The following is a 72,089-nucleotide window of genomic DNA, read 5'->3' as shown; positions in this document are numbered from 1 at the left end:
TAGTGTGTTAGTTTTCTAGAGCTGCTGTAGCAAAGTATCACAAACGGGGTGGCTTAAACAACAGAAATGTATTGCCTTGAAGTTTGGGAAGCTAGAAGTCCAAGATCAAGGCCGTCAGCAGAGTTGGTTCCTTCTGACATCTGTGAGGGAGGATCTCTTCCACGCTTTTCCCCTGGCTTCTGGTACGTTGCTGACTATCCCTGACATTCCTTGGCTTGTAGAATCACCCTTATCTCTGCCTTCATGTTCACATGGCCTTTCCCTCAGTGTGGATGTCTGTCTTTACATTTCCCCTTTTTAGAAGAACACTTATAAAAAGGGGAAATAGTCATATTAGATTAGGGCTCCCCCTACTACAGTATGACCTCATCTTAACTTGACTAATTACATCTGCAACAGTCCTGTTTCCAAATAAACTCACATTCTGAGGTACTGGGGGTTAGGACTCCAACATATGAATTTTAGGCAGACACAATTCAACCCATAACACAGAGTAACCTCTTGGCATGGGATATGTAGCAGAACAAGTATCCCACTGAACTCAGTTTTGGTAAGATCTGCTAGAATAGATTCTATATCCTGAGGTTCTTCCAAAAGAGGGATAAAGATAGGGGGCCTCATTCACCAAGACCCAAGAATGCAACAGGCACTCCAGGAAAGGTGATACTGTGATGACAATTTTACAAATGAGAAAACAAATTGTCAACATTTAAGGCACTTGCCCAAAGTGACTGAGCTGTGATTCAAACACAGGTCTGTCTCACCACTAAACCACTTCCCTCTCTACTCCAACTCACTATTTCCCAAAAGAATACGAACATCATTAAAGCAACATTCTTGCTATGGAAATAATGGGATTATTTTTCCACCCTTTACTAATGTTTCATCCACTGAAAGGTGGGTGAGATTTGAAAGAAAGCAAAGACAGTGAGGCTGCCTTCTCATCACTGGAATAAATCTGTTTAATACGAATGAAACACTCCTGGTTAAATGTTGACCTTTTGAACCCTACACTGAAGGAAATGGTTTCCTGAAGCTTTGGCTAATCTTTTAGCAAACTGTCAAACTAAAAACTTGGGTGTTTCTTGATGAGGATTTTAACTGCACTATTGATTATAGTACAGATAGAAACCATTTTCAGTCTTATCTTCATATGATTTAATCGGCATTGAGAAGTATTTTCATTGAAACGTTAGACTCCCTCAGTAGAACTACCCTTTGTTTCTAGCAAGGCAATCTAGCTTTTATGCTTTTAATCGCCATCTGTTGTTCAATAAATGTCAAATCGTTCCTAATGGTCTCTCTCAGCATAGGGTTGGGTTTTTTAAATTTGCTTTTGTACTCAGTGTTCGTTATGGGCAAATGAGTCCTTGCCGTAAAAGAGTGCCATTTCTCATGGTGCTTCAGTCCCATTAGAAGGAAAAAGTGATTAGAAATAAAGAGACAAGAGAAATGTTTCTACTGTTTTTTTTTTAAATTCTTCTCAGCAGTGGAGAGATTTAGAAAGTCTATAAAAACGTTTCCTCTCAGCAATGCTGGTGAGTTTAGTCCCATTCAAAGTGTAAAAGGAACAGAGACCTCCAAAAATCTTTGAGTCACTTGAACTGCCTGAAATGATAGAGGCTAATATATAACACGAGGTAGAAGAGAGAAAAAATCCACTGGACACAGCCAGGTTCAAGATGTACCAAGGAGCTCTTGACTTCATAAGCCAACAAAGACTTTTTTTTTATATATATATACCTTGTGGGCATTTTGCAGGAATAAAGCAAAAGTGAGGCGAGAACTCCATTACCCGGGACCCCCCAATGGACTCTGAACTGAACCAGCATACTCTCCATAGGTCAAAGAAGAAGATGGCCAGTGACTTCAAATGATGTCAGTAATGAGAGGGAAGGAAAGAACCACCCTGGGGAGATGCAATAAATGATTGGAAAAGACAAGAATTTTTTTGCTCGTCCCCATTAGCTTCCTGACACCCAGCCTCCTCCATGAAAGGTCATCTTCCAAGGTTAAGAAACCAAAAGACCAGCTCTTTGGAGCCCTTGAGATAAGGATTATGTGGCTGTTGGGAAAGGGGAGGGGGTTTCTCACTGAGACTTTTGTGCATTGGGACACAATCAGCTTGCTAACCAAGAAGTATGCTTGATTGCTTGGATCAAGATTTGAAATATTCTCCAAGGGCTGGGAGAAGTATATTCTAAGAGGTAATTAGAATTGGTTGAAATACAGGGCTATAAATGGGGGACTGGTGCGATTTTGCAAGAAACAGATCATAACTCAACATTCTAATGACTTTTTCTTCGGAGAAGGTCAGCAAAGCTATTAACAAGGGAAGTGGGCATGCAGAGTTCTCCATCTCAGACTGTGACTGAACTTTGAACAAAGTACCTCCATCAGGATTCTGAGTCTAATTACCGAAGTCGGCTGCCTCTGCTCAGGACCAAATGCTGAGAGGGACTAAATGGGTAGCCAGTCTGCTCACTGACCTCCTGCACTTTTCTTCCCCCAGAGCAGCAATCCCCAACCTTTTTGGCACCAGGGACTGGTCTCGTGGAAGAGAATTTTTCCACAGATGGGGGCAGGGGGGAATGGTTTCGGGATGATTCAAGTGCATTACATTTACTGCTCACTTTATTTCTATTATTATTACATTGTAATATATAATGCAATAAATATACAACTCACCATAATGCTGACAGGAGGCGGAGCTCACGTGGTAATGTGAGCGATGGGAAGCGGCTGTAAATATAGATAAAGTTTCACTCGCTCCCTGCCACTCACCTCCTGCTGTGCAGCCCAGTTCCTAACAGGCCACGGACCGGTACCGGTCCGTGGCCTGGGGGTTGGGGACCCCTGCCCCAGAGGGATCAGAAGAAAGATGCTGACAAGTTCAGTTTTTCAGGCACAATGGCTAAAAACACAGCAAATTTTGACAAAGATTAAAGTGCCCCAGAGCCAGGTGGGATTTCCCACATGGACAAAAAAAGATGAGGCTTTAACAGGACCCCCTCTTTCAACCTGTTCTCTGCTCTGAGACCTGGGCAAACATGCCAACATGCACCATGTAGCCATAGTGGGATTTAGACAGGGGACCCAGCCCAGTGCTCCAATCTGGAAACATAAGACAGGAATTTTAGAATAAGCCCTGTTCCCCCATTGCTGCTTTATGTTATTTGTGTACACATCTCTAAATTGCTCATTACATTTAAACTGAGATCAGGGAATATGACTATTTACTTTTGTTTCTCCACTCTGCATCCTTCAATACACAAAACAGAGCCCAGAATCTCAACAAATATTTGGTAAATTAAAAAATAAAAATTATCACTATTTTACACCATACACAAAAATCAACTCAAAATGGATTAAAGACTTGAACATAAGACCTAAAGCCATAAAATTTCTAGGAGAAAACATAAGCAGTAACCTCACTGGCAATGGTCTTAGTGATGTTTTTGTGGATCTGACTCCAAATGCAAGGGAAACAAGAGCAGAAGTAAACAAAGGGAACTACATCCTAAAAAGCTTCTGCACAATGAAGGAAATCATCATCACAATGAAAAGGCCACCTACTGAATGAAAGAAGATACTTGCAAATCATATATCTGATAAGAGGTTAAGATCCAAAATATATATAAGAACTCATACAATTCGACAACAACAACAAAAAAACCCACCCAATTTAAAAATGGGCAGAGGGTCTGAACATACATTTTTCCAAAGAAGACACACATGTGGCCAACAGGCACATGAAAAAAGCTTCAACATCACTAATTATTAGGGAAATGTAAATCAAAACCACAGTGAGATATCACCTCATACCTATTAGAATGGCTACTATGGAAAAGACAAGAAATAACAAACGTTGGAGATGATTTGGAGAAAAGGGAACCCTAGTACACTATTGGTGGGACTATAAATTGGTGCAGTCACTATGGCAAACAGAATGGAGATCCCTCAAAATATTAAAAATAGAGGTACTATATGACCCAGCTATTCCTCTTTGGAAGAACAAGAAAACACTAATTCAAAAAGATATATGCACCCCTATATTCATTGCAGCATTATTTACAATAAATAGCCAACTTATGGAAACAATCTAAGCATCACTGATGAATGAATGGATAAATATATTTGGTATATATACACAAAGGAATATTACTCAGCCATAAAAAAGAATGAAACCCTGTCATTTGTGACAACAGGGATGGAACTTGAAGGTATCAGGCTAACTGAAATAAGGCAGACAGAGAAAGATAAATACTGTGATTTCACTTATATTTGGAATCTAAATAAACAAAACAAACAAAATAAGACAGAAACAAGCTCATAGATACAGAGATCAGGTGAGTGGTTACCAGACGGGAAGGGGTTGGGGGATGGGAAAAAAGGATGACAGGGGTCAACTGTACGGCAGTGGATGGTAACTAGACTTGTAGTGGTGACCACTTTGTAGTGTACACAGATATCTAATTATAATGTTGTACACCTGAAACTTATATAATAAAAAAAGACATTATTCTTGGGAAATAGTGTTTTATATAAATTTTAAATGAACCTTCTTGATTTTCCAAAATTTCTGTAATATGAATTACTTGTCTAACCAGAAAAAAAAGTATATATACCTAAAGATTACAGTAAATAGCTTCCAGTGTTAAAAAATAAATTAAATAAATAAAAATCACAAACTAGGAGTTTTCAGTGGGGGCCTCAGAGCAACTGTGAGTTCCTTCCAAATTATCCTGCTCTTCCCCAGTGACCCCAGAATTTTGGGATGGGGCGTATTCTCTTCTTATATCCTTTCTGTTTTCTCTAGAGATTCAGCATCTGTCCTATTCTTTTGTTTGCCTCCAGGTTCATCACGGACTCTGGATGAACTTTATTCTAGGCCTCTCCTGCAAACCCAGGGCCAAGATGACCACCAGAGTCGTTGGCAACAAAGCCATGTCTAGTTGCCGCTGCTCCTTCTCACGCCCCCATGGTCTCACCAAACTAAAATATTTGACCACCAGACTCTGGAATCAAAGTCCTGTCAAAGTCAAAATTGTGAGGAACAGGAGAGGAAATACATCTTTAGACCATCATACTTTCCTTGCAGATTATTTATCATAATCATAATTATTCCTATCATGGCCTTTATTTATGTCTTATAATTGCCCAATGTATTATTTATGTCCCATGATTATATATGTCTAATGTTTCTTTAGGTTCTAACAGCACATCCTGTTACATTTATGTTGGACTTAACTCTTACTGCTCTCAGGTTTTAAAAATTGGAGATGGGCTTCCCTGGTGGCGCAGTGGTTGAGAGTCCGCCTGCCAATGCAGGGGACACAGGTTCGTGCCCCGGTCCTGGAAGATCCCACATGCCGCGGAGCGGCTAGGCCCGTGAGCCATGGCCGCTGGGCCTGCGCGTCCGGAGCCTGTGCTCCGTAACGGGAGAGGCCACAACAGTGAGGGTCCCGCGTACCACTAAATAAATAAATAAATAAATAAATAAATAAATAAATAAATAAATAAATAAAAATTGGAGAATTAATGAGTGGCATCCTCTGATCAGAGGATGTATCTGTGGTGCTGCCCGGCTTGGATTCCACATTCCCGGGGTACCTGTGTCCTTGCTTCAGCTCAGCTGAAGTCTGTTTATTTCCTGACTCCCTGGCTTTGGACACCAAGCAGTTACACTCTAGGCTTGGTTCTGTGAAATAGAGGTAACCGTACCATGCCTTAATTATTCTTCAGAGATGTTCATTGTAAGGAGATACCAGAACAGTTTTTCCAGCCCTCCTGCTGTTAAGAATTCTAAAGGTTAAGGCCTCCAGTAAACTGTGATTAGAAAAAAGTCAACAGAATAACGGTGTAATCACCCGCTATATTTAGCAGGCTAGTGATTTCCAGAGTAACCTGGCATTCCTGCCCTGAAGCCTCCTTCCACCCCTCAGGAAGTCTTCTGGCCAGAATGAGTGATGCTCTTCTGGCCCAGCACTTGGAGCAGGGTTACAGGGCTTGAAATATCTTGAAATATTTCAGCATCTCCCATAATAAAGGGGAGTCCAACTCCAAAAGCAAAAGAAAGAAAATGACTTACTATAAAATGGTTGGGTGGAATAGTGCTGGTTCATAAAACGAAACTGTTATATAAAATTCCAGTGAGTCTTTTTGTTCCCTTCGGTGTGTATAAGGTACAGCTCCATTTCTTCAGTTGCTCAAGACCATGTGGTATGGGGTGCTGGGAAGGGGTCATGTCTTTCACAGTCTGGGATTCCATTTCTGTGGTTTCTCTGCCCTCCGTGACACCCATTCTCTTCCTTCCTTTACTGTTCTGCTCTTCCTCCCCTCAAAAAAAAAAAACCCTACTTGTTAGAAGGTCTGTCATTTACACCTCAGGATACACTGGAATTCACTCGTGGGAAGAGAGAAAAGATTATTGAAATTAAAATGGCTAAGACTTATTGAGCACTTCCCATGTGCCAGGAAATGTTAATAGATGCATCATCTCTATCAATTCAGATAAGTCTCACAACCACCCTAGGAGGTAGTTTGCTATTATTTAATCCTCATTTTACAAATGAGAAAATTAAGGCACAGAGAGGTTAAGAAACTTGCCCAGAGTCACACAGCTAGTAAGTAGAAAAGCAGGGCTTTGAACCCAGGCAACTGACTCCACAATCCATGTTCCCAACCTCTAAACTATTCAACCTTTTGATAATTTTTTACCATCACCTCTCTCATTTTTTAGGGAAGATTGGAGCAGAATGAGTGTTGTCTGGCCCTTTAAAACTGCCTTTTGATCCCTGCGTTCTAGCTGTGCCTGTTTGTAACCAATGGATCACAGGCACCCAGAGGATGAGAAGGATGGAGGACTGCAGAGGGACAAGCTGGTCTTCAGATTATAAAGGGAAGCTGAGAGCTGCGCACTGGGGCTTTCAAATCAGGGGAGAAGAGGCAGGGCTCCAGGCTTCCACCAGAGCAGCTCTGCTTCTGGCTGCCTCACACATTGGGTGTCTGGGTAGGATTTTGTTTGAACCCAGAAATTCATGGCTCAAGGTGTCTGGGTAGGATTATGTTTGAACACAGAAATTCATGGCTCAAAAAGGTTTGGAAATCCCTGGGGACAGAGCAATCCCCTAGGTGTCAGGTTCCTTAATTGCTAAACTCTCCTCACAGCTGATTCGCACAGCCCTGTACTCCCAGGAGGAAAGGCAGGAGGGTGTAGACCAGGGCACAAGCTGGAGTCTGTCTGCCAGCACCGCCTCTGGGACTGAAGGCTGTCCTCACCTAAAGTGGGGAGAGCGTTCCTAGGGGAGGTGGACACATTGGAAAGGACTGTGACTTTATCTTCTGCCCAGATAGGCAAGCCTGAAAAGATGTTTAAGAGTAAATGGAGGGCTTCCCCGGTGGTGCAGTGGTTGGGAGTCCACCTGCTGATGCAGGGGACACGGGTTCGTGCCCTGGTCCGGGAAGATCCCACATGCCGCGGAGCGGCTGGGCCCGTGAGCCATGGCCGCTGAGCCTGCACGTCTGGAGCCTGTGCTCCACAATGGGAGAGGCCACAACAGTGAGAGGCCTGTGAATCCCCCCCAAAAAAATCAGTAAATGGAAATCAGATGAATCTGTGGGAAGCTTCCAGCAAACACAACGTATTTAGACATCCATTTCTTCCCTTGTCTTCCAAATTCCTTAATTCAGGGACTCTGCTGTGTCCTCCTGTCCTCACACTATTTCTCACTTGCCTGTCTAAGCCCCATGAAATGCTTAAGACCCACAAACAGGTGTGTGTGTGTGTGTGTGTCTGTGTGTGTACATGCGCCACCATGCACATAGAAGATTTAAACAAGGCCAGCTCCAGACACCCAGTTGGAGTTCCTACTCTGGGTCCATTTCTTAGCAGGGCTTCTGTGGATCAGAGGACCAATATCCTCTTCCCAATTTGCATCCCAATTCATCCCATACGTCATATTCAAGGCACCCTCAGTTTTGCAGGGTTCAGAGAGGCCACAGAGCACAGTGGTCAGTGCTAAAGCTGGGCTCAGATCCTAGTTCTATCCCTTACAAGCCGGGGACTTCAAGAGACTTCCTAACTGAATCTGCCTGTCCCAGGTTTTTCCATCTGTAAAATGGGAATAATAGTGTCTGTTGGTAGGATTGTTGTTCTAAGCATAAAGCACTTAGTACAGGGCCTGGTTCAGTCAGCATTAACTATCTATAGCTATAGAAGCTCTCACCAGCCCCCTGGGACCCTACTCTGTCAGTCCAGTCCTAATTCCACCCCTGCTCGAGTCAGATCTCCTGGCTACTGTTGCTGCAAAGTACAGACAGCCACAGTTACAGAGGAAGCACAGCAGCCAGCCTTGCTGGAGTCAATCAGAAGTTACAAGATTCCTAGAGGAGGCTGGCACTTCATTAGGTTTTCTTCCTAGCCTAACTTAAAATTGAAAACGCTGCCTGAAGCATCTTGTGATCAGAATAAATATTCTTCATTCATTCACCACATATTTATTGAGCACATCTTAAAAATGATAGCCAATTCCATATCAACACACCCTGTATGCATGCTGTACCAGGTGCTTTCCATCCATTTCCAACAACGCTGTAAGGGAGGTACTGATAGTCTGTCCATGTTGCATATGAGGCTCAGAGAGGCAAGGTAACTTGCCACAGGTCACACAGCACATGGCAGAGCTAAAATTTCAGCAGCTTGTGCTTTCTCTCTCCTCTGCCCCTCTCATCTGTGAAATGGGAGGCCACAAACCTCAATTCCTTTTCCACTAGCTCATAGAAGAATCCCCGGGATTCCATCTACACAGCACACTGAAACCAGAAGGGAACAAACAATGTTGGAGTACGCATGGCTCTTTAGCCACACAAAATCCAGGCTTCAGTTTAAACTTTGCACACAAACACCCCCATCTCTGCCACCACATTCAGACAAAACATGTGAAGAAAGCCTTCCTTGTTTGCAAGCAATACAGATAGAATTGTGATAAATTGTCTTGGGTGTGCCTGTCTTAGCCATTTATTTTTTTAAAATCTGGATAGGTATTTTCGGCTGCTAAAGCAAACAGAAGCTTCAGAATCCTTTTTTTAGAGAAATGAAATCCTTTGTTTATTGTCATTAGCAAGGAGTATTTTGTAAACTGAACAACAACACTAGGCCCAGAGTACAGGTAGTGTAATTACAGAGGATTCAAAAGGTCTCTAAATATATTCATAGTGACATCAAGTCAAATCATGCTGTCCCACCCCCATCTCCCCAACACATTCACAAGGACGCCTGGCTTGGGAAGTTAGCTACACAATTTCCATTCAAACTCAGTGAAAGTTATATAGCTAACACTCCATGCAATGCTTTGAAATTTTTATTAATAAAAATCCATACAGCCAGTCTTGTGGTTAAAAGCATTTTTAGTACAGAAGCCGGGACAGGAGGAGCCCCGAGGGGTCCCTGCAACTCAATGCTGTTCAGACTCTTCCTTATGGGCACCTGGTCCACAGCGCCCCCTCTCGGCAAGTAAGGCCGCTCATAGAGCGTCGGGCATCCCAGCCTTCTCCTGTTGGCCCAGTTGCCGGGCTGCCGGGATTCTGCCCTCGCGGGACCCACCCTTCTCAGAAGGCTCCATTAGGACCACAAACCCCACAAACTTCCGTGGGGGCCACGCGGTGGGCCCAAGGAGCATGCACCCTGGGTACTGGCACTCCTGGTACTGGGGGCATGGCTTTGCCTTTGGCTGGACTTGAGACCTAGGGCCCTGTCCTGGACCTCCCTGAACCTCAGTTTCATCATGGTTTAGATGGTGACAATAGTACTTACCTCATAGGGTAATTGTGGGATAAAAATGTTCTTATGACAAATGATGATGATGATGATGATGATGATGATGATGATGATGATGATGATGGAAACAGAAGTGAAAGGAAACTTTGGGAGGTGATGGATATGTTTATGGCCTCAGTGGTTGTGATAGTTTCACAGATGTATATTTATCCCCAAATTCATCAGGTCTGTATACATTAAATATATCCAGCTCTTATACGTCAGTCATACCTCAGTAAAGTGGGTTTTTTTTAAAATAAATAAAATACATAAAAATACTTGGTAAACGTTCACTCAGTTTAAGTCTTCTTGGTTGCCTTCCCTGTCTATGTAATTTTCCCTACTTTTCCTAATGGAATTAAGAATTGAAATGGTTGATTAACTAGCTTGGCAATAGTCTTCAGCAAAATTCTGAAAAAGGTGAAGCTAAAAGAAGAATGGTGCACTAGCTGCAGAGAATTAAGAATTCATCTCACCTATAGCTTCCAAAGGAGGAAAAATCCACACAGGAGGAGGGAGGGCTGGGCCCTGAGATTGGCCTTCTCCTTGGGATTTGAGGGCTCTGTCCACTGCCTGCCCCACTGTTCTCAGGGGCTGGTATTTCCCCTTTGTACTCCAGCCCAAACATGGACCCTCCCCCAGCCCCTTGAGATAAAGCAGAGACCTGGCCACAACATTTTTAGGAGATTACACTAATGGCTTTGGGATCAAAAAAGATAAATCAACAAAGAGTAACAAGAAGCCAGATCATCTGATCTACACCATGTAGTTTATCCATCTTTAGTAAGTGGTCCCTACGGGGATGCCTCCCTTCCCGGCAGTCCTGCTGTCTCCATGTTGTGGAGGCTACCTTTAGCCCCTGCTATCCTATAGGGATCTCATGAATTTCTACACCAGAGATGGTTGACTTCTAGCCCACATGTGTCATGTTCTCCCTATACTGCTCATGGCAGACATCACCAATCAACCGCAGCACTCTTCCTCACTGAGAGCAGAGTAGACTTAGTACTCTAGGTATCAACTACCAATCCATTAAAGTTAAACCAGCTTGCTTTACTCATCCCTGCTTTACACTCCTCAAAGTCCTTATCTAAAAGGCCAGAGCTGGGAGAAAGCTAGAACACTCCTCTTCCTGCCTGCCTAAAGCCCACCTTCCAAGTTCTGGTTTCCTCTGAGGACTACCTTGTGTCCAAGTGAATGATCTGCAGGAAGAACTTATGCCAGAGATGCTCACACCAGCCACAGAGATGCCCTTCTAAACTCACCAACTCAAAACACAACGTCCCTCTGAAAGTCAGTAAGATAAGGCTCTTCATAGGAGTCTCCTCTTGTACTTTCCACCTAACTCCCAGGTCCAGAATCAAAAACACCAGATGCCACAGTACTGGCTCAAGATGGACATCTTTATCATGCTGTCATTATTCCTCTATGGTTATCCTCACTGGGAACAGAGGAAACTGCAAGCCACTAGCTGGTGAAAAGAATTACTTTGTGCCCCATAGTATATCTCCTCAAGTTTCCAACAGAAGGAAAAATTTTCTTCCCTAAGACTTAGGTGAGCACCTATTTAGGGATATGGAGATGCTGATTCTGTGGGCACAGTTCCACCAGGGCCCCAGCTGGTGCCAGAGAATGTGAAAACTCTTCCTTCCTTTACCTCAACTTTATCCACATACTGGTTTTGGGGAGAAGAACCAAAAGTCACTGAGGGCCAACTAAGCATTTTACTTATGTCATTAAATTTTCACACTGACTCTCTGAGATACATATTCTTAATACTCATTTGACAGATCAGACAGTTGAGGCTCAGGTTATAAATCTTTCCCAAGGTTACACAGTTTGAAACAGGCACAGTATGTCTTCGAAACCCATGCTCTTCCTACATGTCAAACCCCAAAAGGTATGGTCAGAGGCCACAGGCAAAGCCAGACTGGTCCATGGCCAGGGTCCTATTGCCATCACCCTTGGCCTTAAGAGGTACAAGAAAAACTCTGACTCCTGAAAGAGGACTTTGATAATATTGTTCACCTAATAAAGTATACTGGGGTAGTTCACAGAAACAGCTGGCAATGACCAAATGCTGAAATCTCTCGATGACTCAAGGATCCTAACTTACTGCCTCTGTAGTCATCAACTTGATGCTGGCACATGAGAACAATTCTTTCAGACCAAAGATTCTAACTACAACCTGCCTTCACTCCCACCACCCTGATCCAAGCCCTATCCTATCTCTTCAGGAACAGTGCAATAACTCAACTCATCTCCCTGCATCCACTCTATTCCACACCCTCGTCCCCACGGTCATCAAACTCCCTGCTTGAAGAAGCCAATGGCTGCTCTTAGAATAAAATCTAGACTCCCTGTGATGGCCTCCAAGCCTCTACCTGCTCTGGCCCCTGCCTGCTCACCTTATATCTTATTTATTTACTTATTTAACCATTTTTGTATCTGTTTCCAGTAGAAAGTTTCTGGTGGAAGAGGATATCTTTCTGTCTTGTGCTCTTCTGTAATCTCAATATCCAGCACAGTGCCTGCCTTATGCTAAACACTCAAAAATACTCATTGAATATCTGAATAAGTGTCATCTGTAACATGTAGAGGAATACAAAATCTCCCCTGAAACATCTTGCTATATTTGTTGGCTTTAAAGGCTGGAAAGCTCTCATGACCTAGAAACCAGAAGACTTGTGTGTTAGTCATTGCATTGCTACTTAAATTAACAACATGTGTCTAAGGAAACTTCTTAACTGTCCTGGGCCTCAGATTCCCCGTCTGTTAGTTTTACCCTTTCCCATGAACTGATGTTATGATCCTATTCATTCAGCAAACTTTATTGAATGACTATTTGCAAGGCCGGCACCAATTACTGGCAAGGCCAAGATGAGCAAGACACAGCACTAGCCGAGAAAGAACGCACAGACCATTTGGGGGCAGAGGTGGAAGTACGTCAATAATAAGCATGATATCTTACTATGTGCTCTAACAGAAAACCAGTGGAGATACAACGTGACACAAAGGAGCAAGTGGTCTGTTCCATTTGGTGCTCAGAACGAGGACCACTGTTTTTTTTTTTTTTTTTAACATCTTTATTGGAGTATAATTGCTTTACAATGGTGTGTTAGTTTCTGCTTTATAACAAAGTGAATCAGTTATACATATACATATGTTCCCATATCCCTTCCCTCTTGCATCTGCCTCCCTCCCACCCTCCCTATCCCACCCCTCTAGTTGGTCACAAAGCACCGAGCTGATCTTCCTGTGCTATGCAGCTGCTTCCCACTAGCTATCTATTTTACGTTTGGTAGTGTATATATGTCCATGCCACTCTCTCACTTCGTCCCAGCTTACCCTTCCCCCTCCCCGTATCCTCAAGTCCATTCTCTAGTAAGTCTGTGTCTTTATTCCCGTCTTGCCCCTAGGTTCTCCATGACTTTTTTTTTCCCTTAGATTCCATATATATGTGTTAGCATGGAGAACAGTATGGAGGTTCCTTAAAAAAATAAATATAGAATTACCATACGACCCAGCAATCCCACTACTGAGCATATACGCTAAGAAAACCATAATTCAAAAAGAGTCATGTACCAAAATGTTCATTGCAGCTCTATTTACAATAGCCAGGACATGGAAGCAACCTAAGTGTCCATCAACAGATGAATGGATAAAGAAGATGTGGCACATATATACAATGGAATATTACTCAGCCATAAAAATGAAGGAAATTGAGCTATTTGTAGTGAAGTGGATGGACCTAGAGTCTGTCATACACAGTGAAGTAAGTCAGAAAGAGAAAAACAAATACCATATGCTAACACATATACATGGAATCTAAGAAAAAAAAAAAAGGTCATGAGGACCACTCTTGAACGGGGCTTTGATGGTGTAGAATTCCCCCATAGGAGGGTCAGAGCTATGCACGGAGCATGCGCAAACGTTTGGTGAGCATGCCTAAGGAACAGGAAGTGGTTCTAAATGGCCGGTTAGGGGGCGTTTGGAGTGGCACATGTGCGAGATGAGGTTGGACTGGTAAACTCCAGCATGGAGCTTCTGTGCCAGATTAAGGAGTTTACATCTTACCCTGTTGGAGAGGGGGTTTAAGCAGAGGCATGACCTAACTGTGTATTTTAGCAAGATTACTCCGAGAGCAGCCTGGAGGGTGGATTAGGAGGAAAGCACAGTAGGAGCAGGGACTGTGGAGAGCAAGCTGTAATCCAGGCAAGCAGGGCGCCCTAACGTGTTGGAGAGAGCGAGAGAAGAGGTAGAATACGCATGAGCACTGGAGATCCGCGAAGTCCCTAAAGCCTAGGACAGCTGAAGTTTCCAGGCTTGGGGGATTGGTTGATGCCACTTTCCCAAACAGGACACAGAAGGGGAGGAGCCTCTTATTAGGAAGAAATATACCAAATTTCTTTCTGAACCTGTGAGTCCACTCCTGCCAAAGCACACTTGGGCAGACGTTGTGGCCGCGCTCTTGTTGTTTTAGGGTGGCTGCGGGAGCACCTTCGCCAAGTCTCTGTAGTTTCCATGCCTCGTCTCCTCTCAGGCAGGAGGAAAGCGAGTTACGATCGCCTCTTTCCTCAGGGGGGTGCAGTGAGGCTTTGTTTAGCTATTTCGAGAGCAGTGCCACATCCAGATGAAAGGAGGTCTGTTAGGAGCAGAAGAGGGAGGGCAAAGAAATGTTTAAAAAGCTGCCTGAAGGGTAAGAGACGGGCTTGCAGGGGGTTCCTTCTGGCTTTGTAATGACATTTAAAGATCCAGAGATGAAAAACAAAAGGTACAGATAGCAGAAGATATGGATTCGTTCTCTCTCCAGATGGATTCACATTTGCATTGTTTTTCCCAGATGTAACTGGTCAGGATTAAAAACCTACCCTGCTTCTCCCGCAAGGGGACAGGCACATGGAGGCAGTGGAGACCCAGGGGGCTCCTAAACAGACAGCTGTCAGCTCATCAGCCCAACCTGGGAGGTGCCGTCTGCAGAGGTGTGGGGCCTGGGACCAGTCAGGCTTCAGGCAGGAGATACAGCCCTTCACCAGCCCGGGGGCCCTCTCAGGTCCCTCCACCCTTACAGAGCCCCAGGAGACGGCTCACCAGGCACCACACTCCAGACGCCTGGAGAAAACAAAAAGAAGTTTGCTTGGTACTAAGCACCAGATGGTTCCCCTTCAGATAAGACTTTCCAAGTGTCCACAGCATCCTTTTTCTCCACTCATCCCCGAGGCAGCCCCTTCCGCCTACACCTGCCTCCTACAAGCTGCTCCTCCCCAGGGGCTCTGGGAAAATGGGTCACACCTTGCGAGTTCTGGAAAAACAACTTCTGCAGGTTACCCCTCTCTAGAAGCAACGGCACCCTCCTCTGCCTGCCTGACCTGGCTTCTTCAAACTCACTCTTTTCCTCTTCGCCCTTCCCTGCCCCGTCGCTAGCACTTGAACCTTACACATCCTTCAAGACCCTGACAAATCACAGTTGCCCCCAAAGCCTTCCTAGACCCCCCAGTAGGACTGTGTGTGTGTCTCTCTCCTTGTCCTCCTGTTCGGCTTTATTTGAAATAACCCTGAGTTAAATCTACTTGCATCATAGTTGCTGTGGTTCGAAGTTTCTCTCGCACTCTTGATTTCGAGCCCTTGGAGAGCAGGGCCACAAGGGACTCATCCTGTTCACCTCTGAGTCCTGCCACTTTGAAGATGTTCAGTCAATGTTTGTTGTATCCATTTGAACAGGCGAGTAGAAGCTGCATGTTGTACTGCTGCTGCCATGAGGAGAGGACAGTATTCTCCAAATGAGTCTGTTTCTGCTAGAGCTGCCTGGATTTCATAACCCAGCATTATTGCAGGGGGACTTAGGGACGTCTGGCAGGAGCCATGGTTATAGGTCCGGGCACGTCCACTGACCAGGCCCGCTGGTGGTTAGAAGGGGCAGCTTTGTGCCCCTGGGAGGAGTTCTGGCTCAGGCACGATGGGTTGAATCTGGGTTCCCTCTACCAACGTGAAGCCCTGGAATAAAAGACAAGTCTTCCCTTCTCATCCTCAATTTCTTCATCTATAAAGTGATGATAGTCATTCCTTACCTTGCAGATAATTGTAGGTGCACAGTGTCTGGCACCTAATAGGTATGCAATAAGTTCTCTGAATGATTCATTCATCATTGAGGGAGAATAGTAACTAAGAGAAGGCACAGTCTGAAGACGGGGGATCTACAGCCCATGAACAAGGCTGGTTCTTGTGATACAGGTTAGTGAAAATGTCTAGGTGTCGATGCATCTATTATCTGGGCTGCTAAGACCTGAATTCTGTCTCGGCAACCCTGGTGCCCCCAGAATTACTTTTCTGAGCCTTGACTACGCCAGGTCAAAGCTGTGGTTCCCACAAAGTGTTATCACAAGTAATAAACCACCACAAAGCTATTGAGTCTTTTATGAAATGCTAACATATTGCACAGCCCTGTGCCCAGCCCCTAGTAAGCAAACCATGAATAAGGGTTAGCTTTTACTATGATCTTTTTTCCCTCTAGACTCTAAGCTCCATGGAGTGAGGAACTGTGTCTGTTTTTTTCCTCACTCTGTGCTCAGATCCTTAACACAGAACCTAACAGGAGGGTCTCAATGACTGTTTACTGAAGAAATGAATTAAGACCTGTCTGGCATATTTTAACTCTAAAGCATGGAGGCCATGATGATCTATAATGTTCATTTCATTCTATGACATTTCATGATTTCTAGTCAGATTGAGGCGGGGGGCACCAATTCAAGTCAGAAGTATTTCAGCTGCTGAATCTGTGATTGCATTGTATCATGAATAAAAAATCAACATTTTTCTTCTCTTTCTCAATCTAGTTATTATCTCTGTGCAATAATTGGGGATTGGGAGAAATCCTATGTTCCTTCTTTTTTAATGTTGACCAACAAATTTGTGGACTTGAATGCATGTTAATGATCAGTACTGATTAACTTGATTTACAAGGCTGTGCAGATAACTTTATGCTGGGAATTCTGCAAATTTTCTTGACCTTGGCCACAGATAGCCAGAGGACAATGTGAATGCTTGACCACTATGAGTTTCCCATGAACCAAAGATCCACATTTCTGACCCTGCCCAATCTCATGGCTCCAAGAGTGGAAAAAAAGATGGACGCTACAATTTTTAATGTTCCAGGCCTTGTGCAAGGACTTAGCATTTGTATCACAGTATTTCTTGTGGCCCACCAAATAAATATTTCGTGCTCTTCTTCTGAGCACACTTCCCTTCCCCCTCAAGGTTGGGTTTAGCCACGTGATTTTCTATGGACAATGAACGACATTTGAGCAGAGGCAATGCACGTCACTTTCGATGAAGTATTAAGAGCCAGCCTGTTATTTTGCACACTCACTTTCCCTTTGCCAGGGCAATGTGCCTCCTTCATGGAGCCTCCTTCAGCCTGGGAGCCAGAGTGAAGATGACCTGGAACAGAGATCCCAGCTGATTCTCCCTGAGTGGCTGACAGTAGCAAGATATAACTCATTGAATGAAATAATGCCAATTGCAGCAACATGGATGGACCTAGAGATTATCATACTAACTGAAGTAAGTCAGAAAGAGAAAGGCAAATACCATATATCACTTATATGCAGAATCTAAAATATGACAAAAATGAACTTATTTATGAAACAGAAACAGACTCACAGACTTGAAAAAAAACGTCTGATTATCAAAGGGGAAAGGGGGTGGGGGAGGGATAAAATAGGAGTTTGGGATTAACAGATACAAACTAATATATATAAAATTACCAACAAGGTCCTACTGTATTGCACAGAAAACTATATTCAGTATCCTCTAATAAGCCATAATGGAAAAGAATATGAAAAAGAATATATATATATATATATATATATATATATATATATATATATATTTAACTGAATCACTTTGCTGTACACCAGAAACTATCACAACATTGTAAATCAACTATACTTCAATTAAAAAAAGAAAAGAAATACATCTTTGGGGGCTTAAGACACTGAAACTTGGGAAGTCATTCGTTAGCTCAGCATAACCTGGACTATCCTGACTGATGCAATATGATAGTTCATTTGATCCTCATTAAAAAAAAAATCTCAGAAGTTGTGTTAGGAGATGATTCTTCTTGAGTTTCATGCATTTCTTCATGTCTTACAAGCAAAGCAATAGATCCCTTTGTTCCAGAATATCTTCTCAAGGATATTTGTATAGCAAGCAGCTCCAGAAGAAAGGGCAGGCATGCTTCCTGTCCATTATAAATTTAGGATCCCTAAGCCTGGGGTTTCTTTCTTATAACACAGCTCTCTGTGTGTGCAGGCATCCATCTGAGCCATTTGCAAGGGAAACTTTTACAAATATGGTGATGTTCATGTTTTGCTGTGCCATGAGTAATAAAGTCAGTGTATCTGACCCAGAAGTCCATGTCTTCTGCCAGCATCTTTGAAACTGTGGCAGACTCACATGTTAGCTGAAAGTAGGGTAAAATTTTAGACTTTTCACAGTTCTTGACAGCCAGGATTAGCATCATCATTTTACACACGACTAGACTGAGCCTCAGAGAGAAAGTTACCCAAAGTTTATTCCCCATTGCTTACCATGAAAAAACAAGATTGTAAATATCATTCATTCATTCCTATACAGTGTATTCCTGAATTCATTCACTCACTTATCCAATTAATGTTTCTTTAAAAACTACTTTATTTCAAGCACTATGCTAGGATGCTGTTTTCTAGAGTTCTTTAAAAATTAACATTGAATAATCCCAACATACCCAGTTTTAATGCCTAAAGTAAGAAGTTTGATATTGTCTTAATCTTGGTATATACTGTACCCATTCAGGTGTCTTCCCCCCAGCAAGCAGACGACCTGGAGAGTGTAGCAGGGTCAGGTTTCCCATAGTTTAGTGTCAAGAGTACATTTTGCTCACTGTTGCAATGATAGGTCTGGAAGCTCTGGAGATTTCTGGAGGAAGCATAGAGTATGTGTAGAATCAAAGATCTTTGGATCCTTATAAATTACGTGCTGCTCACCAAAGGCACTCAGATACAAGGAGGGGCTCCACTCCACTTCCCTGTCCTCTCCTAGCCCTGCAACTTGATGAAGAGAAACTGGGGCTTAGCATAACTCGGCCACAGTAGAAGTAAGCACTTCCCCACTGAAAAATCTCAGGGTATTAGATCTCAGGAACATTGAGCCAGAGCCGCACATCCACTCCCTACCTTTAAGTCATCCTTTTCTGGTGGAACTTACTAGAAAGGACTTAGGCCAATAGATCTGGCTTCAACTTTTTTTTTTTTTTTTTTTTTTTTTTTTGTGGTACGCGGGCCTCTCACTGTTGTGGCCTCTCCCGTTGCGGAGCACAGGCTCTGGACGCGCAGGCCCAGCAGCCATGCCTCACGGGCCCAGCCGCTCCGTGGCATGTGGGATCTTCCCGGACCGGGGCACGAACCCGTCTCCCCTGCATCGGCAGGCGGACTCTCAACCACTGCGCCACCAGGGAAGCCCTGGCTTCAACTTTTGACTCCAACTCTGATCTACATCTTTAGGGTTTATAGTGCAGGTTTTTTAACCTCTCTGAGCTTCCATTTTCTCATCCATAAAGTAGAATAATAATAGCTAATGTATAAGATTTTTATGAAGATTTGTAAGTAAGATCTTATATGTAAAGGAGAGTGTCTGGCACATAGTAGCAACTCTCATTACCATCATCATTTAACTGAGTAGACAGAATATCCTTTTAAACAAAAAGAAAATTAGAGACTAGGTGCAGAGCCACTGGCTTAAAGCCAAAGAGGGAAGATAAAGCGTTATAATTGCCTCTCCAGGGAAAAGCAATAAATCCAGGCAGCTGTGCAACTCCCACTCTGTGGCAGCATGAGAGGGAGGCTGTGTCAGAGAACCTCTGTCTCAGAACAAGCATCCACCATGTACAAAGCACTCTGTGGGGCTTTGTAAGGGGCAGGGGGGCAGGCACTGTCCTGCCTTCCAGGAGGTTATTATCTACGGAGATTGGGACAAAGGGAGGATGAGATAATAAGAGGTAGATAATAAAGGTTGGTAATCTCTATGATCTACCAAGATTGGGACAAAGGGAGGATTAGAAATCATTGTATTATGAGAGAAACTGAGAAAAAGGAAGTAATGGGCACAAGTGTTCATGGTGGGTGAGCTTTCACGCTGGTGAAAGGACGTTAAGACAGGCTTCAGATACAGGTATTTGGGATGGGCACTAATAGATGAAATTTTGAGAAAGACATGCGAAAAGGAAGGACTGTAAAAGCCAAAAGGAAATAATGAATCGGACCAGGATGGTGTCAATTCAGGACCGGAGAGCCATACGGTTTGGCTGGAAAGTGTTATGGGGTAGCCAGGAAATAGAGGCTACACAATGGATGGCCTTGAGAGTGTGCTTAATCTGGGCCTCAGTGAACAGTGGCAGCCTCGGAACTATGTTTAAGGAAGATTAATCTGGCAACTGGGGGTAGGACGCATTGGAGGAGGAAGAGGTTGGCAGCGGAGAGACTGATTAGGCAAGGATGCAGCACCTGAGGCACAAAGACTGGGCACCCTGGATGGGGGTGGGGGGTGGTGAAGGCCAGTGAGAACCGAAAGGTTGATCCCAGAAAAGGTAATGATTCTGGATCCAAGGAAGAGAAGCTGAGCAATACCTAAGCCATGTGGCAAGCAGTGCCTGCGCTGGACCCAGAGATGTAGCAGCAAAGCACACCTGTGACATGGTCACCACCCACACTGTTCAGAGAAGATGTGCACCTGCAGAGCTCTGCTTAACAGGGAACAAACCGGTCAAGGATTTGGGGGGTAAACTTAAGCAGTGACTTTCTAGCAAATGAGGGTCATTATCCAAAGAGCAATAGACTAAGCAAAGGACCCATGGACTAGACTGTTCTGAAAGCTTCTGAAGGTGGGCATGATGGAGGATGCCATTCATTCCACTGGTCAGAAGACTAGATTAGATCGGCTGAGGTCTCAAGGTCAGCTCGGGTTTGGGTAACTCTCCAAAGCGGGACACACGGCTTCCCTAAGAGGAGATTCCAAAGGACCCTCGAGCTGGGGACATTTCCAACAGTCCCATATGCAGTCCAGGAGCAGAAGGGGAAGGAAACTGACTCTTGATTAACCAAGGATGTTACTTAAGTATTTGATTGCCCCTCTCACAGAATCAGCCCTGTGGGAAATGTCAACATGGGCAGCTTTGGAGAATGAGTTTTACGAAGTAAAGCACGGCTTCTTTTTCCAGAGCAGCTTGGGAGTTTGGATCAAGATTCTGACATATGGTTATGTTTTGACCCAATAATTTTCCTTCTCAGAATCTCTCCTAAGTAAATGATCAAAAGTGCAGACAAAGATTCACAAGCCAGGATGTTTATAAAAAAAAAAAATAGGGAAAACAAACTAAATTGCAACAATAGGGAAATAAATTATGGTCTATTTATAAAACATTATGTAGACATTAAAAATCATGCATTTGAACAGTAAGGGAAGATGTTTATAAAAGAATGCTAGATGAAAGAAACAGCCTACTAAATTATACATACATTACAATGCTCCACAGGGCGTTGAGAAGCAAACTCTCAGGGATCAAACTGAGGCAGCTTCCTTCTTTGTACTTTTAGGAACTTGCACATTTTTCTACGAATATGTATTAACAACAGCAATAATAATAACATTTACTGAAAACTTACTATGTGCCAGAACTTTATGTATATACAAACCCACTTAATTTTCATAGCTCTATAAAACAGGCACAGTTATCAAACCCATATTACAGCTGAGGAAGCAGAGGTTTAGAAACTCTGCTCAAAGTTATCTGGCCAAGAAAGGGTGGAGGCAAGGCTTAAAGTCAGACTCCTGGCCCCCGTCTCCCTACACTGATTTACCACTTACCTCTCCTCTGCGCTCAGCAAATATATAGGTGTGTGTACTGCTTCTAATTTAAAATGTCCTGCTTTTTCCGCTGCATTTTACTGAATAAGATAGTGTAGGGTGTTGAGTAGAGGAAATCTTGACCCTCAGGAACTGGACTCTGGTTTCCTGTCAAGTAATTCACCTTTTCTGCCAGTGTCACCAAAACACTGATGATTGGAACTTCTTTTCTGTGAGAGGAACATGGATTATAAAAGGTCAAAGAAAACTACTTTCCATTGTTAACAATTAGCTAATTCAGTAAATTATGTTCAGTACTTAACACTAGGACTATTCGTTAGCATTTATAAGTAGACTAAGGACAAATAGGAATGTGGTTTTTACTTTGGAATAAAATAAAATGGGAAAGAGCTGCCCATTTTCCCCCTGGGAAACCTAAAAGTCTGTTTATTTCAGAGTCAAAGCAATGCCCTAGGATGCTCACCTGGACCCAGGGTCCAGCCCAGACACTGACCAGCTGTGTGAGGACTTGGGTGTGTCATTCACCTTCTCTGGGTCTCAATTTCTTTATCTATGGAACAAAGGAGTTGGTCTAGATCAGTGGTCCCCCACCTTTTTGGCACCAGGGGCAAGTTTCGTGGAAGACAATTTTTCCACGGCTGGGGAGATGGTTCAGGAGGTAATGCGAGTGGTGGGGAGTGTTGGGGAGTGGCAGATGAAGCTTCACTCGCTTGCCCCACTGCTAACCTCCTGCTGTGCAGCCAGGTTCCTAATGAGCGGCAGACCGGTATCGGTCCTCGGCGGGGGAGTTGTGGACCCCTGGCCTAGATGATGTTTTGGTTCATTCCTTGCTCTGATTGTCAATATTTCTCTGAAAAAATCAGGATAGAGGATAAACCTATATCTGAAAAGCCAGGGAGGCTACCGGGCACAGGAATCCACCCCTTCCCATGACCTTCCTGCTCTAGAAAGCAGGACCCCTTTCCCTTCTCCCCAGCCTAGCAGCCCCAGCTGAGATTACAAGCCTTAACCAAAGCTTGATGTGCTTATGCAGCCAAAGTGGGGTGATGCGAAGGAGAAAAAGTGAGATCAGGGCAGGCAGAGAACTCTTGGGTGCTCTAAAGATGGTCAGATCACATTCCTACCCCGTGCTTCCTTTTTGGAACTGCCAAGAGCCCTGCGTTCTGATTTCTTTGTTTTCGGTTTCTTTTTTTTTTTTTTTTTCTTTTTTTCCTTTTTAAACACCATCTATGGGGGGATGAGGGTTCATAATCCCAAGGATCACTGAGCTAATTTATAAAATGAGAAAAGAACTTGTTTTCTGTGCATGTAGCGTGATTTTCCCCCTGACGCTGTACACAATGGGTGGCAGCGCCTGGCTTGCTTCTCCTCGACACCAATTGATATTCTGCTCACAGCACAGAACACAGAAGAGTCAAGGCCAAACCCAGATGATGCACAATAGAAACAGGCCAAGCGCAGGCCATTTTCTGGGGGACAGATCCTGTTATCCTTAATGTTTGGGGACAGGAGAACACAGAAGGAGCAGCAGGCAGTGTCTTTAAGACACAAACACCCTTGTTAAATCTCTACAGGAGCTACCTGCAGGAACCTCAAAGCACCAAGACGGAACTCTGAGCTGCAGGCCTCTGCTACACCAAACAGTCTCCCTGCTCCCCACCCGATGTCATTCCCTCATTCAGCAGCAATTATTACACATTGAGCCAGCCAGGGGTGGGCACACACGAGCCCTATGCAGTATACGAAGTTGGATGGTTTGGAACTAAATAAAGGATTGACTGTGGGCAGCCTCCCTTAACCAGAAGAGCACATTTTCCTGTTCTGCAAGCCTCTCCTGCTCAAATTAAAGGTTCTTTTTTTAAAAATTGAAAGATAGTTGATTTCCAATATTGTGCCAGTTTCAGGTGTACAGCAAAGTTATTCAGAAATATATAGGCACATATATGTATTCTGGAGATGTGGCTATGTGGTAGGGGTATCCTGTGACAGAGGTACTCAAAGTGGAAGTAAGTCAGCATCACATCGGCTCCTAGCTCCAATGGTGAAGTGAAGGCTGGTAATGTGACTTGGCTGCCTCATATATGTATTCACATATATGTAATATATGTATTCTTTTTCAGATTCTTTTCCATTGTGAATATTCTTATTCACAAAATATTGAATATAGTTCCCTGTGCTACACAGTAGGTCCTTGTTGTTTGTTCAACCTAAAGGTTCTTAAACACTAGAGCTGGGCTAAGGAGGAGAAGTAGCTTGTGACACCATTTATTTTCTGACCCTATGGGTCAGACCTGGAGCTAAGGGCTGGAAAATATTTTATCAGTTCATCCTCAAAAAGAACACTGAGATGTCGAAAGTTTAAGAAATCTGACCAACGTAACACAGCTAGTAAATCATGGAGCTGGGAAGATTTGAACCCAAGTCTGATTGCCCCCAAACCAGATCTGTTTCCTTTAACAGATCACATACACTACCACCTCCCTTCCTATGTTAAGTGCCTGCTATATAGTAGATACTATGCATGGAAGTGTGTGTGTGTGTGTTTGTGTGTGTGTGCCCATGTATGTATACAGATCTCCAAACACCCTGGGAACTGAACACAGGTCAGTCTAGCAGAGCAAACTGCCTATAAGCCCAGCTCTGCCCATCTTTTCCTAATTTTAAGAACCCTTCTCCCCAGTGGAGGCAGCCAAGTCACATTACCAGCCTTCACTTCACCACTGGAGCTAGGAGCCGATGTGATGGTGACTTACCTCCACTTTGAGTACCTCTGTCACAGGATACCCCTACCACATAGCCACATCTCCAGCATATTCTACCTAAAAAAGTCCCATTCAGGCTACCAGGCCATCAGCAGACCAGCCCACCAGGGCCTTTCCCTGATGCTCCCCGCTGTGGCCACCAAGATGAGCATTGGTGCTGAGTGAGCCTCAGGGGCCTAAAGAGGAACCAGGAACCCCAAGTTCCACCTCATTCTGCATCGCTGCAAAGCCTGATTTCTTTTAGGCTGGCCATGGTTTTTTGCCAGTCAACTCACGTTTTTGCTTGTCACTTAATTGCTGTATGAAAGTAGAAGCATGTGTCTCTTTGCTGCTTCCTCCAAAAAAGTTAAAAAAAAAATTTTAATGAAGAGATTAAACAAAAGAGACAAAACAAATGATATTTTCCTATGAGATACCTACAGATAGGGTGACTATATGATTGCTCACACTAGAACCTTCTAAGAGTGAAAGGGGGCCCACTAGTCACAATTACAGAAGGGCAACAAGCGTAAACCAACCAGCCCCAGCAAAACAAGATGTGCAAGCAGAAAGTAACTCAGCGAGCAGGGTCTATATCTCTGCTCTTTTCTGTGCAGCTTGGAGCATATTGGAAGGTGGTCATAGTGGTGGTGGTGGTTTTTAATACTATCTATAAAAACAAGAAGAAAAAAAGCAGGTGTTTTCCCAAGGGGCAGTGGTCAGCAAGTGTAGGTAAAATGTGTGTTTCCTGCCACTCTCTCTCCTTCTCCCATCCTGCAAAGTGTCAGAGATTCCCCCATCTATGAGTAGCTCCACCTTAAAGACTTCAAGCTCCACCTTAAAGACTTCAAGCTCTCCGTTATTCAAACTTTTCAGGCAAGGCGTAAAAACAACAAGCCATTCTGAACATATTCTCTTTGCCAAAGCATTTGCATTTTAACTGAGAACAAATCCCTAAGGCACAGAGTGACCTTCAGCAGCCCCAGTCCTTGGAATCCTATAAGAGGCAGGCAGATGCCTACCCAGGTCTCTGATCAGGTGAGGTTGATTCAGAATGAAAAAGCACCTCCTCTTCTTCTCTTTGCCAGAGGGCTTAAGGGGAATAACCTGGCACTCACGCCTATTGAATCCCTAGAATTAACTGGCTCTGAGTTTTGTCGTTTCAGGATTAATGGGAGGCAGACACTGGGAACACATGATGTGCCGGGCTGGCATCCTCCCACACGCAGGAGAGGGCCAAGGGAAGTATCACCTCTGAGCTACCCCATCAGTGCGAGGCCCACTCCAGAATCTCCTGTCTCCTATTGACAAAAATGAAGTTTCTCTCCCTGCAGGCAGTGATGACAGCTAGGCAAACTGGAGCTCTGCTGCTGGCTGGGTCTGTAGCCAAACGACAGCGAAACAGCACCAAGAGAGAGCTTCCAGGCTACTTCTTAATTGGGTGCACGGAATCCAGAGTCTACTAATAGCCGTTTACATACCAACACCATTATAGCGTCGCTATACAACTACCCACCAGATACGTATCAACCTTATTTACTGGTCTGTTTTGCAGCTGGTTGTACCTTCTCTGGGATCATGCCCCATTCGCTCAGATGGCTGTTTCCCCATCTGCTTAAATGAGAGAGCATGCTCTAACCCTGAGTCATGGGGTCCCATGTGCTCCCACACGATGCCCAGGACAGGGTCAGGAGGGAGGGCAGTGTAGGCATCAAATGACTGCAACCATCTGATTTTTATTAAAAACATTTAAAAAGAACAACCATTCTATTGCCACCAGAGTATTTGATTTTTCTGCTGGGAGAAGAAAAGCTCTCCAAATGTTTTATTCAGCAGAAACTGGAACACTGTTATTATAAACTTTCTTTCCCAAACAAATTCCCTGAGCTTATGCTGCCAGAATCCCTCCTCTCCAGGGCAGTTCTGCCTTCACTCATTGACTCCTGAGATCCTGCTAGAAAATCTGCCACCCTGGCTCCAGCAGGCAGCAGATGGTCTCAGGGGGGCTGTGGATCACAGCCCCTCCCAGAATGGTTCTGAGAAAATCCACAAACTGTGTGGTATCCTTAGAAGGAAAACTGCATACTCATACATGCCGGGATTCTCTTCAGGAGCAGATCAGAGCCTACAGAAGGCCCTGGGGTGTCCCTATTTGCACTGTCACCTCCGAAGTTCTGGATAAAGCATCACCTCCCAAAAGCAGCCCATCAGCCCAAGGAACCCCTAGGCCTGCTGGGGGTAAACATCAGCCAATACTTCAGGGATGATGAATGGGGGAAAATGAGGGACCTGTCTTACCCCGAATTCTGGAAGTTTCTGGATGGTACACAAATAGAAGAGATTCTTATTCTTATCCTCAAAAAGGAACTGAAGAGCCTAAGCCTTTTTTAGAGCACTGGTGGGCCCACAAGTTGGATTCACCATGGGTTACCATTCCAACATCTCTGATAGAGTCTGGCAGAGGAGCTATAAAGTTGTAAAAATCAGGTCCCCTTCTTAAGCTCATTCAGAGTGAGCTGCTGGAGGGGAAACTCTCCCATTATGGTGGCATCAGGCAAAGCTATCACTAGGTGTGAGCATAAAAAAAAAAATTTAAACGGTGATGAATGGCCAGGGGACGAAGGATGTGCTGAAAGAAATAGTCACCAGAGACAAAATGGGAGCAGCAGAAATAATGTAAGCAGTGGTCGCCGAATGAGGTTGCCGTGCAGACACTGTCTATTGGCGCTGGCATCAATTCCAAACTTTTCTATCATATTCCCTGTGTTATAGGGGAAGGAAGAACAAATGACATTTCCCAGTCTCCTATGTAGAGACGGTTCTGGGTTCTTTTAGGGTCAGTGAACAAGATCCACTTTGGAAGGTGGAAGCTTTCCAGGAGTACAAGGGGTTAAGTGGGCCCCAGCAGAGGTGAGAGTTGGCAGCAAATGGACTCCATGTTGTAATGTCTGGTACCAGTTTGAAGGGGGTGGAGATGACACCAGTGGTTTCTGTGGCTGATGTGGTAGTAGATGTGGTTTCTTGATTTCTGTGTGGTTGGTAGGGGTGTGACCTCAAAACTAAATGCTAAAATGGTAGCTTCTGGTTGTCATGCCTCCGGCCTTTCCAGTGATTTTGTAAAGCACCTAAATCCTTTTCTCCTTGCAATACCTAGAGTGGTGAGGTATCCTGGCCACCCATTTCCTTTTCTCCTGTGAACCCAGCTGGACTCTATATTTCCCAGCCTCCCTTAAAGTTGGGTGTGGCCCTATGTCAATGGATGGTGAACTATCATGATCCATCACAAATGGATACCACTTTCAGACCTGAGCCAAACAACTTCCACTTAAGATCTTCCACACTCTTCTCCCTTCTGCTTGTCTGATGCAGACAAGCACAGTGACCTTGGAAGCTATGTGTGAAGATGCTGGAGACACAGGAGGGAAGGAAATGAGTCTGGGTCCCTGAATCACTGTTTGGAAGAGAGTCATCTTGGAAGAGAAACTCTATCCCATCATAGTGGCAACTGGTATACAACTGGTATGTTAGGGGGGAAAGTGGCATGGTAGATGAGGAAGATGTTATGGACACAATCACCAGGGGTGAAATGGTGAAAGCAGTGGTCACCAAAGTGAGGGAGGAAAAACCTGCTCTTGTGCTAAGTCCCTGGGATTGTGAGATTTATCTAATATGGCATTAGCAGCACCCCACTTAAAAGAGGCTGTTTCTGTTTCTGCACTAAACTCTGACTGATAACAGCCACCAGGGTGAAAGTCAGAGTAAGTTACTGGTAATACTGACATGAAAACATTATAGGCCACAACCAAAAAGAAAAGAAAACAAAACAAAAACAAACAAACAACAAGATGTAAGCTGACAGAATCCAACTAAAACATGAGAGAGCTGGAGGTCAGTATAAATTTCCTGGGTGGAAGCTCAGGAATGAAGTTCCTTCGATCATATAAACTCCATCACTCCATCCTCATCCTCCACCACCCACCACATCACTGAGCTCCAGAAAAAATACATAGAAGCCCCCAGATAAACCATAGGTCTTTCTTTAATATTCTTGAGGGGCTGAGGTCTGAGGAACCATCCTCATAGGGGAACTCCTTGTTCCAAGGTGTCCAGGGAGGGGGCCCAAGAAGAAGCTTCCCCTCTGGACAGAGTGAAGGCCATCTTTCTCCACAATGGACCTTGATTCCAAGGGCTGTTCCCTTTGAATGCATTCCAGGAGCGGATGCAGATCTCAGAGAAAAGTGGGCACATCCCAAGCTACAGATGTGAGGCCTGGCAGCTGAACTGACAACTCAAATAGCATCTCTCATGAAGGAGCCAGGCCAGCTGGTCTGTTCCCCTGGCTGGGAGCATGCCTCAGAAATGTGCCTGCCTTTCATTTTCTGATGTGTCACAATTTACCCTTTTGTTGTTCTGGAACATTCTGGAGCACAGGAGGCCAATCATCCTTCATGGTGAGACATCTGCTGGAGGTGGCTGACAGCTTAAGCTCAGTACATCCCAAACATCATCCCGAAGGTGGCCACACAGTCACCCTCAGTCCGTTCATTGCCATCGCCCTTTCATTGGTTCACAAATCAAGAAGAGAGGAAAACAAATTCTTGAGGCTGGCAATGACCACAAATCCCCAAAAGATAAATGTATTTTATTAAGAGTGAAGCACAAAATAAATACCCATGCATGTTCTGAGAGGACGGATGTGCTTGTTGACTCCAGCAAAGCCAGTAGGAGAACATGTACATCTGTTTTGGTCCCATCCAGGGCTTGATGAAAGCCAGCCTTCATTTAGGTTTTCAGTGGCTCAAAAGCAAAGGGAAGCAGCCTCAGTTTCTGTTGTTCATGTCAGTGTGTCTCTTGGAGTCAAAAGATAGAAAACATCAACTCTGAGGATCAATCTTGGCGCTGAGGACAAAGAGAGGATGTCCCAATGGATGGAACTCTTCTAAGCCAAAATGGCACCTGCTTTAAGAGTTACTACTTGCCACAAGTCTGATAGGGGAGAGGATATAAATTCTGATCCCAATAAGTTTTATATCTTGTCAACTCATTGACAACTTTGAACCTAAAATTCAATATGAGAAACAGGGATAATAACTCTCTTTTGAGGGCAGAGCATGAGCCAAACACTGAACTGCGTACCTCATATACTTGGTATCATTTAATTCACCCAAGAGGACTCTGAGGTAGGTGGTTTTATCCCGTTATACAGAAAAAGACATTGAGTGTCAGAAAAATTAAGGAACTTGCCCAAAACCATACCACTAGTGAGCACCAGAACCAAGAGTCAAATCAAGTTTTACTTGACTCCATATCCTGTCCTCTTACCCACTATTTATCGTTCTTCTGTTTCAGGACCCACCTGGGTCGAGATGCTTATGGCACAGGGGTCGAGATTAGAGAACAAACATTGAATAAAGCTGGTAGCAAGGGAACTTCCCAATTTGGGGAGTGATGCCAGATGGGTTTGACTGACCACTCCCCATGGCAATTTCAGCTCACTAGGGAACACTTGTAAAAGCAGGAGCTCACCATAGCTCCCCACAATCCCCTATCTAACCTCCCCCCAAATAATAATATGTAGGGAACCCTGAGAGCCACTGATAATGTCCAGTTACCCTCTGCGGTAATTTGAGCCCACTAGTTCTCTTTTTCAAGAGGAAACTGGAAGAAACCAAACTCAAAAATCTTCCTGTGGTGTGATTCCACAGAGATAGCAAACAAATCAGTGGTTGCCAAGGGCTAGGAGCTGAGGGGAGGAGTGGACCACAAAAGGCACAAGAGAAATTTGGGGGGATGATGGAAATGTTTTATATGGTAATTATCCTAGCTGTTACACAACTGTATACATTTGTCAAAATTCATTTAATCATACACTTAAATTGGTAGATTTTACTACATGTAAATTGCATCTCAATAAAGCTGATTTAAATATATATACACATTTTTTTCCCAAAAGGGTGCTAGCTGATGAACCTTGAGCTAAAATTTCCATTGTGTAGCTACATTGCAGTAAACCCTTGGACCAGAATCCCTTGGTTGTTCAACCTTCCCAGCAGGGAGATTTCCTACAGGCAGCCACTGCAGGCTGATACACCAGGTCCAGTGGCAAGAAGGTTTTGAGGGGAATTTTCATGCAAACGCTTCTGTAGAAGTTTAAATAAGGAGCTGATTGCTAGAGTTATCTTGGCTTCCTGTCTCCTTTCCTGAATCTTCAGAGGTCATACTGTGTACTTGGTAGAAACATTCATCTGGAAAATTGCCTAGAGCCAGATTAAATATAACATCACTGTTTTTAACTTCTATCTCACATGATATACTTGTCTTTATCTTCATATCTTGTTGCATTTTGAAGGCCATACCTGTCTCTATGCTCAGCCCTGAAAGGTAGAAAAAAAATCGTGCTAAAAATACTCAAAAAGCTTGGCATGGATTAAAAATAAGCCTTTCACTAAAACTCACTCCACTATCTTACCTCTCCTTTCAGCTCTAGGTCACTTGTGCCCCGACACATTCTTTTGGGGAAAGGTATTCTTTCCCCAGTGTGGCCAGTTAGTCTCTTTGCTTTCTATCCAAGACCTCCTGTTTGGGGAAGATCTGGAAGCTTCAGACCCATGTTGATAGCTCAGTTGGAAAAGGAACATAAGCCACACAAATATAGTCTAACATTGGAAATAATCAGATCAGTCAGGCAAATTAATAAGTACATAAGATCACATCCCAAAAGAAAAGAGTGCAGGCTCATACAACAAAAGCTGCTAGAGAGAATGGATTTTAAAGGGAAATGAAAACTAAAGAGCCAGCCCTGACTTTGGTGTCTTAAAAGGTATTGATGTTCTTCTCTGCTCTTAGGTGTCCTGGCGTTTGGGAGGTAGCCATTCTCTGAACCTCACAGCAAAGTGTGGACTGGTAAGAGGGTTTTTTTATAATAAAATAAAATATTTTTATAATAAAAATAATAAAACACAAGAGACAACACTTTTTCAAACCACATTTTAATCATTTATTAAAAGGGGAAGAATACAGCATTTAAGGAGCCAGTCCTATCAACGAAGACTTCTGAACATCATAAGAAAATAGACCAAGACCGGATGATAAAGCCATTCAAAAGCACAGAAGCACACACACCTGCAAGGTTTTCAAATTGCACTGATTTACTACATACTTTCAATTTTTTTCACATTTCTTCCTCGAAAAAAATTAAAATTTTATTTTCTTACAAGTTTCAGGCTTAAAGATAAAAATTGCATGAAGCCATTGATATGACTTAATACAAGTCTAACATATGCTCTAAGGGCTTTATTACAGAACCAGATAGGCTATCATTTTATCATGGCCGTTTGCTTTTCTTATGATCTTAGAGTCGTGAAAGTAAAAGTTCATGATGAAACAAAAGAAAATTAGTTTTGTTTATCTTATATCTGTTCCAATAAAAACTGGTTAATTTTTTTTTTTTTTAAGTAGGAGTTTGGGGGAGGTGTGAGAGGAATTGATTTGTAAGTCTGCTTCTAATCTTCTGAGCTGCCTTTGGATGAAGTTATGAGGTAAGAGTCTTCTACTGACTCTTATGAAGGTCAAAAGAGAAAAGAAAAACCCAAGTGCCTCCTCTGCAGATCCATTTGGGACTGATTAGATAATTTAATGCCTAAAAGGACTTTTCTCCAGAAAACTCAGAGCATTCCACAGATAGAATACAAGCACACTGAATTTACTTATCTGATACATACAAAACATCGTTCCACATGCTAGTAAGAAAAACAAAGTTGGAGATTTGGACCCTCAAGGAGCTTCAGATATTAATCTGCCTAATTAAGCCCCAGATTTCTTTCAGGTGTGGAAGAATTAACCAAGCTATATGGAGGGGAACTGGTCCTTGAGCCCTCTCTTTTGTACAAAGAATCCCCAAAGCCATACAGAGTTCTCTTTAAGTTCCTTAATTTCCAGATGTCACCTCACCGAAGGCTTCCTTGGAACCATGATGCCTCGAGACCTCTGACAACACACCTACCCTGAAATGACCTTATTTCAGTTGAGAAATGCATCCCAGGAGGCAGGTGGCTTCCAAGAAAACTCATCCAATCAGGGCAATGTCCTAAGTCTCTAGTGTGGTAGAACTCTGCTCCCAAACATTACAACTAAGCAGATACACTTTTTTTTTTTTTTCCTGTATGTGGGCCTCTCACTGTTGTGGCCTCTCCGGTTGCGGAGCACAGGCTCCGGAAGCGCAGGTTCAGCAGCCATGGCTCACGGGCCCAGCCGCTCCGCGGCATGTGGGATCTTCCCGGACCGGGGCACGAACCCGTGTCCCCTGCATCGGCGGGCGGACTCTCAACCACTGCGCCACCAGGGAAGCCCCAGATACACTTTTGAATCCTGAGCCCCACCCTGCCTCCTCATCCCTCACTCCCCCACAGATACCTAAATAAATGGAGAAGACCATTTTTTGTCAACAAAAATTTTATTTCTCTCCACCCTAACACATAAAAGTTTACTGGGATATTTGTTGGAAGACAAGATCATAATTCAGAAGGTAACCATCATTATAGACAAAAAGTTTCTGCTCAGAAGGATGATAGTTAATACTCTGCAGGTTTTCCTTCATCTTCTGCATTACAATGTTAAGTTTACCCTCTTTCCCTGTGTTTGTGTCATAGTAGTAGAAAATCTCTTCTGTTCTGGTGTTCAGAGTACGGGTGGCATACAGAACCCCACACACCATGAATGTGTTAGTAACAGATGGTTTATACTGCTTGGTATGCCAAGTGTTTAGCACCTCAAGTGTGGTGTCGTTGAGTTTGCTAATCACCATGTTACCAGTGCTGGCTTCAGTTGCATAAGTCACCCACAATCCATTCTCATCCACAGCCAAGTCGATATCTTGCCAACCAACATTAGCATAAGAAAAGCGGTTATTATAGGCAGCATCAGGGAGAGTTTGAGTCAAATCAACTGTGGCGGTGATCAGGTTAACTTTGGCAATGTTCTGGGTGTTATACCAGTTGACATACATGTTACTATTATAAACTACTGCACCACCACCTTGGCCATACGTTATCCTGTTCTCTCGGATATATGTGTACAACAGCAGATCATCCAGTGTATTGTAGAGTCTGTAATATTGCAAAAGTCTCCCATCAGTATCCAAAGGTGCCACCCAGTACAGCCCTTTGCCTGGATGCTGAGGAGAGTAATCCAGACCCCAGGCGCCGTAATTATAGCCAGACCCTCTCCAGTTGAGCTGAACTACAAACGGCTTGCTGATGTTCACCACACCGCCGTGAGCACAGGTCCCTAGAGGAACAAGCAAATAAAAGGGCATTCTTAGAGAAAAGGAATGACAAGATACAAACAGTTTAATATCCTAAGAACCAAAGGAATCCATAAACATTTTTCTTGTCAACGTTCAATGACAACCGTGGTCCTGATGGAGAAGAGGCAAAACCTACTCTTGGTTTCTGTCTCAATGCAAACCCGCTGTCAGTTCTAGAGAGCACTACCTTCTATTTACATGAATGAGCTTTCAATCTGGAAAATGGGGATAATGAAACTCCCAAGAGCCATATTAAAAAGCGTTGAGGGCCCAGAAAGTTGAAAGGAGGACTTGGTGAATTTAATATATTTTCTTCTATGAGAAAGCGTTTTGCCAATGTTATTTTATTTCCTTTTTCTTATAGAGAAATCAAGAAAGTAAGATCACATGAGAATGTTACCCTATTTTCACAAAGCCAGAAGTTGCTATTCACCAGGGTCAGGGAGAATTGGGATGAAGGAGAAGTCTGTCCTAGGCAAGTCTTTCTTCCCTTCACCCTCTACCCTTCCCTGGGACCCCAAGGGCATATCCACACCAGGTACCAATGATGCCCCAAGCTACTCTCAAAAGAGGAAGTTTGTACTATGGCATTTTAAAAGATACAGAAAAGGGCTTCCCTGGTGGCGCAGTGGTTGAGAGTCCGCCTGCCGATGCAGGGGACACGGGTTCGTGCCCCGATCCCGGAAGATCCCACATGCCGCGGAGCGGCTGGGCCCGCGAGCCATGGCCGCGGAGCCTGTGTGTCCGGAGCCTGTGCTCCGCAACGGGAGAGGCCACAGCAGTGAGAGGCCCGCGTACAGCAAAAAAAAAAAAAAAGATACAGAAAGATGGTCCCCTAATGGACCTCTAAGAGGTCCTCTAATGGTCCTCTAATGCTGGGATTTCAGCCTTGAGAAGCCATGGAAGTTATTATAGGGCAACATTGCCTGCTCTGTGCCCAAAGCATAGCCGATCACATAGATCACTTGGTGACCCATCTCACTGCACAGTTACAAGGTGGGCCTTGTTGTTCATAAGCCATAGTCTACTGTGCCACAGAATGACAGGCAAGCACTTCGTCGTTCCCATTCTGTTGCTGTCATTGTCACAATGTGTACAATCAAGTGGGACCAGACTCACTGGTCCTTGAATCTACATTCCCTGTAACACTTGGGTGCATAACTCAGTCTGGGCAATTTGGCCCTTTGCAGAGCCCTCCCTCTGAAATGCCTGCCAACCCAGACCGTTTATGAGCTATAAAAAAATAAAATAAAATTCCTCCAGTATTTTTACAATAGCCATCTAAAGATTTAACCACACATTTTCTGGAATCTTAACAAATACCCTTAAAAAACTGGTCATAAATTTTATTGGAATTACAGAGAAAAGTCAACTTCAGATACATTTGAGATCATTTTCCCTCATCCTTTAAATGCTTGGAGGGAATCAGGGAGCCATGGAGAGTGTGTGAGGTGGGCTTGGGCCAGAAGCAGAGCTCCAAAGAATTGCCCAAGATTAACATTGTGGGGAAGCAAGGGGGTGCAAAGCATTTGCCTCTGAGTCCCTGTCTCTGACACATATGGAAAGACCCATTCCTTTCCTTGCTAAATGCCTCCCCTTTCTCCCCTCCTCATTCAAGGACTGTTCAGAGATGAAACCATTACTAGAAATCCTGCTTTTATTTTTCCAATCTGTTGGGGCTTTTTGGTCCTGGAATTAAATATGTGCTCCTTAAATGCTCTCATAAATCCGCAGTTGGTGGGAAAGCCAGCCAGCCATATAACAGGTAGAGAAATGAAACCACTCTGTACCCAACCTCAAATAATTTTGCATATCATTAAGCAGAACACAGTCACGGGTTTATTTTAATAATGCATGCGCCATTTCATAAATAAAAAAGCAACGTGTGTTCAGCCAAGAGACTGCTCTCCACTAAAGAAATAATAAATAAAATTATAAATTATGATTTCCTCTTCTAAAAGTGATCTCTCAGATGAATGCTTGTTTGCTTTTGTTTATGAAACAATGCATGAATTATTAAAATAAAGTTAGCGGTGTGTTCAGCTTAATGATAACAAAAACTGTTTGAGTTTCCATATGTTACAAACTGGATTTTCTAGTTAAAATACCTTCCCGAGAACTTATTTATTCAACTACATTTCACTCTGAGGAAATAAAAGAAAGTCACTTTTTCCTTGCAGGTTAGAAGACTTAGGCATTATTTGCTTAATTGAATCTTGCCCTCCTTGAAAGGAAAGATTCCAAACCAACAGCAACAAATTATTTAAGGAAAACTTACGATGCCTATAACACATTCAAGCATTTTATCGTGGGATTAAAGAAAATAAACTATTCTGTCCTAGATGTGGAAATCCTTAGACATGAAGGAACCAAAATAAACTTCTCTTAAAAATCACTACTACTACTAATGCCTCATCATTTCACAAGTTGACCAGGTGATTAAAATTGTACCTGGTATAAATATTAAAACTGTATGTCCTTTAAATCTCTTTTCCTCACCCCACAACAACTCTAAACATCTCCTGTCCTTTTTGTTATCCTCTCTTTATCCTCTGTCTCCTTTAGACCATTTTTAGAGCCCTGGCTCTCATCAAAGGAAGTGGAAATAAGAAGAAAACTAAGTATTCTTGTCCACGCTACAGATGTGGCTACAGCAGTGACAAGCTGCTGACAAGGCTATGGCGGGTTTCCTCGACTCCTGGCGACAAACCGTCTTAGAAATATGAGTGAAACTGACAACCAGCCCAGTGCCCACTGCTCATCTAGACCAAGCAGAGACCCCATCCGCCCACCCCTTTTACACCGAGCTTCTCCCCGCCCTTTCTAATCTGTACCCCTTCCCAGCCTGCATTTCAAGGTCTTAGAGATACTCCATGCCTTTCTTTCTCTATGCCAACTTTATCCTATCACTGGAACAACAACCCACTGCCCAACCCTGACCTGAGAATTATGAAAAACCAACGAATCCTTTTGCATTTCCTGATAGAAGAGAACACACCATAGAAATGAGAACGAAGGTACCCTTTCAGCTACTCCACAAGCAAAAAAGCCAAGCTAATTTGGTGTTAATCAGGTTGGTGAATTATTGCAACTTTCTTGTCACTCTAGGAATCACAGGTGCACCTCTCTCTCCATTAGAGAATCTGTGGAGGGCATGCTGGTACAGTGAAAACATTGCCAGATTCCAATTCAAATCCTGACTCCAGCACTTATGAGCTGCATATCCTTGAGCAAGTTACCTAACCTTCTGAGCCTCAGTTTCCTACGTTAAAGGGAAAATAATAATACCTACTCTGCAGAATTGTGAGGAAGAGTAGACAGAAGACATATACATTTGACTCAATAAATGATAACAGTCAGCATTACAATCACATCCATGTTACAACTGAAGGTTTACAGGACTGTTTCCCCTCCAAGACAGTGGTTTCTGGAGGTTTCTGTACCTACCCTGATAACCTGAGTGCCCAGAACAGGACCAGCCACCCAGTGACACCAAATTATGTTTGTGGAAATAAAAACTGATTAAATCCCCCAAACTCACCTTACCCTTATTTATAAAACACTAACTCTTTACCCTGGTACATAACTGAAAGTTTCCAAGAGCCTGGTATTCACTCCACTGAACATAATGCAGGAAACACTCTACACCCGATAGCCTTGGTTGGCAATCTCTTCTTTGTCATGCAATTTATTAGATATTGCCATGGTATTCTGAAAATATCCTGGGAGGCCACATGGTGAGATTTTAAAATACTCTAACTTGGCTCTTTTAAAGTCTCATGGCTAGTAGCACTTTTTTTTAAAGCTAAAGATTATATACCAGCAGAGGAAACTTAATCTTGGATCCATCAATGCCCTCTCTCACCTGGGCAAGTGAACTTTGTCTGAGCAAAGACGATAATACAATTAAAATGGTTATAATCATAAAATGATTAAGATGAAATTGACAAAATGGATATATGTTACCTAACACTCTGCTCCTCTCTAGGCATGGAATTTTGGCCAGTCACCCTACATCTTTCGTGGACCATTTACTGTGCACCTATTATGTGCCAGCACAGATCCTTGCATCTGTGAGCACAACAGTGGTGACCCCTGGGCATTCACATCCCATTTTCCTATCTGCAGTTCTTTAGATTCAGGGGGAGAACAGAGAGAAACTGAAGTCAGTTGTTTTCAGGAAAAACAGTTAATGAGCACAAGGCCAATTATTTTAGATTAGAAAGTTCTATGAAATGAAGCAGAAAAGGATGCCATTTGCAGCATAAGCCATCTATAAAGCACATTTTATCGAACCCTAATGCTATGTACTGGCTCTCAGATCAAGCTGACCGCTGGGGTAGTGAACTGCCGCTGCCCAGAGGGCCCAAGAGAGCACAGAATTACTTTATAGCTGAAACTTGCATAGAGTGTTTTTTGTTCCACGCAACTCTGCAGTGAAAAAAAGCAGACAGGCCAGATTTTAAAGTCCCGTAATAGTGAGTAACTTTAATTAAAGTCTCCACAGGCTCACAACTTTGTGGTGCCTGGGGATTTTCCAATTCTGCATTATCAACCAATCCAAACAGAAAGAGAGCAAGTGAAAGAAATTGATTTCAAAACATGACAAAAAGTCAGTTTAATATAAACATCATAAATATAATAGGAACAGAGCTGGAGGAGGGCCAAGTGGCTTGGCAGGGATCCAGCTACAGCCAAGGTTGTGGGAAAGTGAGAGGAAATCTGCATCCAATTTGTTTAAACAACACAGCTGGGCTGGGCTGGTTCACAAAAGTCTAAGTGTGAGGATGTGGGGGAAAGTTCTAGGAAAAAAAAAAGCTAACAAAAATAAGAAAACAGACTCACTGTTTTCTTCCTTAGATACTAAGCCGTGTACTTTCTCCCCCACCACCGGCCTTGAGTTACTGACGCCTAACCCTCGAGGTCCTGAGATGACAGGGAGCAAGGGGCCTTGCACTTCGGCCTCAGCCCTGTCACCAGCTGCCTGTGTGGCCTCAGGAAAAGCAGCATCCTCACCACTAAGTCCCCTCCTCTGAGACATGACAGCCCTGAATGTTCTTTCCTGCTCTAAAATGTCCTCATTCCAAGGGACGCATAGAAAACTGTGGCAGAAAAAGCTATTTCATGAGGACAATGTGCTGAGGTTTCAAAAGAGAGAGAAAGAAAAAAGGACGGGAGGGATAGAGAAAGGAAAGAAAGACTTGCTCAGGTAGTATCAGGAGTGGTCGCTGCTTGACTCCTGTCCTCAGGGAGCCCTCCATGGCCCCGCAGAATGTGGTCTCATTTCCAATGACAACATTGACACCTTCGATCCCAGACCACATTTAGCCAGGTTTGTTACAGAGGACAGAGCATGGCCTTTGTCCCAAACCTCCTCTGCATGTCATACTGTGACAGATTCCCAACTGCAGGAGGAGGGAAGGTAGGGCTCTGACCAACACCAAGAGTCTTATAACTGTGGCAATATTTAATTAAAGCCTTAAAGAAACCAGCGACACTGACAAGGATCCAGAAACGCACGGCCCAAAAGGAAGCAGGTTGTGACAATAGGAATGAATGAAAATAACAAGAGCTGTATGATTTGGTGAACAGATACTGTCCCCATTCAGGCTGAGATGCTCAGGATGTGCAAAGACAGCTTCCCTATGACCCTGTCTCCAGGGCTGGACCCTGCGGCTTTAGTTCTCCTGGAGGGATGTGCCGGAACGCACACGCATCTAGCACTGCTTTTGTCTGCAGCCAGGTGTTCACTTCAATTATCCTCATTAACAACAAATACAATCGCCAGTGTCTAAGTGCCGATCACAGAGCTCTGAGTTTCCCAACTTGTTTTATGAATCCTCACAGCAACGCTGCAAGGTAGGTATTACTGTTCTCCCGTTTTACCAAGGAGGAGATTAAGAACCTTTCTGCTGTGGCTACATAGTTGGAAAGTTCAGGCCTTTGGGGTCACAATGCCATGCCCATGACCCCTACACTCCACCGGCCCATTCAAGGAGGTATTTATGGGCACCCACCTCTATGCTACACTTAACCCCCTCCAAGGATGATTCCTTAGAGAGAGACACGCAACCTTTGCCCTGCAAGAACTCACAGTCCAGGAGGGACGGCAGGACACACCCTCACGTACTGGACATGTGGAGCCATCCGTTAAATCCTCACGGAATCCTGGGATGCACTCCACAGCATGTGCATTTAAGGAAAGCAGGAAGGAGAAATAAAGAGGTGGACGGAAGGAGGGAAGGAAGGAAAGAGAGATGGAGGATTCAAGGCGTAACCCAGCTCATCACATAAATGAGCCAATCAGCCCTTACAATCCACAGGACAGCCTGGAGGGGAAGCCACACAGATTGCAGAGGCTTTCACCCCACCCCTGATAACCAGACAATCACTGTAGAGACATTTCTTCTGTTAGTAAATGCAAAGAGGTTATGCGTAACTTGTTTAATTTTGTTTTAAATCAACTCATGTCTGTGCTTTTCCTCTGTGCGCCCCAGGACATGACAGTATGTAGAGCTCTGGTAGGTGAGATTTAAAAGCAGGGAAGAGTAAACTCAGAGCCGCAAAAGTCCCATCCTTCCTTCACCTCCACAATCCCAGAGCCCTTCCCCACCCAACCCTTAGCTCCTAACGGGGCCTGGTAAAAATGGGACCCCCTTACCTGGTGCAGGGAGAGGGGGTAGGGGAGGAAGTTTTTCGACTTTAGAGTCCTCACATTCCTTGAGTTTTTCCTTCAGAGCCTGGATTTGTCGGCGAATGGCAAGGACATTGTTTTTGTCTAGCGTCTCAAGCTTCTCCACCAAGAGAGTCATATTCCTTATCTAAGGAAATCAAAATTCAGAGTGACTTTATATTATTGCGCAGTTTCCTTCATAAACATTCCAGGGCTGAATATGTCACTTAGGGAAATATTGCCAGAGAATACACCTGAGATTCTTCTGACTGGTTTCATTTGGACGAATACATTTCATGGTTTAGCGTGAATGCTTGTCAGATTGCAGGCCGATGTGTGTGACAAGAAGAAAATGGCAAAGATTTTAACAGCTTTAATAACAGAGAACAGGCTCCGTCTAAGTATCCACAAGTGTCCATTAAAGTTCATCTCTAATAACCTTCCCCTATAAACTCGTGTTTACTCATGTTGTACTATAATTAAGTTTCTAATGAATGGTGAGGGCCAGAGAAAACCTAAATTCTAAAATACAGAACTGGAATTCTCAATGATTGCCCATGTCATGACTGCACCAGTAAATTCTCGTTGATATAAATTACCCAAGCAAAAAATCAACAAACAATAAATGCTGGAGAGGGCGTGGAGAAAAGGGAACCCTCTTGCACTGTTGGTGGGAATGTAAATGGATACAGCCACTATGGAGAACAGTATGGAGGTTCCTTAAAAGCTAAAAATAGAACTACCGTACAACCCAACAATCCCACTACTGGGGATATACCCTGAGAAAACAATGACTCAAAAAAGAGTCATGTACCACAATGTTCATTGCAGCTCTATTTACAATAGCCAGGACATGGAAGCTACCTAATGTCCATTGACAGATGAATGGATAAAGAAGATGTGGCACATATATACAATGGAATATTACTCAGCCATAAAAAGAAATGAAATTGAGTTACTTGTAGTGAGGTGGATGGACCTAGAGTCTGTCATACAGAGTGAAGTAAGTCAGAAAGAGAAAAACAAATACTGTATGCTAACACATATATATGGAATCTTAAAAAAAAAAAAAAAAAAAGGTTCTTAAGAACCTAGGGGCCGGACAGGAATAAAGACACAGCCATAGAGAATGGACTTGAGGACACGGGGAGGGAGAAGGGTAAGCTGGGACGAAGTGAGAGAGTGGCATGGACATATATACACTACCAAATGTAATTTAGAAAGTGGGAAGCAGCCGCATAGCACAGGGAGATCGGCTCGGTGCTTTGTGACCACCTAGAGGGGTGGGATAGGGAGGGTGGGAGGGAGACACAAGAGGGAGGAGATATGGGGATATATGTATATGTATAGCTGATTCACTTTGTTATAAGGCAGAAAGTAACACACCATTGTAAAGGAATTACACTCCAATAAAGATGTTAAAAAAAATAAATAAATAAATTACCCAAGCATAACATCAATGGGATAGTCTTTATCCACAGAGCTTAAAAGGCTTCACAAAAACATCCTCACAAGAAACTCCTTTAAAAAGGCTTGCGGGGTATGTGGAGAAGCATTCCAAGAGGGATCAGGACTGTGTGATCATTCAAAAGGAGAAACAGACCTAGCAAATCCAAAATTGTGGTCTTCTAGTCCCATGAGGATAAATCCAGAACAGAGAAGACCCCTTGATCTAGCTTGGCCATGGAGTTGTTCACACTTATGTCATCTCCTTTCTAGAGACACTGAAAGGCCATTTGGTTCTGGGGCAGGACTCTGACCATTAGACAACACCTACTTCTCAATCAGCATGTTCCCAATGTGTGTAATTTACTGTTCAAAGCCAGGCGGCCATCCAAAACAGAACACGGGCTTTGCCAGGCGGTCATGAGAGAGTACAGCATTAGACGTCAGAAGAGGGACTCCGATCCTCTTCCTGGCACTTGCTCAGTGAAGAGACATTATTAATGCACAAGAAGTGATTTCATTCCTTACCTCCACTTCCAGCTGGTCAAGAATCACTGAGCTTCCAACAAAACCGACCTTCAGCTCTTTGATCAGTTTCTCCATCTCCTTCACTTCTAACTTGACCAGCTCAAAGTCCAGTTCATTGTAAGGAAAGGTATCTTTTTCCATGATCTCTATTCGGATGGTTAGGTTTGAGAGTTTCTTTTCATACACGCTGATTAATTGCTCATACTCCTTCACCTAGAAGGGAATCAAACAGCTCAAGTCAGTTTTCAGAGTGATGTCATACAGCTTTCCTCCACTAACCAAGTCCCCGGGGACTATTTGATTGCCTTCAATCTTTTTTAAGTAAAAAAATGGATCAAAAATATATTTACCTAAATATTTTTTAAAATCTATCCAAATACAAAGAATTTATTCTTACAGTGGGGGAGAGGGTGGATTTTGCACTTGCCTAGACTAAAAATAATTGTGCTTCAGAGTCATCATTCGCAAGTACATTTTAATCTCCATTTTAATGTTTGAAGATACTAGCACCCCAAACTAAACTCGTTTGAATCAGTCTTTTGCCCGCCCTCCTCTGCTTAGTACACATGCTCTAAATCAGGGTTTCCCAACCTCAGCACTATTAACATTTGGGAATAGATTGTTCTTTCTTGTGGGGGGCTTTTTTGTGTATTATAGGATGTTTAGCAGCATCCCTGGCCTCTAGATGCCAATAGCACCTACCCACCCCCCAGCTGTGACAACCAAGAATGCCCCAGACATTGCTAAATATCCCCCAGGGGCAAAATCACCACCACCACCCTCTTCCCTCCATTTAGAAACAACGCTCTAAATCTAAGTATTTTCTAGAAGAGGGAGAAATGCTCTGAGAAGAATTCCTTCGTTGATCACCAAATGCAATGAGTTTTGAGCCCCTCTGCCTTCTACAGAGTGACATAAAGACTCAACTTACAAATTATGGTTTTCTCCAGATATATGCCCAGGTGTGGGATTGCTGGATCATATGGTAGCTTTATTTTTAGTTTTTAAAGAAACCTACATACTGTTCTCCATAGTGTCTGTACCAATTTACATTCCCACCAACAGTGCAAGAGGGTTCCCTTTTCTCCACACCCTCTCCAGCATTTAGTATTTGTAGACTTTTTAATGATGGTCATTCTGACCGGTGTGAGGTATTGTAGCTTTGATTTGCATTTCACTAATAATTAGCAATGTTGAGCATCTTTTCATGTGCTTTTTGGCCATCTGATGTCTTCTCTGGTGAAATGTCTATTTAGTAACTAACAAGAACATACTGTATAGCACAGGGAACTATACTCAGTATTTTGAAATAACCTATAAGGGAAAAGAATCTTAAAAAAATACATAGATATATATGTGTATAACTGAATCACTTTGCTGTACACCTGAAACTAACACAACATTGTAAATCAACTATACTTCAATTAAAAGATCCAACTTACTCCACAATATGTGAGGGTATGTGCAACTGTAAAGTGCACATTTCATTAAGTACACCCACATATTTATTCCAAGTTTATTCCAAGAACTGATTATTGCAATCAGACCTTTAAATTACACATTTGTTGCATATTTTTGAATGTCTGATCATTAAGTTAAAATACTTCCAAAAATTCCCATGGTGGTTAATGTATAATTGGAATCTCCAAATGGATATTTCAATAAACACAGTTGGTTGTTCTTTCTGTATCTGATCTCTAAAAGAAATGCCATGGCTTTTTTAAGGACCTGCTCATTAAATGTTGCTGGTTTTATATTCTTTTTAAAAATTTGAAGAGAAGTAATACTTTTCCCCCAAACTTCACTAATGTCAAGAAGCTGATCCACAGGGCCTGGATGAATTCAGAGCCAGATGTCAGCCTCTAATCTTTCTAATACCAAAAGCAGCCCTAACTTCTGTCCTTTTAGCCCTTCCACTTAACCCCACTGTGCAAATTAGAAACATAGGCCACGAATTTAAAGGGCTAGGGTTTCAGGCAAAGAGGATTTTAATGAAAGTTGAAAACGCAGCCCTTGGCACTGCTCGTGTATCTCCTTCGGCAACTGATTCTCATTGTCAACAGATGAGGCTTATAAGGCTGGTGACATTTTGGTGGATAAGGAGGTTAAAAAAAAAAAAATATATATATATATATATATATATATATATATATATATACCTAGCAAGTCCCACTCAAAAGTACAAACACATATATAAGGTAGCCAGGTTTCAATTTCTCCAAAAATCAGGCATAAAACATTGGCTGTGAGAAAAATAATAATAATAATGAAGTGCCAACCCATGGCAGAAATGGAAGTTTGTGAAATGAATATTCTTGGCATTTGGCCTTGCCAGTTCTTGGAACAAATGAAACACCCTCAGCTTTCCTGGAACATTTTGGTGGCATATCACAGCTGTTGTTCTATAAAAAATGAGTGGTTCGACTGTCATTTCTGCTAAATAAAATGTGGCTCTCCCAGATTCTCACTGCAAACCTCAGAGAATGTATGGTGAGCCTCCTCTGGTTCTGCCCCAAAGTAAAGGGTCTCTACAGATCTGTTTGGGGAAAATCTTGAGGTTCCTTCAAGAATTGGACTTGACTAGAATGTCAAGAATAGCTCCGGGATGTTCAGGAAAATTGGAATCGTCCATGGAGTTACAGAAGGCAGAAGAGAATTTGAGAATGGGCCAGAAAGATGTCGTGGTGTGAATGTTACTAATTTAAATAGATTGTGAGTCTAAATTCTTCACGTGTATGGATCTCTAGTATTGAGATGGAATGGACAATTCTGGAAACATCCCAACTCTCCCTGGGAGGTGCAGCCTCAGCAGAGGCGCCCAGTTTACCTGGGGATGTGTAGCAAGAATATGCATCCAGCCCTACAGGGACACTTCCCTGTGTCAACATTTTTAATGTAAAGCCCCCCATCACTACAAGTTTGAGCTTTAGACAACTCATCTACACTTGCCCTCAAACCCTCAGCCCTTCATTCAGAGCTCCCATTCTTCTGTTTGTTATGCATGTATCATGTCATTGATGGGTTCTAAGCATCAAAGTCTCTTTGGGGGGTTGTTGCTGTATACAGTCAATGTGGTCTTTTAATAGTTGAGGATGCAGCCCAGCTGGCTATTAAGCTAAAGAATTAGTTGGCTTGTGTTTCTGCCAGTTCCTCAAAACCTGTGATTGTCACCATAGCTAGATTAATTGAAATAAATAAAGGTACTTTGCCACATACTCTCATTTTAATATATTTTTAATGAGATTAATTGAGCTTGAATTGGCCATCAAGACATATGAAGCACTTTGCAGCTAGATCCACCTAAGCTCAAGTCTGGCTTCAGTACTTCGTGGACAAATCACTTAATTTCTCTAAGCCTTCATTTCCTCCTATAAACCCGGGGTAATGGTATCAAGCTCACAAGATGATTGTAAACTCTAGAGATAATGTATATTAAGTGCCTGGTGTAATGGATGCCCTATAAATTACAGCAATTATTAGACAGTGATTTCAGCTTTTTTTCAATCTGACCCTTTAATTTATTATATTTCAGTGCACAAAAAGTCGCTCAATAGATGTTGTTTGTTTATGGGTTGCCTAAATATCTCCCAGGCTGCCTCAACCCTCTCATGCATGAGGAACTATTAGCAAACGTGTCATACTAAATAACTTGCCCCAAAGACCATAACCCTCTAGAGAAAAAAAAATTCTGAGCCGCCTTCTGTGTTGTCTCCTTTCTAAGTACAGTCACACAGGGACATCTCATAACAACAGAAAAGTATAAAATGTTTTCAGCATCTTATGCAGAGGCTGTCCCTGTCTTCTCTGTGTCCTGACACATAATGAATCAATGTAAGACAGTCCAAATCCTTTTCTACTGGCCTGCCCAAACAGGCGTTCCCCCAGGCCTCCAGATAAATGGTGATTTCCAAGGCAACCTAGGGACAGCTATAATAATTCACCTGGAAACTCAAAAGCCCTCAGCTGAAGAGATAATTTTGGATGGAAGGCATTACTGACCTGGTGCATGTCTTCTTAGAGGATGATAACCGCATGGCAGAGAGGAAAGATAATGATTGAAAGAGAATGATTCTGAAGACCCAGATTCCTGACCTGGCTTAACCAGTCAAAAGACCTTTACATTTATGTCTCTTTACCCTTACGAAGCTCAGTTTTTCCATCCCTACAATGGGGAAAAGAACACTGGTTTATGTGCCTTAAAGGGTTGCTTGAGAGTAGAACCGGAAGCGCGTTTAGAAAAACACTGTTATTGTTGTTACCCTCACCTGTCACACCCCGAATCCATTATGCAAATCTCAGTGGGCAGGTCCATTCCTTTCTTAGGCCTCAATCATGAATTATTTTTAGAACCAGCTACTGACACTTTCAGAACTGAAAGTTTTTCCACCTACTCCATACTTCTTCCCTGACAATTATTAGCAAGGCAGAGACCACCTGCCCCTCTTACAGGATTGGAATTAAATGTCCCAGACTCACAAACCTCTCCCTGGAGCAGCCTGGGGTTTCAAACTGCCTTTCACATCCCTGCCAGACAAGAAGACATGCAAATCAGTAGCTTCCACTATTTCAAAGCAAATGACTCTAACTGAAAAGATCTTTACGTAGGATTTTCCTCCACTTGTTATGTTTTTATGCATAACTTCTTATCTGTACTTGATTATACTGGAATAAGACTATGAATATTAATGACTGGAATTTATAATTTAGTTCTGTGCCTTTTCTGCTGATTAATTCAAGGACATTTTATTTCTTAAGAAGCTAGGTTCCTGGAGTCGTCAAACACATTTTCCTGGACACTCATTTAAACTTAGAATATTTATCTACCAATTCAGGTTGAAAGCAGGGGTTTAGCCTCATCAGAACTTTTGTCTTAAAAGAGAGCTAGGCTCGATGTTGAGGTAGCTGAGCTGAAATTTCTTGGGAAAACTTATTTTGAATCTTGCAGGGAAGCCAGAGCTCCTTGTAAATTAATGGAATGGTATTAAATAATGCATAATGTGATGATAGCCTAGCTTGGACTTCACCTGTACAGAAGATGGAAGCTCTTTTGGTTGATTTTTAACTTGGCTAAAAAGGTTAAAGGGGTCAAAACTGGAATGCCAAGTTCATTGCTCCAGCGAGCTCAGAGAAGGGCTAACCCTGTGAGATGACTTCCTCTGGCTGGAGAAAGCAGTAATCGGGGGTCAAGTGGAGGTTTTTATCAAGGCTGAGCCACCTACTAGTCTCACTTCAAATTCCCAGGGAAGCCTTCAGTTTGGGGCTAATGCTGGATGCATCTGATGTAATGTCCCTGCTGAGACAACAGAGGCTAACCCCAAGAAAGAGAGAGAGGGAGAGAAGAAAGAGAGTGAATTGAGAAGAGAAAATAGGAGGAAGAGAGAGGAAAAGAGGGAGTAAGGAAGGAAGATGAGAGGGAGATTTGTGGGAGGGGAGGAGGAGAAGGAAGGGGAAAGACCAAAAGCAAGGGAAGACCAAAAAAGGTAAAAAACAAAAACAAAATAAGAAGGAAAAGGGAAAGAAAGGACTGAGGCAAGAGGAGAAATAGAAATGAAGGAAAGGAGGAATGGAATAGAATAGGCTGAAAAAAATGCGAGGGCAGGAAGATAGAACATAAAGAGGACAGAGGAGAGGAAAGAAAAGAAGGCAAAGCTGGAGGAATGACCAAGAAGAAGACCAAAAGGAAGAAACCACAAAACCAAATACAGATTTCAGAGTTGAAATTTACAGGGAGAGCTCAGGCTTCTTTCCAGCTGTGCACACACCATGATATTGAAGCGAGTTTATCCTGTGGCGTGATTCATCTCCATCCCATCTTCTTCCTGTGTTCTCACTCTTCCTGCTATAAAGAACTCCATAGGTTACTGTGAAATAAATGCTAAAGCCTCCATTAGATGCAAATGTGCTCTTTGATACAGTGAAGAAAGGCTGCTTATAAAGTCCTGAATAAAAAGTACTTTGTTTGTTCTTAACAAGATATTGTTGGAAGAGGAAAAAAGAATAAAATACTTACTTTAGAAAGCTCTTTCTCGAACTTCTCAGTAATAGTTTGAGCTATGATTTCCAAGCGTTCTACTCTCTCCACAGGAAAGGTGGTGTCTGGAAGGATAACAGAGCACTGGCAGGTCCCATGGTCATCCGTGGAGCCGGTGAAATTGGAAAATGACTGTAAATAAAAATAAGTTCAACATCAGTAATAAGCCAGAAAATGAGCCTTTGGCAAGGGGAGTGACAGAAACTGGCTTGTCAAAAGAGTGCTCAGAGGCAAGCGAGTGGAGTTCAATACATAAATGAATAGAATCACAGAAACACCCCAAAGTTGCTGCCATGTCTCCCAAGTGTAGCTCAGTGTTCAGTCACCTCTCCACCTGTTAAGCAAACCATATCATTCTCCTTTCTGGAAGAGTCTTTAAGGAAACTACTACTGTCCCCATGTAAGGAAAAAGAAATAAAGAAGTGATGAGAGGACTTCCCTGGTGGTGCAGTGGTTAAGAATCTGCGTGCCAATGCAGGGGACGAGGGTTCGAGCCCTGGTCCAGGAAGATCCCACATGCCACAGAGCAAATAAGCCCGTGTGCCACAACTACTAAGCCTGTGCTCTGGAGCCTGCGAGCCACACTACTGAGCCCACACGCCACAACTACTGAAGCCCACATGCCTAGAGCCCGTGCTCCGCAACAAGAGAAGCCACCGCAATGAGAAGCCCACGCACCGCCACGAAGAGTAGTCCCTGCTCGCCACAACTAGAGAAAGCCTGCGCGCAGCAACGAAGACCCAACAGAGCCCAAAAATATAAATAAATAAATTTATTTATTTATTTATTTATTTATTTTAAAAAAAGAAGAAGACGTAATGAGAGCCCTAAGTTGGCAATTCTACCACTTACTGGACCTGAATTCTCTTTAAGTCTCTGTTTCCTGTAAAATAGAGATAACCTGCTTCACAGGGTTGTTCCCAAGAGGAACAAAGTAATGTAAACCAAGTCCCTGGCACATGATAAGTGATCAGTAAATGTCACTCTTCTTTTCCTTCTATGCCCTCATTTACTTTTCCACACTTCTACCCCAGCTCCAACCCAATGCCTTTCAGGAAAGTGAGGAAAACATCAAGGATGTGGATTACAATGAAGCTATGCAATGCAAATTCAAATCCTCTCTTCACCTGGGAAAGTGTATAATTAACATCCTTCAAAATGGCAACAAACCAGCCATTTGTTAAAAACTAAGCAATGTATGAGTATGAAGATTTTGTGCAAATTCTTTTTAAGTTTTCCAGCTTATCACTTGCAGAAAAGTCATTTTAAAATATTTGATGTTTCTTTAATATATTCAGGCTCACACTTTGGTGCCACTGCATATTTTAAAATGACAGGTTTGAAAGATCCTGTTTTTCTTTTGTCCCCTTTGAACTTCCCCAAGGGGATCCTGGCACAATTAACATTTTTTTATTACTACAATTGCCTTACAGAGTAACTCTTGGCAGCCGACTGACTGTGCCTTTCAATGATCTTCTCTGACGGCCAGCCCAAAACTCACCTGTGGAACATCAGCCCGAAGGGTCTCTTTCTGAAACTACCAAGGGGAGAGCGATGGTTTTCAGAGTTTGAAGAAATGCAGGCTACACTTCTCAATATTTCAGAGGTCGGCTGGCTGTAGCTGAGGTTGTGTGTTCTGTGATTTAATGTCTACCACCTTCCCTGATTCCTGAACAAGCTGGACGTGGATGCTTCTATAATCAAGATCTAGTCCACCAGTGACCTCTGAACCAATTAATTCAGGCTTTTGCAGGCAAATTGCTTGTTATTTTAATCTAATCTTCTATAAGATGAACAAATACACACACACACACACACATATATATTTGTACCCAAAACTCTCCATGCCACGTTAATTCTTGACATTGGCCTCAACTTTCTTTGCCAATCACACCCCACACCTGCAAAACTGGGGAGTAAGGAGGAGGGACAAGCAGGTTTATGCTGAACACTGTGGGTGGGAGGAGGGTAAGGGAAGGGTCTTTGCCAGGGACAAATAAAGACTAGACAAGCCACACCAGGAGCCTGTCAGAGAGCAGCTTCCCTGGGAACCAGCTTTATCACTCCCACGGAAGGTAGAAAGACTCTAGCTCAAGTGTGCCAAGGATTTTGCAGGAGGACCTGTCCATGCCATCATGGACTTTTGAAGAAATAGCTTATTATAATAACTGTCTACCAAAAAAAAATGGTCTTGCATCGCATTTTGGCAAGGGGAGGTCAATTAGCTGCACAAGACAGGGTTGGACCATTCTGAGAGTTCTTTAAAAAGCTCTGTCAACTCCATAAACAGTAGAGATCATCAAACAGTCTCTAGACAATCAACTAGAAACTACTAGCTTGCAACTTTTTCATCCTGAAGTTCACCTGAAAGGCAGGCAGATAATTATGAGACCTGCTGATAGCCATTCCACTGTCTTGTATTGCACACCTCTGTCCTAGCACAGTGGACTTCCCACCTTCCATGCTGCTTATCATCAGTCCAGCATGCTCAACTGACGTCAAAATGGTCCATAAGTTTGATCAGTGTTTCCCATTAGAGATATTTCTGTTCCTCGCACTCCAAGACCATGACACTAATGGTGATAGGTCTCTTTCTGTGGCAAATGCTTAATCTCTATGTGAGTGTAACATGGGAGATGGGAGACCAAAAGAAACACTTGTCCCCTTGGCCTTTGGAAGGGTATGTGATCCCCCGTGGACCCCACAGACACCTTACACTGATCAGTTCTCACTCGGCCTGTGTTCAATTCACATTTACTGGTGTCTACATCTTGCCAGGCTCTGGTCTGGAGCCGGACAAATAAGAGACAAATAAGGAGACAAATAAGACCCACTTCTGGCCCAGTGAATCAGGCCCCTTTTCATTATGAAAACCTTAGTGTCTTTTTCCTCAACAAGCCCTTTAGCCTGATGACAAAAGCATGTGACTCGAGGTTCTGACTCTGCCAGTTGCTGGGTGAGGTGAAGCACCGAGCCTTTTCTTGCCTGTGAGTTGAGGACCGCGATAGCAGCTCCCCTCTTTGGAGGGCGATACCTGAGGCTGGCGGAGTGCTCTGAGCACTCCAGCGAAGGTGCGACTCACATTTGTGATCTCAGGTTGCAATTGGTTCTAATTAGCAGCCAAGTCTAAGTGCCTGTAAAGATTCAAGGCATAAAATAATGGCACTCAACATTTTCAAAGTACAGAAAATGATATGTTTGGAACTTGCTCAATGACAGTTATAAAGGGGTTTTCCGCCACTTTCCAAAGAGCTCATCAAGCAGCCCTAGAAAACTGGGTTTATAGTGGAAGTGGCACCTAGCCTGCTATAAAAAGAAGTTGGAGTCGTGATACTAACTCACCAGAGGGAGATAAGTAAACCAGGAAGGAAATTAAAAACTCTAAGTATAATTTAACTACCATTCCTTATCTACTTTTAAATATTTATCTTCTTACCAAACAACAGACACTTTGGGTTTCTCTGTTTCTTGACCTATATTTTCTTTTCTATTATTTTAATTGATCACCTTACCTAAAAGCTGGTTTCTGATTGGTGATAAAACCTCAAAATATACTATTAATTTTCATTTTAATTTTTTTTTAAAAATGCTAACAAGTTCTCATTGTCCCCAGAAGTCATTTAGTGTCATGGAATAAAATGATATGTCTGATTTCTGGCTACAAAGAATCTTGGTGCATGTTCATGATTCCCAAACCATTCTCTTCTTCAAAATAAGCACTTTAAATCTATACTCCCTGAAAATATAGAAGGCTGCATGGAGAGAGATGGTGAAAAGCATGAACAACAAAGTTTGAGCTGTATCACTGGCTAGTTTATTGACTTTAAGCCAATGACTTCATCTCACTAAGCCTCAGTTTTCACATCTCTAAAATGGGACAATTAATTGTACTTACCTCTGAGGTTAAATAAGATAATATATATTATGCACTTAACGTAGTCCTGACATTTATAAGGCACTCAGTAAACACTGTTACTGCCATTTCTGAGCCCTATCCAAACCATTTCATTTCATAATTGACAAATTTTCATTGCCTTTGAGGTTCTGATGGTGAAAGGAAAACAAAAGTCTTTTCCTCCTCTTTTCCTGTCGGCCCTCCCATTCAGAGGATCCTATAAACAGCGACCTGACCTGTGAGTAAAGATCACAGAAGTGAAGAGGACAGCCTGGGGGGGGGGAGTTAAGACTCCCCCACCCCAAATCACACCTTAGCAAGGAAAGCCTAGGTTTTGCAGAGCAGAACTCCTACAGAGAAGCCTGGAGCTGATGGAGGGAGGAACTGCTTCCTGTGCCCTAACTTCTCACCCCTCTGTGCCTCTTTTCCTTTCTTCAAAGGAGATCCAAAGAGGGCTCATCCCCTAAAGAACAAGGCTCACTGCACGTTCTAGAGATGTGGGCTAGCTGGACCAGTCCCTTTCTAGTGCATGCTTTGTTTGTCATTCGTTTGTTTGTCTTGTTCGTTGCTACTGTTATTGTCATTTTGAGCTGGAAATGGCTCTTAAGATTCCTTATAAGAAAGACTGAAAAGAGCTAACACTCCTCCAGGGAACTATGCATGTGTAACAGCACTTTCCCAAAGACCAGGGATTCCTCCTCTTCTTTCTGTCACCCATCTCCCTTACAAACAGGCTCAGAGAAACTGTCAGGTCTCCAACCAAAGCACTGTGGGTCCCTGATAGCCGCAAATCAATTAGACACATTTTTCTGGAGCTTCTAGTGGCAGGGCTCATCCCCTAACAGCTGGTATCTGGGAGAGAACCCAGGCATCTTCATTTTTTTTAGTCCCCTCCACCCCGCCCCAATTCTAAAGTGCAGCCAGGTTTGAGAACCTCTTGAAAGCTCCGATTCTTTCCCTAAAGCCCCCAGCCGGAGAACCGAAAGGCTGTCTCTCCTGCTAACAATTTAATTATTTTACCCAGGTTTTAATTCATTTTCAGGGCACCTACAATTAACAAAGGGAGTTGTAACTCGCTCAAGTGTTCAGGCCTAGCCATCTGTGAAATTATATTCAGTTCCCCCAAAAAGCCAGAGGAAGGGAAGGAACGCAGCTATCAGACTCTGGGGCATCCTCACCTGGGACTGGGAGCCAGAGCTGGACCAGCCAGAGCCAGAGGTGGAGGTGGAGCGGAAGTCAGTGGTGAGGAAGGAGGTGGAGGCGGTGGTGGAGGAGCGGGTGGAGGAGGTGGTGAACCCCCAGACTTTCGCAGCATCTGAGTGGAGGAGGCACAGAAGGGCCAGCAGGCAAGGGAGGCCCGGCTTCATCTTGTGCTCTAGGCTGGAACCACTAGCTGCTGCAGGAGCTCCAGGGCTTCTTATAGTGCCCAGTGGGGATTTCCCCCCGGGCCAGTGTGCAGGGAAAAAGGAAGCTGCCAGAGAGCACATGACCACCCAGGAAAGTGAGGACAGCTGGGAACTTGCGTCACCTGCACATCGGGTCCTGAGCCCCACTCTGCCAGCTGCCCTTGAATCTGGGTGTCTCCTACCAAATCTTATCTCAAATGCACTTTTGCAAGCCCGATATCTGGTTTCCGACTTGATGCTTCCTTGAAACAGATGGGATGAAAGTAGTCTTTGTGGATGAAAAGAGCTTGGGGACCCCAGGAAGGAAAAGTAAACCTCAATCTTTTGCCCAGAAGCCATCTCTATTTGTCCCTTGCCCCCCGTTGTCCTGAATGCTGCTTTCCAGGGAAAGCTAGGGAACTCCATCTAGAGACTGTGACTCTCCCCAGGGGATTCCCTCTTCACTGGCTACTGCCCAGGCTGTCTCTGACCACTCCCTTGCAGTGTCTGCTTCCACACAGAATTCTCTCAACAGCCCCACTCAGAAGGAGACACCAGCCATGTGTCTGCCCTGGGACGTCAGTCAGGGCTCTGTGCTATCAATCACTCGGCCCTGTGAGCTTGACAGAGGAGAAAGAACCCAAGCAGGAGGCTGCCCCAGACCCAGTTCAGGAGGCCCATGGTTGAACAGTTTCTTTCTCCAGAAGGTTCTCTCTTTACCTCCTTATCCCAGACCCTGTTGTGAGCTGGTAGGCATTCAAGAGCTCAAGGTGTATTCCTGAAACTGAGAAATAGGGGTGGTCTTCAGGCCCATTTACACCCCTCCACCATTTCACACACCTCTGTGACCTCTACCTTCCCCCTTGCAGGGGAAAAAGGGTGCTGGCCTGAATATTCAAAACCAGCGCTCTCATTTAGTGAGTGGCCTTAGGCAAATCACTGAGCCCCCTAGTGTTATAACAATTCCTAAATCATTAGAATTAAATGAAATATTGTATAAGAAGTTGCTTACAAGCTTTGAAGTGCTATACAAATGTCAGATTTTTTGTGTGTGCTTCTTTGGTTTTATTTTTAATTTCCTAAAGCCCAGCTCAATATGGAAGGTGTTTGGGTTTGAAACAGGGAAAGAAGGTCCCAGCCCTTCACTATCCCCACCCCCAGGCCAGGAGCAGCTCGGAAGACCTGGTCTGAAGGGTTCTTGCACCTCACGGGCTGCACAAACTCTCAGAACCAACACTGTACTCATGTGAGAAGCAGGGTCTTAAACCCTTAGTACATTATTCAGATACAGGGGAGGGGAGGGGCAGGAAAAATACAAATGAATGAATAGAGAGTGAGGGAAGGAAAAGAGACAGAGAGGGAAAGGGAGAAAGGACAAGTCTCTCTGTCTGGTGTACCCAAGGTGCCCTGGGGTACACCCTGGTCCAGCGCCTCACGCAGCCCCCAGACCCCAAGCGCTGAGTTGGACACCTCACCTACACCAGTCCCCCCAACTTTGGGTCCACACCACCCCCGCCATCCAGTCTGTCATTGTTGCCTCCTCCTCATTGAAACACACCTGACCAGCCACACAGGGTGCCTTCTCAGGCCAACTTTATACCCACATTCATGTGGATGTGGTAAGAGGCAGTTAGAGCAGACCCAGGAAGGTCAGGAGCATTTTCCCAGAAGCTTTCTGGAAGCAACAGGGTCTCCTTACTTTATCTGCTCTAAGGCAATGTGCAGTGAATACTGAGGTCAGGGACAGGGGATCCATGGCCATCTGTTAGGGAAGAGGAAGAGTATTTTTTTTTCTTTTTTCTTTTTTCTTGAAGTATAGTTGATACAATGCTGTGTTAGTTTCAGCTGTACAGCAGAGTGGTTCAAATTTTTATATATGTGTATACATATATATGTGTGTATATATGTATATTCTTTTCCATTATAGGTTATTACAAGATATTGAATATAGCTCCCTACTGCTGTACAGTAGGTCCTTGTTCTTTATCTGTTTTACATATAGTAGTATATGTATGTTAGTCCAAAATTCCTAATTTATAAAATTAGGAGGAGTATTTCGAAGCCCCTACCTCTCATATTCTGCTCTATAGTGGGTTGTCAGATTTAGCAAACAAAAATACAGGACATCCAGTCCAACTGAATTTCTAAAAATTAACGAATCATTTTTTAGTATAGGGAAGCCCCATACAATATATGTGGGACATCCCTATACTAAAATAATTATAGGCTGTTTACTTAACAGTTGAATTGAACCAGATATCTTGTGCTTTGTTTGGGAACCTAACCACCGAAGGCTGCTTGCTCCACCTGGGCAGGACCTCCTGGAAAAGGATGTGAGCTGTGAAGCTCACTGTTCTCTACCGAAGCAATTCAGCTTCGGCCTCTTTGGCAGAATGGTCTAGCCACTGAGACGTCTGGCCCAAGACAGTAAAAGCGGATGGCATGTGTGAGAGTGGAAATTGGTGAACTGAACCCATTATCTTGAGATTGAACACTATGACTATGAATAGAGGGAGGAAAGTTTCCTCTACTGCCCATCGTGGTTTCCCTCTTCCTCCTGCTTCCCACCAAAGCAAAGGGCAAAATCTCTTCTCATTTGCTTGTACCTCTGTCTGTGGGTATAATGAGCTTTCCTTGCTCCTTTTTTCAAGGAACATGTCAGTGCCCTTGTCAAAAAAATAAAAAATCTCATTAACAATGGCAGCCCGTAGTCATGACTACCTTTAGAGCCCTCTATGACCAATCCTTTAGGAGACCCCTTTCCAGAGGGGCTGCAGTCCTGCAGGAATGAGGCAGAAATTTTCTCAAACACAAGTGTGCCCTAGGCAGAAAGATACTCTCCCTTCCCCCTCCCCCCTCCTCCCCCACCCCGCCTCCCCACCACTGTGCTCACAAGCTGCTTTGTTCCTGTGTGCCTCCATAGTTTTCAGATTCTGTACTATTTGGTAGCAGGAAATGCACAAAAGCATTGATGATGACCCAATAATGAGATTATTAATAATAAGAGTTTGATCTGCTCCTCTGCAAATACCTTTGTCCAAAGAAACAACAAGCTTCCTGGTTATTTGACAGACTGAAAGACAGGAAGAAATGATCAGCACTGCAAAGCAAACAGTGTATTATTTATATAAATTTGTTCCAACAATGGGCTCCTTCTAAAGGAAGAGGTCACTGAAATCCACTTGAGTAACACTGTATTCTTCACTGACAGCTTGAAGGAAAGTTACTGTGTGTGCATTTCATTAGGGGAATTCCTTAATGCTGTACTTTTTGACCAGTTGCAACACACAGGAAAAAATAATCATATAGATAAAGCCTTAATTTAATCCCCCTGTCATTAAAAAGCAATGCCAAACATACCATGATACTTTCAGAAGACAGTGTCTTTAGGGTAGCTGGTCTATAAAAAGACAATAGAGGCCAGTTTAGCCAACAGACTGACTACAGAGGTTGTGCTGGGGTGACCCTTTCCACGTCTGTTGACCTCCAGACAAGGAGGTCTGGAGGTTGGAGGTGGAGGTGTTCCCCACCTCCAACAACCCTCGAATCACTATTAGCAATACTAGAAATGATGTGTAAAAATAATAATCAACTGACATCTTTCAAGTACCCTGGAAAGAAGGTTAATGATTTGTATGAGGCCGTCATTAACAATGTGTATCAGGCCCCACTCTGTACAAAGTATCAGGCCCTATGAAGACTTAAAAAGAAGGAAGAAAGCATAATTATTGCTAATAAAAATGTCTGGTCACTCAGGGGAGGCAGGCCACTTCAGAGAATATCCTAGGAATGAAAACAACAAACTGGATTCAAAGCCAATGACATGAATACTGAGAAATGACTGGATGGATGATGGGCACCAGTCTGAGTGAGCTTATGTGGGAAGAATTCACCAGGTGTTGAGCTTTTTAAGGATGGAGACAAGGCCTTGTTAGTTTTGAATCGCAGCACCTGGCCCAGTGCTTGGTACTTGGTGCCCAATAGACATTTGTACACTGAAGGGACATATTTAATAAATATATGAGTGAATAAATGAATGAGTTGATTCAAGAAGAACTGTGAAAAATTGTGAATTTTTAAAATTATTGGAGAAAAGGGAGTGAATTCCCAGCAAGAGAAATTACATGAGTACAAGAACTCAGGCAACCTGAATTCTCTCCAAGGTCATGATGCTGGCCACGCCCCTGTAATTTCACATGGCCACCCTAGCAACTCATCCTCACATCAGAATTCCTAAGGTTGTTCCTCGGCCTGACCCAAACCCCGAAACACTCTAATTCCCTAAGTATATCCTGTATCAGGAACTACACAGACTTAGCCATCCAATCATGGTTCAGAGAATTCCAACTCCAAAATACAGAATTTTCAACCAAATACTTATGTTTTTAATCTGCAGCAAAATCATCAACGTTGACTGAATGCAGAACCAAGCTAGTCAAAAGCACAACTGATGGAAACCAGTGCAAAGTTCTGTGCAAATGCTGAAAAGCAAAAACAACAACCAAAAAATGTGTTGAAAGTCAACATATGCTAATTTTTTAGGAAAAAGAGAAACTCTACATCCTCTAAGACAAAGCATGGACTAATGAGCCACAAGTGTGCTCAAAACTATTTCCCTTAGGATTGTCCGTGTACAGTCAGGAAACACCTGCCACTGTAAGGGGCCAATGGACTCAGGAAGCACCAGACCCCAGGCTTATCTCTGGACCCCTCCAGAGAGACTCTGCCCAGAGACTTGGGACCAAGGATAGCCACATAAATTCCTCTTGCTGTTTCCTGACCACTGCCTTCACTTCATCCCAACAGCAGCACCTGAGTTTCCCACACCAGTTGGATATTGTAAATCACCCAGTCATCCTCACATGGCCAGATGAGTTGGTTTCCCTGACCAGAGGTGAAGGTGCATCCTCCTCTTGCTTACCTGCCCCACTGCAGAAGCTCTGCTTGCCTCACATCCAAACCACCTGAGTTAATGATACCAGCTGTCTCAGCAAGGCCCGTTTTCCCCAGTGTTACTTGCACATGTGCAGCCTCATGCACCTCTCATGGTGAGAAAGAAGCACACTTTCTGCACCTAAGAGGAGTTGTCACCTTGAAATTCTAAGTGTGACCCCTGCTACTCCTGCAGCATTTTCAGATTTAGTCTCGTCTTTTATTTTTCTGTTTCCATTACTTCCCTGCCTGAATCTTCTCAAACCCTACAAATGCCAAGCCCAAGCTAGGTGTCAGGATTCTGCAGTTAGATACAGGTCCATGTAGTGAAAAAGGCATAGGGTCTAAAATACTGAGCAAAACTATTGGATCTACCAACTTCCTAACTGAGTGACTTTGGACATGTAAGCACAGCAGGACATAGCAAACCTGAGCTTTCCAATAAAGTAGCCACTAGACGTGTGTCTATTTGAGCAGTTGAAATGTGGCTGATCCAGACGTAAGTGTGTTATAACTATAAAATACATACTAGATTTCAAAGACTTAGTATAACAGAAAAGAATGTAAAATACCTCATTAGTAATTTTTGTATTGATCACCTGTTGTAATGGTAATATTTTAGATTTACTGAATTTAATAAAATATTCTAATTAATTTTACCTGTCTCTTTTCTAGTTTTTTAATGTAGCTCCTAGAAAAAATTTGATGACTTGTGGGGCTTACATTAAATTTCTATTGCTATGATGGAGAAGCTTCTAAAGGCTACAGAAATGTCGGAAGTTGTACCATTTGGCCCTTCCCACCGATAAGAGGTTAGCTAAGCAGGTGGGTTGCTGTCATTAGATTTCAAATTTAACATTTCTTCATAAGTGTTAAATGTTATAGACATTCTCTCTAAAGAGCCTCAAAATGAAATTATAGATTTTTTCTTTATCTTAAAATGCTTATCATGTAAGAGAAAGGAAATATATTGGAGAGCTATTTGGGACAAAGTGAGGGAATCATGTTAAGAATTACCTCTACAAGAATGGTCACATGGGGGCTTCCCTGGTTGTAAAGTGGTTAAGAATCTGCCTGCCAATGCAGGGGACACAGGTTCGAGCCCTGGTCCGGGAAGACCCCACATGCCGCAGAGCAACTAAGCCCATGAGTCACAACTACTGAAGCCCACGTGCCCAGAGCCTCTGCTCCACAACAAGAGAAACCACTGCAATGAGAAGCCCGCACACTGCAACGAAGACCCAACGCAGCCAAAAACTAATTAATTAATTAATTAAGAATGGTCACATGGCATTTTATTTGAGCCCACATTTTTAAAAACCAAGAAATTTCACATAAATTCCTATGTTTGGAGTTCCTTTGAGGGCAAAAGAAAGTTCTGGTGGCAGCAGACTTACACTCCCCGTATCAGTGAGCTGCAGCTGGGAAGCAGCTGCCCCTTTAAACCACATGCCTATTCCCCATTTGGCCACATTCCTATCATTCACACCCGGTCTATTTCCTTTGTGTGCATGACCTATCTAGCCTTTATAGGACTTTTGGATATGGAATTATTGTTCTAATGATTTCAGATTTGAAAAACCAGCTTTTCAGAGGCAAAGAACAGTTCCTCAAAAAAAAAAAAAAAAAGAAAAAGGATGTGACAATTTAGATATTGCATTTCCCCTATTTCATCAGAAGAACAGCATCATGTTAGAACGTATTACCAAGGATTACATGCCATATCACTAAACTTAGATTTATGAGTTTTGGAAAACTATCAGAACACAGTGAAACAAATTTTGAAACTGCAATTTAAATAGAACTAAACTTAATGAATCATAAAATGAAGCCATAGCCAAACATGTGCAGGAAATTCATGCAAATATGATCACAAAACTATCAAATAACCCAACGTCATGTATGATCAGTTAAACATAATTGAAGTTGGCTCTTGCCTTGTCCATCCTGAGCCTCACTTAACACTCCCTACCTAGCTCAGTTATGACTTATCCATGAGGCTTGGCCCACGTGTGGCCCAGTACAAAATGAAAATGTGGAGCCCTTGTTCAAAAATGTTTAAGAATTTTAAGGCAGTGATAGCAAAGCATAAAACCAAGTGCAAAACCTTTCTAAGTAGGGGGCTTTGTGGGACTGCACAGGTGGCGTGCCCATGAAGCCAGCTCTGACTACAGCAAGGGACATCTAACCAATTCTGGAGGGTTAAGAAAGTTTTCCTATGGGAGGTAAAATCCCAAAATGATACTTGAAACCTTGTCTTCTAATCTGTACCACCTAAAAATGGACTTTGCAGCATCCAGATGGAAGAGGTACTCTTTGAACTCCCCCCGTTCCTATCAAGCAGCCTTTGGCAACCAGCAACTAGAAATTGAAGGCACCAGCAATACTGTGATGAGAGGAACTGAGCCTTCTCTAATTTAATCTCGCTTTTAAGAATTTCCCACTCTGGTTGCTATATAATGACACTTTACAGTTTCAACTTTTCTTATAGGATGTAAAGCTTAGAGTTAGAATGATGGTGACTTTGATGTCTTCATGAAAATTAATATTTAATGAAAAGCTTCCAAGATTATTTGAAAAATAAGTAACATGTATAAAACATTAAGCTGAATTCTTTTTCAGTTTATTGCTTAGTTACAACCCTCCAGTGACCAGACCAACCATTACCAAATATAAGTAGTCTCTACATAATCTTGACCCTGCACTGCACCTCACCCACTTCTTTGGGTCAAACACGTTGGTTATGCCATACCTGTGTTTAGTTAAGTTTTGTTTTGTGTGTATAGGTATCTATAGGTGTGCATGTATGTTTGATGTCACTTTGGGTCCTTACTGAGTTCCCAATTCTTTCATTCATAGAAGGGAGGAAAGAATAATAATTCTTCTTAGTTAATAAAACTATTCATTCATTTATTTACTAATCTTTAATGAGTGTGTCCTATGTGTCAAGCACTGCTCTAGATGCCAGGTGATATAGTAATTAAAATTAAAATGTCTGCCCTCATGGATCAACAGTTTAATACAAGACAGGCAATAAAAAATATAAATAAGTAAAATATGTAGTGTGTTAGATGGTGTTAAGTGCCATGGAGAAAAAATACAGAAGGAAAAGGAAATAGGGAGATCAGGGGTTGCATGTAGGAAGGAGATATTTGAGTAAAAGTGCAAATGAGGTAGAAGAGGAAGACACAAGGCTGTCTGAGGGGAGAGCATTCCAGGGAAAAGCAAATGCAAAATCACAGGGCAGGCATGTCACCTGGAATTGAATGACGCATCCTGAAGGCCAGGCTGGCTGGCAAGGAATGAGGTGGAAGGGACTTGTCAGTGGTGTCAGAGGGAGTGTCATGTTGTGCTGGGCTTTTAAGACCATTACAAAGATGTTGGCTTTGTCTCGGGTAAGTGGCGGCCATTTGAGGAGAGGAATGACATGTTCTGATTTCTCTTTTAGCAGAATCACTCTACTACTTGGTTGAGATCAGACTGTCCTGAGCTGATTGTGAGACTTCTGAGATAATCCAGGCAGGAGATGATGTTGTACAGACCAGATTGACAGCAGTGGAGATGGTGAGTTGTGGTCATGTTCTGGATGAAACTTGATGTTAGAGATGAAAATATCTGCTGTGGGCTGTAAAAGAAAGAGAGGAGACTGACCCTGCAGTCTCTGGTCTTAGCAAATGGAAGAATGACGTTGGCATTAACTGGAATGGAGAAGACCACAGAAGGAGCATGTCTAGAGGGGAAGTTCAGAGACTCACTTTGAGATTGTAAATTTGGAGGTGTGTTTTAGACATGCGAGTTGCAATGTTGTGTAGGCAGTTGAATATAGAAGTCTGAAATTAAGAGCAGAGGTCCAGGCTAATAGAATTGTTGGCATATCAATAACATTTAAAACCATGCGACTTGGTGAAATCACCAATGAAGTGTTTATAGATTTCTTTTTTTTTTTTTTAATGTCTGAGATCTAAGATCTAGAAGGCTCCGAGGTTAAAAGTCAGGGAGTTGTGGAGGTAACAGCCAAAGAGATGGAGAAGAAGCTGCCTGTGAGGTCAGAAGCAAGCCGGGCAAGTGTGACGTTGTTGAAGCCAAATGAAGAAAGAATTTCAAGAGGGAAAGAGCAACCAACTGTGTCAAATGACTCAAACGGGTCAAGCAAAATGAGAAGACTGAGAATTGATGATTGGACCTAGCAATGTGTGGGTCAGGGTGACCCTTGACAGAGCAGTTTTAACAGAGTGGTGGGCCTTGAAAGCATGATTGAGGACATTTAACAGACAGAGAAGAAAGAAACTGAAGCCACAAAGTACAGACAATTCAATCAAAGAGATTTGTTTAAAAGGGCACCAATAAAATATAAGGACCAAGTGAGATACCGTGTGTGAAAATGCTTTGGAATTATAAACGCACTCTGTAAATGCTGGCTATGATTGTAAGAACTTGAACCTTCTGTGTTCTAAGAATATGGCTTTCAAAATGTCAGCCAGACTGAAGCATTTCTGTGCCCAGTTAGAGCTTTAGCACCTCAGAAGATTGTGTTCTCACTACACCCATGGCTGTTCCAAGCAATCACTAAATCCTCAAAAAAATCAAAGTTCAAAGACAGTGATAAGCATGGTCTATTCAACTTCCCTTCGCAATCTGGTTTTACAATCAGCCCACAAAGTACAGGATGAGGAAAAAGTCAAAGTTCTATACACAAAAGAAAGCTACAGATGGTCTTTAAGAAAAGAGGTCTTTGTTCTTCAGGGGTACAGAGCCTTGGAAAATTCCCAAATCAATCAACTCCTCTTGATTATGGCATCAAGATATTATAAAATGAGAAGTTTCCAGTAAGAGAAGTGCCCTCACCCACTGCTAATGAGAGACATGGCCCAGATGGTTATTGAAGGGCGTTGCGACTGTTCAAAATGAGCATCTACCCTGTTCCCAATTCAGGATATCAAGTTAATACTTTATTCCTGAGGATATGGGCAAGGTGCACCATATGCCTGCAGGACTGAACCCATAGACTCCAGGCAGCATGTTTCACCTCAATTTTCTCCATCCCTTGGAGACCCAGGCCAGCTGCAAGACTGCCCAGCTCAGAGCATTCAGCATGAGAGGACCATGGGGTCACACCTGAAACAGTCAGATCTTAAAGCAACATGAGCTGAGGCTGAGGCAAAAAGACGGTCACCTACTTTTCCCTTTCCTATGCATCCATCCACCAACTCATTCACTCAACAGATGTGCCAGGCTATACACTCTAGGCCAGTAGATTTCAATAGAGATACGGTTCGAGCCACAAATGCAAAGCCTCATATGTGGTTTTAAATTTTCTAGTAGCTGCAGGAGTAAAAAAATACAAGTGAAATTAATATTAGTATTATATTTTATTTAATGCAGTATATCCTAGGTCTTATCATTCCAACATATAAAAAATTATGAACAAGAGTGTAAAATTATTTTGCATTTTTTGTACTAAATTTTTGAGATTCCTGTGTCTATTTTATAGTTCCAGCACATCTCAACTCAGAGTAGCCACATTTCAAGCATCCAGTAGCCACAAGTGGCCAGTGGTTACCATATTGGCCAGTACAGATCTAGTTACAGGGGATTCCACAGGGAAAAAATCACAGATCTTGCCTTGGAGAAGCCTGCAGACTAGTAGGGGTGGACTCACACAAGTAAGCAGGCTATTAGAATTGTGCCAAAATAAAGGCCGCATGTTAGTGGGCTGCAGGAAAATAGCTCCTAATAGGATCTGAGTGGCGGGGTCAGAAAGACTACCCCAGGAAGTGAAGTCTTAGCTGAGCCCCCCGAAGTATGTAAGAATCGAAGAGAGAGAGAGGCAGGAAAGGGCACAGGAAATGCACTGAAGACAGAGGAGCATCATTTGCAAAGTTCTGGGAATAAGAGAGAACATGGGATATTCTGGAAACTGGAAGGCATTCATTACTGCCAGAAGTTGGAATCTGAGAAGGAGAACAAGAAAAAGCCCTCAAGGTAAGGAGGGACCAGACCACAAAAGGCTTTGTGAATCATAGTGAGAAAGTTGGGCTTCCTCCTGATGGGGATGGTTGTCCTTAAAGAATTCTGAGTAGGGGTTCTTGGTTGCCCCATTTTCCAAGTCCATCTACTCCAAGCCCATCTTTTTAATTGAGGAATGGTTAGCCCATAGAGGTGAGGTGAGCTGCTTAGAGTTCCCAGATGGCTGATGGCAGAACTGAGACCAGAAACCCGACTGTGACCTCAATCCCACAAGGTCCTTCCACTGCTCCACCTGCAGGACACAGGTGTGTCTGAGCAGAAATGGAAGTGCCATTGCTCCACACAGCACATAAGGTAACAGAGCCCATCGCACCAGACAGTGAGGCAAGAGGGTCAGGAGCTAACCCCGAGGGGAAGAAGAGGGGAAAATGTGATTGCCTAGGAGGGGCACTATCTCACCTGCTAAATTTCTGGGTGGCCAACTCTGGGTCCTGTTCACCTAGCTGAGCCCAGGCTTGGGGTAAAAAGAAAGTGTAAATGAGATCAGGGCCAGTAGCCGGGGCCTCTGCTGGCTGTACCTCCAGGCCACCTTGCGAAATGGCGTGAGTGAGGGCTGGCCCTGCTCAGAAATTCAGCAGGTGAGACAGTGGGTCTGGAATGTGCCCATGTTTGTTTTAATATAAAAACAGCATTTAAAATGGACACAAGGTAGCCAAACTAAGCACCTAGACTGCGGTCTTCTACCCTCAAGGTGCCAGGAGTGTAGAAAGCCACAGGATAAATGTGCATCTTCCAGCTGTGTCCATTTTAAATGTTATTTTTACATTAAAACAAACAAGGGTACATTCTCGACTCACTATCTCACTTGCTGAATTTCTGGGCAGGGTCAGCCCTCACCCCATTTCTTGAGGTGGCCTGGAGTTACAGCCTGTGAGGTGGGGAAAGCTTATAAACCTGTTCTCAGGGTCAGAAATGTTAAGTGATTCCTCTAAAGACAGCCAGGAAGTTGGTGAAGAAGCCAAGTTTAGGACCCATGTCTTCTGGTTCCTTGTCCATTGGAGTAGAAATGGACAAGGAGAACTCACAAACCCATGGGAAGCTGATTCAAGGTCACAAACATCACCTCATAGCCTACTTGTTCCACCATTATGGCTTAACGCCTTTGGGTGTGGGTGTGTTTATAGCTCTAGGGCTACCCTTTTCAGTGCAAATATTCCCAGGAAGGGTCTAATCTTAAAATATTATCCATTAACAGAAATTGCATAAGATCAGGAATGGGACACAGAAAAGGTTGATGATGAAGGGCCAGGATGAGAGCCCAGGAGGGCATAACAGATTCTGAGGCGGTGATGGGAAGGCACAAAGGCTGGCTTTGCCCTCTTCAGTTTCCTGGAACCAGTCTGCATCCATAGAGCAAACATTTACTGAGCACCTAATATATACAAGGCACTATGCTACACTCTGTGAGAAACACAAAGAAGTATAAGGAATGTCTTCTGCTCACCCTGTCCTCAAAATTTAGTGTATTAATTCTCTATTGTTGCTATTAAAAATTCCCACAAAATTGGTTTAAAACAACACAGATTTATTGTCTTATAATTCTAGGTCAGATCTCACTGTGCTAAAATCAAAGATGTTATCAGGGCTGAGTTCCCTTCTGTAGTATCCATGTCCTTACCTTTTCCAGCTTCTAGAGGCTGCCTACATTCCTTGGCTCATAGCCACCTCCTCTGTCTTTGGCCAGGAGTGTCTTGCCCACTTCACATCACTCTGACACTGACTCTTTTCTTTGCCCCCCTCCTCTACTTTTAAGGACAGTTGTGATTACATTGGGCTCACATGGATAACCCAAGATCACCTCCTCATCTCAAGGTCAGCTGATTAGGAACCTTAATTCCATCCTCAACCCTAATTCCCCTTTGCCTTGTAACATAACAGTCAGTGTCCAGGGATTAGGACATGGACATTTTTGGTGGGTGAGGAGCATTACTCTGTCAACCACAGGGAGGTTAAACACTCAGATATAAAATTAATTCTAAAGAAGGTAAGAGCCACACAGATCATAGATGCCACAGGGTTCAAGAAGGGAAAGATCTCTTCCTGCTGGGATCATCAGGAAAGGCTTCCCAAGCCAAGAGGCTGTGTGATATGCAGGAGGTACCAGGATACTCCATGAGATGAAGGGCTTGATCTCTGTGATCCCACTCATCTGTCCAGTGCTAAAGCATTTTGTCCCACAGAAGCAACAGCAGCAAAAGCAGCAGGAGAGAGAAATGCTGAGCTGTGGCTGCCGGCGCCTGGGGAAATCACAGGATCTCCACTGAGATGAGTTTTCAGGGACAGGTCATGGAGGGCTTGGATGCCAGGCCAACAAGTGAAGCTTTATCCCATAGGCTCTGGGCAGCAATTTAAGGCTGACTAAATAATGCAGCCAGTGATGATGCAAGGAATATGGGGATACAGAGTGATGAGGCCAGAAGGGTAGCATTTTCATCAATCCAGACAGAGGTAAAAAGGGAGAGGATGAGGGTGATGGCGGCGGGGCGGGGGTAGATGGAAAAAAGGCACAGACACATGGGCATCTTGCAGGCAGAATGAAGAGATGGGTGGGTTGTGGAGAGGTGGGCAAGGAGAGCAGCACGGTGGTGACGGGGGAGGACATTTCAGGAGCAAGAGTCTAAGGCGTGGGCAAGATTCCAGGAGGAAATCATCCTCTGGCCGTAGAAAATCAGGATTCAGGAGTACTTGGAGGTATGGAAGGAATTAATATCTATGATCAAGAGCAATGTAATAAAGAGAGGGGCACGAGGATTTAACCCTGGGTAATATCCCATTTAGGGGTCTGGAGGAGGAAAGAAGCCACTGAAGGAGATGGAAGCAAACAGCCCCCACGGGTCTCACACACACTCTCTCTCTCACACACACACACACACACACACACACACACACACCGGGAGCAAGGCTGCCCTGTGGTTTACAATGTTATTAAGATACAAGCACCTTATCAGAAGGGTGGTGCAGTAAACCGCTACCAACCGCAGTGCTTATCAGCAAGCAGCCTATCAAGAAATAGACAGCCAGGAGGGCCCTGAGAGGTGAGAACAGTGGGTCAGTGACAGAAGCTCCCAGCCTGGGGCTCTGCCCGGAAAAGAAAGTTCTAGGGAGCATTTCCAGCTCCCTTTCTCCACCGGGCAAATCGGGAGTGCTGCCCTCACTTGGAGGGGGTTTCTGAGAGGACACACTAGGGGCTGAAGCCAGTTCTGAGAGTGTGGAGGCAGGGCCCCTTTCCGATGTCCCCACCAGGTGCTGTTTGTAACATCCTTTAGGCAACCGTGTGTGTCCACAGTCTCTGACACAATGTCCCGTGTGTAACAGACCTGCCGAGTTTGTTGTTTGCAAGCAGAGATGAAAGACCAGGATAGGGGCACTCAGGATTTCCCATCATGGTATTTCTCCACACAAAACCAGGCTATGGTGCAAGCAGGCTTACCATGTTGTCCCCTTATATGGAACTCAAAATAAAGGTAAAATTAATGTGTTTTGCTACAGGTCAACATAGAAGTCACCCTTAAGGGTCAGGAGTAGTGACTGGGGTTGCACACAAGGGGGGCTTCTGAGGAGTGGGAATGCTCTGTTTCTTGGTCTGGGGCTGGGTACACGAGGAGGCTCTCTTGGTGAAAATTCATCAAACTGTGCTCTTATGGTTTGTGCATTTTTCTGGATGTATATTACACATAGATGAAAGAGTTTGCTTTTCAACAATGCTATTGTGGAAATGCCCTGTGCCCCTGAGTGGGAGGTCAGGAATGCTGTTCTAGGAAGAGGGGAAGTGATGCCAAAGAGAGGAAGAGATGCCCAGAAAGAAACCTTGGCCATTCTACAAGGGCCACACTGAGCTTTTCTCCAAAGAAGGGAATCTGGTTGATGGAGGAAACTGCCAACTGGGCAAGCTCACCAGTCATGGTCAAGGGAACAGGCAGCTTTGGAGTTCCCTGCTTGTCATGTGAAGAAGACACTACAGACTCCACAGTCAGCAAGATGCTTGATCTCAGCGCTGGTCAATTTTACGTGCCAACCTGGCTATGTTATGATGCTTAGTTTTTTGGTCAAATGCTCATCTAGGTGTTCCTGGAAAGATTTTTTTTTTAGATGTGATTCACATTTACAATCAGTTGACTTTTATCACCTCTCAGCTTTTTGGCCAAGATCATTTGTAGCAATTAGATGACATTAGGTAAAGCAGATTATCCTCCATAATGTGGGTGGGCCGCATTCAATCAGCTAAAGGGCTTAAGAGCAAAGACTTGAGGTTTCCCTCAAAAGAAGAAATTCTGCCTCTAGACTGAAACATAGAAATTCTGCCTTGGGTTGACACACTTCAGACTCAAGACTGCAACATCAATTCTTACTTGAAAGTCCAGATTGCCCTACAGATTTTGTACTTGACAGCTTCCACAGGGTTGTGAGCCAATTTATATAAATACTGGTTTATATAGTTCCTATTTATATTGGTTCACCCTATTGGTTCTGTTTCTCTGGAGGTCCCTGACTAAGACAATTTCCAATAGGCTGTTCTCAGGGGTCTCAAAGCATCTTTCTCGGGCCTCCTCTGAGGTCAGAAAAGGTGGTAGCAGCATTTCCATCTGGGGGGCTGCAGCCTAAAGTGAGGGTCCTTTTTCTAAGGAAAAAGAAATCCACAGCCAGTCCAAGGATCTAAATGCCGGTTTTGCCCTCTTTACTCTTAATTCAGCAAATGTCAGAGGCACGCTCTGTTAGCACTGAAGAAAGGAAGTTCTGGGAGAAGAAAATATTGAGAGAAACCTACATGTTTCCAGTTTTTCCCGCTGGGGTTACTTATGTGACTTTTTCAGAGGGTCCCCAGAAACCCCAAATAAACAACCACATTCCTGCAAGTATATCCAAACCCATGTAAACTCTGACCCAGTTAGATACAGCAGAGGAACTGGGTGAAACAAACACAATGTTTGTAGGGCTTTAATCTTCTCCAAACCCTGAAATATTGTTGAGATATTTTATCTTCCATTGCACATGTAGAAGATTAAAAAGCCATGATAAATGGTGTGCTCTCCAGGAGGGAATGTCATATATAAGGCAATACATAATTTCCTGCTTCTGGTACCGTTCAGGATAATCGTCGTGGTAACGTGAAAACAGGAGGGATATTAATTTAAGATTAAAGCACAATTATAAGCCCTGTCATACTGTTAATTTCTTTTAAATGTTCCTCTGAATAATTCCACCTTTGAGAGATGGAATAAGCACACAATTAAAAACTGCATTAAATAAATGAATAACTGGGCTTCCCTGGTGGCGCAGTGGTTAAGAATCCACCTGCCAATGCAGGGGACACGGGTTCAAGCCCTGGTCTGGGAAGATCCCACATGCCGTGGAGCAACTAAGCCTGTGCTCCACACTACTGAGCCTGCACTCTAGAGCCCACGAGTCACAACTACTGAGCCCGCGTGCTACAACTACTGAAGCCTGCGTGCCTAGAGTTGGTGCTTCACAACAAGAGAAGCCCCCACAATGAGAAGTGTGCACACCGCAACCAAGAGTAGCCCCCGATTGCCACAATTAGAGAAAGCCTGTACGTAGCAACGAGACCCAATGCAGCCAAAAATAAATTAATTAAATAAATAAATTTAAAAAACCAAAAATGAATAACTAATTAATGAATAAAAGAGCTCTGAAAATAAAATGGGCTATGCAAATTCTAAAAAATAATTTTAAGAGGCCAGATCTTAATCCTTCAGGTCTTTGAAGGAATTGCACTTGGATGCAGATAGATAACATCTCCCTCTAGATTTAGTTCTCAAAGAGCTATGTTCTTTGTTCACACACTGCCCAGGGACAGATTTAGGTGCAGACACTGCAGGCGACTGGGCTGCATAATTGACCAACCTCAACACCTTCCCAATCTTAACACCACTGCCTCCTCCATAATGCCTGAAATTCTACACTTTCCTTTGTCCTCCAGCCAGAAATTCTACCAAGATGATTCTACCATTGATTATGAATGCATTAGAAAATATAAATACTCCTATAAAGCTGACAGGTGGATCATTCCTTAGCACATTGATATGAATCAGTTTAATCAGATTGCTTTCCTCCCAACACCTAATGGAGGCCAACTTCTTGGAAGAGTGGGATGAGGGAGAAAGGAGTGGTCATTTCGCAATAAAGGGAAATAGTAGGTTGAGAAAGGGAGAACCACCCAGTTCAGGAGTGTTCTGAGAGCTCAGGGAAGGTGAGAAATAAGACGCCATGATGAGCCTCCATTACGTGTCTGCAAGGAGTTAAGACTTGGATGAGCCATATGGATGAGGAAGAAAGGGAGGGTGCGATCACCCAAGCTTGCCTTCAATGTGCCAAATGAAGGTCATCATGATTAGATGCATTTTACCAGTTGAGGAAACTGAGACTCTTGTTAATAACACAAGACCACACAGTAATGTGGTAAATGGGAGAGAAGAAATTACAGCCTTTTTCCATCTGACTCCAAAATCTATGCTCTTTCAACCACACCACACTTCCTCACAGCAACTTAACAGTTAGATGTGATTATTCCCATTTTTTAAATGAGCAAATCAAGGCTTTTAGAGACTAAAGAGGCAGAATCATTCAGTGTCTCCAGGTATGAAAACATCGGCTTGTGCAGTAACTGCAAATACTTTGGTTCCTCGTCCTGAGGGTTGGAATGGCAGGAGAGGAGGCTGAAATGTTGTCGGTGAGATTGCAGGATCCAGGGAAAACCGCCAGTGCTGCCCACAGATATAAGTCAAGCTCAGATCCTCACTTCCAGTATCTAACAGGATGTCCTGACCTTAAACTAAGTCAAGGTGCCAAACCTGGGAGAGAGTGCAAGTCACACCTGAAAACATTATTTTCACTTCACACCATTCTGCTCTAACGGTCATTGATAAGGGCTGCAATTAACAGCTCTGTTATCAGGGGAGAATAACCAACATAAAACCCTGCAGTTATTAAAATTATCACTTAAGTCTGGAAGACGACTGGGAGATAACCGTTTTCTCCAGGTACCAGGAAGCATTAAAACACTGGGCTTGGGAACGGTCTCTAACTCCTACCCAAGGAGCGTTCTCATGAGACCAATGGCAGACATCACAGAGGCCAGGGCCACCGGGGACCCTGGGACTCTGTGGCTCTCCACTCACCTAGTAGGACCTCATGGGAAGCCCTCACAGGCTAGGAGCCTGCTAACAGCCTGGCCTGAATGCCCACCTAGCAGAGCCTTCTCAGCTGGTCACCACCAGCCCCACCTGGTCCCCAGAGCCATCCTACAACCAGCTCTGCCCCAGCTGGCCCCCCAATTCCAGCTCTTCCCCAGCTCCCCCTGTTCACTGACATCCTCCTCTTCTGGGGTCTCCACCACCCAAGCGTCCCAGACCTGCTGGGGAAAAGGAGTTCCCAGCAGGATCACCTCCTTCTTC

The 72,089-nt window shown here is 43.5% G+C and overlaps 1 protein-coding gene across 1 annotated transcript; it reads right to left on the bottom strand.

Moving 5' to 3' along the window:
* Positions 1-32,938: 32,938 nt before the first annotated feature.
* On the bottom strand, positions 32,939-53,700 carry OLFM4 (olfactomedin 4; the record flags this gene model as incomplete). The annotated part of the gene is made up of 7 exons (XM_082602359.1): positions 32,939-33,741; positions 40,422-40,581; positions 42,408-42,620; positions 48,418-48,570; positions 49,940-49,975; positions 51,171-51,224; positions 53,512-53,700. 7 exons carry the CDS (start codon positions 53,698-53,700, stop codon positions 32,939-32,941), a joined length of 1,608 nt encoding a protein of 535 aa, XP_082458485.1.
* Positions 53,701-72,089: the final 18,389 nt, after the last annotated feature.

Source organism: Mesoplodon mirus, assembly GCF_964341445.2.
Source record: "Mesoplodon mirus genome assembly, chromosome: 17".
In the NCBI taxonomy this organism is placed as follows: Eukaryota; Metazoa; Chordata; class Mammalia; order Artiodactyla; family Ziphiidae; genus Mesoplodon; species Mesoplodon mirus.
Note: the sequence above shows the minus strand (reverse complement) of the source record. Positions and strands in the feature narration are given on the sequence as shown.